Consider the following 69984-nt stretch of genomic DNA (forward strand, 5'->3'; position numbering starts at 1 on the left):
GAGATGCGACTGGAAGGCTGGGAATTCTTTCCCTACGAAACAGGGAAAGGATCCGTCATCGCGAGCTAGGAGGCGGAAACGGGGCTCCCCTGGATGTGTGCGGGACCCTCGTGCTTCCTCTCGAGGGGAGTCGGGTATGTCGGGGAACTTCTTGAGTTGTAGCAAGGTGTGAAGGACCCTTTGGAAGTTCCAGTGGTTAGATGTGATTAGCCTCGAGAAGCCTCAGCGGAAATGGGCCTCATCTCTCCTGGAGGGCAAAACCTCCTGGATTTTCTCTAGTTGCAGCAGGCGCTCTCGACTTACGACGGGGCCCTCAGGGACCCGATCTGGTGGCCTCAGGAAAGGCCAGTCCCCATGCGCGTTCCTCAGCGGCCTCTCGGGATTCCTCTCCCGTCGATGCCGGGGCCTAAGACCTTGTGTGGAGTCGGGGCCGGAACCTGAGGATTCCTCTCCAGTGCTGACATGGATGTTGGGGTACTTCTGGAGTCTCCCCAGGGGAGTCAGTCCTCGTCTCGAATGCGGGCATGCACTTGTGCTTTCCTCCAGAGCGGTAGCAGCAGTGTCACGCAGTCCACCACGTGGATCAAAGAATCTACGGTTTTCCCTCGAGTCTTTCCCACGAGGCTTACCCACGAGGCTTTCCCACAGGGCTGTCCCACGTGAACACGTGTTGGGTGTCGATCCTCTGCTTGAATGTCAAGGCAGTGCAGGGAAAACAGGTTCCTCTGGAATGGACTGACATATCTGGGGGACTCTTGGAATGGTGGCACGACCCTGGAATTCTTCTCGCCTTTCCTGTGGAGAGCGCCTCCCCTGAGATGCAACTGGAAAGCCGGGAAATCTTTCCCTACGAAACAGGGAAAGGATCCCTCATCGGGAGCTAGGAGGCGGAAACGGGGCTCCCCTGGATGTGTGTGGGATCCTCGTGCTTCCTCTCGAGGGGAGACGGGTATGTCAGGGAAGTTCTTGAGTTGTAGCAAGGTGTGAAGGACCCTTTGGAAGTTCCAGTGGTTAGATGTGATTAGCCTCGAGAAGCCTCAGCCGAAATGGGCCTCATCTCGCCTGGAGGGCAAAACCTCCTGGATTTTCTCGAGTTGCGGCAGGTGCTCTCGACTTAGAACGGGGCCCTCAGGGACCCGCTCTGGTGGCCTCAGGAAAGGCCAGTCCCCATGCGCGTTCCTCAGCGGCCTCTCGGGATTCCTCTCCCGTCGATGCCGGGGCCAAAGACCTTGTGCGGAGTCGGGACCGGAACCTGAGGATTCCTCTCCAGTGCTGACATGGATCTTGGGGTACTTCTGGCCTCTCCCCAGGGGAGTCAGTCCTCGTCTCGAATGCGGGCATGCACTTGCGCTTTCCTCCAGAGCGGTAGCAGCAGTGTCACGCAGTCCACCGCGTGGATCAAAGAATCTATGGTTTTCCCTTGAGTCTTTCCCACGAGGCTTTCCCACGAGGCTTTCCCACAGGGCTGTCCCACGTGCACACGTGGTGGGAGTCGATCCTCGGCTTGAACGTCAAGGCAGTGCAGGGAAAACAGGTTCCTCTGGAATGGACTGACACATCCGGGGGACTCTTGGAATGGTGGCACGACCCTGGAGTTCCTCTCGCCTTTCCTGTGCAGAGCGCCTCCTTTTGAGATGCGACGGGAACGCCGGGAATTCTTTCCCTACGAAACAGGGAAAGGATCCCTCATCTCGAGCTAGGAGGCGGAAACGGGGCTCCCCTGGATGTGTGCGGGACCCTCGTGCTTCCTCTCGAGTGGAGACGGGTATGTCGGGGAACTTCTTGAGTTGCTGCAAGGGTGTGAAGGACCCTTTGGAAGTTCCAGTGGTTAGATGAGATTAGCCTCGAGAAGCCTCAGCGGAAATGGGCCTCATCTCGCCTGGAGGGCAAATCTCCTGGATTTTCTCTAGTTGCGGCAGGTGCTCTCGACTTACGACGGGGACCTCAGGGACCCGCTGTGGTGGCCTCAGGAAAGGCCAGTCCCCATGCGAGTTCCTCGGGGTCCTCTCGGGATTCCTCCCGATCGATGCCGGGGCCTAAGACCTTGTGTGGAGTCGGGGCCGGAACCTGAGGATTCCTCTCCAGTGCTGACATGGATCTTGGGGTACTGCTGGAGTCTCCCCAGGGGAGTAAGTCCTCGTCTCGAATGTGGGCATGCACTTGCGCTTTCCTCCAGAGCGGTAGCAGCAGTGTCACGCAGTCCACCGCGTGGATCAAAGGATCTATGGTTTTCCCTCGAGTCTTTCCCACGAGGCTTTCCCACGAGGCTTTCCCACGAGGCTTTCCCACAGGGATGTCCCACGTGCACACGTGGTGGGAGTCGATCCTCGGCTTGAACGTCAAGGCAGTGCAGGGAAAACAGGTTCCTCTGGAATGGACTGACACATCCGGGGGACACTTGGAATGGTGGCACGACCCTGGAGTTCCCCTCGCCTTTCCTGTGGAGAGCGCCTCCTCTTGAGATGCGACGGGAACGCCGGGAATTCTTTCCCTACGAAACAGGGAAAGGATCCCTCATCTCGAGCTAGGAGGCGGAAACGGGGCTCCCCTGGATGTGTGCGGGACCCTCGTGCTTCCTCTCGAGGGGAGTCGGGTATGTCGGGGAACTTCTTGAGTTGCAGCAAGGGTGTGAAGGACCCTTTGGAAGTTCCAGTGGTTAGATGTGATTAGCCTCGAGTAGCTTCAGCGGAAATGGGCCTCATCTCACCTGGAGGGCAAAACCTCCTGGATTTTCTCGAGTTGCGGGAGGTGTTCTCGACTTATGACGGGGACCTCAGGGACCCGCTCTGGTGGCCTCAGGAAAGGCCAGTCCCCATGCGAGTTCCTCGGGGGCCTCTCGGAATTCCTCTGCCGTCCATGCCGGGGCCGAAGACCTTCTGTGGAGTCGGGGCCGGAACCTGAGGATTCCTCTCCAGTGCTGACATGGATCTTGGGGTACTTCTGGAGTCTCCCCAGGGGAGTCAGTCCTCGTCTCGAGTGCGGGCATGCACTTGCGCTTTCCTCCAGAGCGTTAGCAGAAGTGTCACGCATTGCGCCGCGTGGATCAAAGGATCTATGATTTTCCTCGAGTCTTTCCCACGAGGCTTTCCCACGAGGCTTTCCCTCAGGGATGTCCCACGTGCACACGTGGTGGGAGTCGATCCTCGGCTTGAACGTCAAGGCAGTGCAGGGAAAACAGGTTCCTCTGGAATGGATTGATATATCTGGTGGACTCTTGGAATGGTGGCACGACCCTGGAGTTCTTCTCGCCATTCCTGTGGAGAGCACCTCCTCTTGAGATGGGACGGGAACGCCGGGAATTCTTTCCCTACGAAACAGGGAAAGGATCCATCATCTCGAGCTAGGAGGCGGAAACGGGGCTCCCCTGGATGTGTGCGGGACCCTCGTGCTTCCTCTCGAGTGGAGACGGGTATGTCGGGGAACTTCTTGAGTTGCAGCAAGGGTGTGAAGGACCCTTTGGAAGTTCCAGTGGTTAAATGTGATTAGCCTCGAGAAACATCAGCGGACACCGACCTCATCTCGCCTGGAGGGCAAAACCTCCTAGATATTCTCGAGTTGGGGCAGGTGCTCTCGACTTGCGACGGGGACCTCATGGACCCGATCTGGTGGCCTCAGGAAAGGCCAGTCCCCATGCGAGTTCCTCGGAGGCCTCTCGGGATTCCTCCACATCGATGCCGGGGCCTAAGACCTTGTGTGGGGTAGTGGCCTGAACCTGAGGATTCCTCTCCAGTGCTGACATTGATCTTGGGGTACTTCTGGAGTCTCCCCAGGGGAGTCAGTCCTCGTCTCGAATGCGGGCATGCACTTGCGCTTTCCTCCAGAGCGGTAGCTGCAGTGTCACGCAGTCCGCCGCGTGGATTAAAGGATCTATGGTTTTCCCTCGAGTCTTTCCCACGAGGCTTTCCCACGAGGCTTTCCCACACGGCTGTCCCACGTGCACACGTGGTGGGAGTCGATCCTCGGCTTGAACGTCAAGGCAGTGCAGGGAAAACAGGTTCCTCTGGAATGGACTGACACATCCGGGGGACTCTTGGAATGGTGGCACGACCCTGGAGTTCCTCTCGCCTTTCCTGTGCAGAGCCCCTCCTTTTGAGATGCGACGGGAACGCCGGGAATTCTTTCCCTACGAAACAGGGAAAGGATCCCTCATTTCGAGCTAGGAGGCGGAAACGGGGCTCCCCTGGATGTGTGCGGGACCCTCGTGCTTCCTCTCGAGTGGAGACGGGTATGTCGGGGAACTTCTTGAGTTGCAGCAAGGGTGTGAAGGACCCTTTGGAAGTTCCAGTGGTTAGATGAGATTAGCCTCGAGAAGCCTCAGCGGAAATGGGCCTCATCTCGCCTGGAGGGCAAATCTCCTGGATTTTCTCTAGTTGCGGCAGGTGCTCTCGACTTACGACGGGGACATCAGGGACCCGCTCTGGTGGCCTCAGGAAAGGCCAGTCCCCATGCGAGTTCCTCGGGGTCCTCTCGGGATTCCTCCCCATCGATGCCGGGGCCTAAGACCTTGTGTGGAGTCGGGGCCGGAACCTGAGGATTCCTCTCCAGTGCTGACATGGATCTTGGGGTACTGCTGGAGTCTCCCCAGGGGAGTAAGTCCTCGTCTCGAATGTGGGCATGCACTTGCGCTTTCCTCCAGAGCGGTAGCAGCAGTGTCACGCAGTCCACCGTGTGGATCAAAGGATCTATGGTTTTCCCTCGAGACTTTCCCACGAGGCTTTCCCACGAGGCTTTCCCACGAGGCTTTCCCACAGGGCTGTCCCACGTGCACACGTGGTGGGAGTCGATCCTCGGCTTGAACGTCAAGGCAGTGCAGGGAAAACAGGTTCCTCTGGAATGGACTGACACATCCGGGGGACACTTGGAATGGTGGCACGACCCTGGAGTTCCTCTCGCCTTTCCTGTGGAGAGCGCCTCCTCTTGAGATGCGACGGGAACGCCGGGAATTCTTTCCGTACGAAACAGGGAAAGGATCCCTCATCTCGAGGTAGGAGGCGGAAACGGGGCTCCCCTGGATGTGTGCGGGACCCTCGTGCTTCCTCTCCAGTGAAGACGGGTATGTCGGGGAACTTCTTGAGTTGCAGCAAGGGTGTGAAGGACCCTTTGGAAGTTCCAGTGGTTAGATGTGATTAGCCACGAGAAGCCTCAGCGGAAATGGGCCTCATCTCGCCTGGAGGGCAAAACCTCCTAGGTATTCTCGAGTTGCGGCAGGTGCTCTCGACTTACGACAGGGACCTCAGGGACACGCTCTGGTGGCCTCAGGAAAGGCCAGTCCCCATGCGAGTTCCTCGTGGGCCTCTCGGGATTCCTCCCCATCGATGCCGGGGCCTAAGACCTTGTGTGGAGTCGGGGCCGGAACCTGAGGATTCCTCTCCAGTGCTGACATGGATCTTGGGGTACTTCTGGAGTCTCCCCAGGGGAGTCAGTCCTCGTCTCGAATGCGGGCATGCACTTGCGCTTTCCTCCAGAGCGGTAGCAGCAGTGTCACGCAGTCCACCGCGTGGATCAAAGGATCTAAGGTTTTCCCTCGAGTCTTTCCCACGAGGCTTTCCCACGAGGCTTTCCCACACGGCTATCCCACGTGCACACGTGGTGGGAGTCGATCCTCGGCTTGAACGTCAAGGCAGTGCAGGGAAAAAAGGTTCCTCTGGAATGGACTGACACATCTGGGGGACTCTTGGAATGGTGGCACGACCCTGGAGTTCCTCTCGCCTTTCCTGTGGAGAGCGCCTCCCCTGAGATGCGACTGGAAGGCTGGGAATTCTTTCCCTACGAAACAGGGAAAGGATCCGTCATCGCGAGATAGGAGGCGGAAACGGGGCTCCCCTGGATGTGTGCGGGACCCTCGTGCTTCCTCTCGAGGGAAGTCGGGTATGTCAGGGAACTTCTTGAGTTGTAGGAAGGTGTGAAGGACCCTTTGGAAGTTCCAGTGGTTAGATGTGATTAGCCTCGAGAAGCCTCAGCGGAAATGGGCCTCATCTCTCCTGGAGGGCAAAACCTCCTGGATTTTCTCTAGTTGCGGCAGGTGCTCTCGACTTACGACGGGGCCCTCAGGGACCCGCTCTGGTGGCCTCATGAAAGGCCAGTCCATATGCGCGTTCCTCAGCGGCCTCTCGGGATTCCTCTCCCGTCGATGCCGGGGCCTAAGACCTTGTGTGGAGTCGGGGCCGGAACCTGAGGATTCCTCTCCAGTGCTGACATGGATGTTGGGGTACATCTGGAGTCTCCCCAGGGGAGTCAGTCCTCGTCTCGAATGCGGGCATGCACTTGTGCTTTCCTCCAGAGCGGTAGCAGCAGTGTCACGCAGTCCACCACGTTGATCAAAGAATCTACGGTTTTCCCTCGAGTGTTTCCCACGAGGCTTTCCCACGAGGCTTTCCCACAGGGCTGTCCCACGTGAACACGTGTTGGGTGTCGATCCTCTGCTTGAATGTCAAGGCAGTGCAGGGAAAACAGGTTCCTCTGGAATGGACTGACATATCTGGGGGACTCTTGGAATGGTGGCACGACCCTGGAATTCTTCTCGCCTTTCCTGTGGAGAGCGCCTCCCCTGAGATGCAACTGGAAAGCCGGGAAATCTTTCCCTACGAAACAGGGAAAGGATCCCTCATCGCGAGCTAGGAGGCGGAAACGGGGCTCCCCTGGATGTGTGTGGGATCCTCGTGTTTCCTCTCGAGGGGAGACGGGTATGTCAGGGAACTTCTTGAGTTGTAGCAAGGGTGTGAAGGACCCTTTGAAAGTTCCAGTGGTTAGATGTCATTAGCCACGAGAAGCCTCAGCGGAAATGGGCCTCATCTCGCCTGGAGGGCAAATCTCCTGGATTTTCTCTAGTTGGGGCAGGTGCTCTCGACTTACGACGGGGACCTCAGGGACCCGCTCTGGTGGCCTCAGGAAAGGCCAGTCCCCATGCGAGTTCCTCGGGGTCCTCTCGGGATTCCTCCCGATCGATGCCGGGGCCTAAGACCTTGTGTGGAGTCGGGGCCGGAACCTGAGGATTCCTCTCCAGTGCTGACATGGATCTTGGGGTACTGCTGGAGTCTCCCCAGGGGAGTAAGTCCTCGTCTCGAATGTGGGCATGCACTTGCGCTTTCCTCCAGAGTGGTAGCAGCAGTGGCACGCAGTCCACCGCGTGGATCAAAGGATCTATGGTTTTCCCTCGAGTCTTTCCCACGAGGCTTTCCCACGAGGCTTTCCCACGAGGCTTTCCCACAGGGCTGTCCCACTTGCACACGTGGTGGGAGTCGATCCTCGGCTTGAACGTCAAGGCAGTGCAGGGAAAACAGGTTCCTCTGGAATGGACTGACACATCCGGGGGACTCTTGGAATGGTGGCACGACCCTGGAGTTCCTCTCGCCTTTCCTGTGGAGAGCGCCTCCTCTTGAGATGCGACGGGAACGCCGGAAATTCTTTCCCTACGAAACAGGGAAAGGATCCCTCATCTCGAGCTAGGAGGCGGAAACGGGGCTCCCCTGGATGTGTGCGGGAACCTCGTGCTTCCTCTCGAGTGAAGACGGGTATGTCGGGGAACTTCTTGAGTTGCAGCAAGGGTGTGAAGTACCCTTTGGAAGTTCCAGTGGTTAGATGTGATTAGCCACGAGAAGCCTCAGCGGAAATGGGCCTCATCTCGCCTGGAGGGCAAAACCTCTTAGGTATTCTCGAGTTGCGGCAGGTGCTCTCGACTTACGACAGGGACCTCAGGGACACGCTCTGGTGGCCTCAGGAAAGGCCAGTCCCCATGCGAGTTCCTCGTGGGCCTCTCGGGATTCCTCCCCATCGATGCCGGGGCCTAAGACCTTGTGTGGAGTCGGGGCCGGAACCTGAGGATTCCTCTCCAGTGCTGACATGGATCTTGGGGTACTTCTGGAGTCTCCCCAGGGGAGTCAGTCCTCGTCTCGAATGCGGGCATGCACTTGCGCTTTCCTCCAGAGCGGTAGCAGCAGTGTCACGCAGTCCACCGCGTGGATCAAAGGATCTATGGTTTTCCCTCGAGTCTTTCCCACGAGGCTTTCCCACAGGGCTGTCCCACGTGCACACGTGGTGGGAGTCGATCCTCGGCTTGAACGTCAAGGCAGTGCAGGGAAAACAGGTTCCTCTGGAATGGACTGACACATCCGGGGGACTCTTGGAATGGTGGCACGACCCTGGAGTTCCTCTCGCCTTTCCTGTGCAGAGCGCCTCCTCTTGAGATGCGACGGGAACGCCGGGAATTGTTTCCCTACGAAACAGGGAAAGGATCCCTCATCTTGAGCTAGGAGGCGGAAACGCGGCTCCCCTGAATGTGTGCGGGACCCTCGTGCTTCCTATCTAGTGGAGACGGGTATGTCGGCGAACTTCTTGAGTTGCAGCAAGGGTGTGAAGGACGCTTTGGAAGTTCCAGTGGTTAGATGTGATTAACCTCGAGAAGCCTCAGCGGAAATGGGCCTCATCTCGCCTGGAGGGCAAAACCTCCTGGATTTTCTCGAGTTGTGGCAGGTGCTCTCGACTTACGACGGGGCCCTCAGGGACCCCCTCTGGTGGCCTCAGGAAAGGCCAGTCCCCATGCGAGTTCCTCGGGGGCCTCTCGGGATTCCTCTGCCGTCGATGCCGGGGCCTAAGACCTTGTGTGGAGTCGGGGCCGGAACCTGAGGATTCCTCTCCAGTGCTGACATGCATCTTGGGGTACTGCTGGAGTCTCCCCAGGGGAGTAAGTCCTCGTCTCGAATGCGGGCATGCACTTGCGCTTTCCTCCAGAGCGGTAGCAGCAGTGTCACGCACTCCGCCGCGTGGATCAAAGGATCTATGGTTTACCCTCGAGTCTTTCCCACGAGGCTTTCCCACGAGGCTTTCCCACAGGGCTGTCCCACGTGCACACGTGGTGGGAGTCGATTCTCGGCTTGAACGTCAAGGCAGTGCAGGGAAAACAGGTTCCTCTGGAATGGACTGACACATCCGGGGGTCTCTTGGAATGGCGGCACGACCCTGGAGTTCCTCTCGCCTTTCCTGTGGAGAGCGCCTCCTCTTGAGATGCGACGGGAACGCCGGGAATTCTTTCCCTACGAAACAGGGAAAGGATCCCTCATCTCGAGCTAGGAGGCCGAAACGCGGCTCCCCTGGATGTGTGCGGGACCCTCGTGCTTCCTTTCGAGTGGAGACGGGTATGTCGGGGAACTTCGTGAGTTGCAGCAAGGGTGTGAAGGACCCTTTGGAAGTTCCAGTGGTTAGATGTGATTAGCCTCACGAAGCCTCAGCGGAAATGGGCCTCATCTCGCCTGGAGGGCAAAACCTGCTGGATTTTCTCGAGTTGTGGCAGGTGCTCTCGACTTACGACGGGGCCCTCAGGGACCCGCTCTGGTGGCCTCAGGAAAGGCCAGTCCCCATGCGAGTTCCTCGGGGGCCTCTCGGGATTCCTCTCCCGTCGATGCCGGGGCCTAAGGCCTTGTGTGGAGTCGGGGCCGGAACCTGAGGATTCCTCTCCAGTGCTGACATGGATCTTGGGGTACTGCTGGAGTCTCCCCAGGGGAGTCAGTCCTCGTCTCGAATGCGGGCATGCACTTGCGCTTTCCTCCAGAGTGGTAGCAGCAGTGTCACGCAGTCCGCCGCGTGGATCAAAGGATCTATGGTTTTCCCTCGAATCTTTCCCACGAGGCTTTCCCACGAGGCTTTCCCACGAGGCTTTCCCACACGGCTGTCCCCCGTGCACACGTGGTGGGAGTCGATCCTCGGCTTGAACGTCAAGGCAGTGCAGGGAAAACAGGTTCCTGTGGAATGGACTGACACACCTGGGGGACTCTTGGAATGGTGGCACGACCCTGGAGTTCCTCTCGCCTTTGCTGTGCAGAGCGCCTCCTCTTGAGATGCGACGGGAACGCCGGGAATTCTTTCCCTACGAAACAGGGAAAGGATCCCTCATCTCGAGCTAGGAGGCGGAAACGGGGCTCCCCTGGATGTGTGGGGGACCCTCGTGCTTCCTCTCGAGTGGAGACGGGTATGTCGGGGAACTTCTTGAGTTGCAGCAAGGGTGTGAAGGACCCTTTGGAAGTTCCAGTGGTTAGATGTGATTTGCCTCGAGAAGCCTCAGCGGAAATGGGCCTCATCTCGCCTCGAGGGCAAAACCTCCTGGATTTTCTCGAGTTGTGGCAGGTGCTCTCGACTTACGACGGGGACCGCAGGGACCCGCTCTGGTGGCCTCAGGAAAGGCCAGTCCCCACGCGAGTTCCTCGGGGGCCTCTCGCGATTCCTCTCCCGTCGATGCCGGGGCCTAAGACCTTGTATGGAATCGGGGCCGGAACCTGAGGATTCCTCTCCAGTGCTGACATGGATCTTGGGGTACTTCTCGAGTCTCCCCAGGGGAATCAGTCCTCGTCTCGAATGCGGGCTTGCACTTGCCCTTTCCTCCAGAGCGGTAGCAGCAATGTCACGCAGTCCGCCACGTGGATCAAAGGATCTATGGTTTTCCCTCGAGTCTTTCCCAGGAGGCTTTCCCACGAGGCTTTCCCACAGGGCTGTCCCACGTGCACACGTGGTGGGAGTCGATCCTCGGCTTGAACGTCAAGGCAGTGCAGGGAAAACAGGTTCCTCTGGAATGGACTGACACATATGGGGGACTCTTGGAATGGTGGCACGACCCTGGAGTTCCTCTCGCCTTTCCTGTGGAGAGCGCCTCCTCTTGAGATGCCACGGGAACGCCGGGAATTCTTTCCCTACGAAAAAGGGAAAGGATCTCTCATCTCGAGCTAGGAGGCGGAAATGGGGCTCCCCTGGATGTGTGCGTGACCCTCGTGCTTCCTCTCGAGTTGAGACGGGTATGTCGGGGAACTTCTTGAGTTGCAGCAAGGGTGTGAAGGACCCTTTGGAAGTTCCAGTGGTTAGATGTGATTAGCATCGAGAAGCCTCAGCGGAAACGGGCCTCATCTCGCCTGGAGGGCAAAACCTCCTGGATTTTCTCGAGTTGTGGCAGGTGCTCTCGACTTACGACGGGGACCTCAGAGACCCGCTCTGGTGGCCTCAGGAAAGGCCAGTCCCCATGCGAGTTACACGGGGCAGGTCGGGATTCCTCTCCCGTCGATGCCGGGGCCTAAGACCTTGTGTGGACTCGGGGCCGGAACCTGAGGATTCCTCTCCAGTGCTGACATGGATCTTGGGGTACTTCTGGAGTCTCCGCAGGGGAGTCAGTCCTCGTCTCGAATGCGGGCATGCACTTGCACTTTCCTCCAGAGCGGTAGCAGCAGTGTCACGCAGTCCACCGCGTGGATCAAAGAATCTATGGTTTTCCCTCGAGTCTTTCCCACGAGGCTTTCCCACGAGGCTTTGCCACAGGGCTGTCCCACGTGCACACGTGTTGGGAGTCGATCCTCGGCTTGAACGTCAAGGCAGTGCAGGGAAAACAGGTTCCTCTGGAATGGACTGACACATCTAGGGGACTCTTGGAATGGTGGCACGACCCTGGAGTTCCTCTCGCCTTTCCTGTAGAGAGCGCCTCCTCTTGAAATGCGACGGGAACGCCGGGAATTCTTTCCCTACGAAACAGGGAAAGGATCCCTCATCTCGAGCTAGGAGGCGGAAACGGGGCTCCCCTGGATGTGTGCGGGACCCTCGTGCTTCCTCTCGAGTGAAGACGGGTATGTCGGGGAACTTCTTGAGTTGCAGCAAGGGTGTGAAGGACCCTTTGGAAGTTCCAGTGGTTAGATGAGATTAGCCTCGAGAAGCCTCACCGGAAATGGGCCTCATCTCGCCTGGAGGGCAAATCTCCTGGATTTTCTCTAGTTGCGGCAGGTGCTCTCGACTTACGACGGGGACCTCAGGGACCCGCTCTGGTGGCCTCAGGAAAGGCCAGTCCCCATGCGAGTTCCTCGGGGTCCTCTCGGGATTCCTCCCCATCGATGCCGGGGCCTAAGACCTTGTGTGGAGTCGGGGCCGGAACCTGAGGATTCCTCTCCAGTGCTGACATGGATCTTGGGGTACTGCTGGAGTCTCCCCAGGGGAGTAAGTCCTCGTCTCGAATGTGGGCATGCACTTGCGCTTTCCTCCAGAGCGGTAGCAGCAGTGTCACGCAGTCCACCTTGTGGATCAAAGGATCTATGGTTTTCCCTCGAGTCTTTCCCACGAGGCTTTCCCACGAGGCTTTCCCACGAGGCTTTCCCACAGGGCTGTCCCACGTGCACACGTGGTGGGAGTCGATCCTCGGCTTGAACGTCAAGGCAGTGCAGGGAAAACAGGTTCCTCTGGAATGGACTGACACATCCGGGGGACACTTGGAATGGTGGCACGACCCTGGAGTTCCTCTCGCCTTTCCTGTGGAGAGCGCCTCCTCTTGAGATGCGACGGGAACGCCGGGAATTCTTTCCCTACGAAACAGGGAAAGGATCCCTCATCTCGAGCTAGGAGGCGGAAACGGGGCTCCCCTGGATGTGTGCGGGACCCTCGTGCTTCCTCTCGAGTGAAGACGGGTATGTCGGGGAACTTCTTGAGTTGCAGCAAGGGTGTGAAGGACCCTTTGGAAGTTCCAGTGGTTAGATGTGATTAGCCACGAGAAGCCTCAGCGGAAATGGGCCTCATCTCGCCTGGAGGGCAAAACCTCCTAGGTATTCTCGAGTTGCGGCAGGTGCTCTCGACTTACGACAGGGACCTCAGGGACACGCTCTGGTGGCCTCAGGAAAGGCCAGTCCCCATGCGAGTTCCTCGTGGGCCTCTCGGGATTCCTCCCCATCGATGCCGGGGCCTAAGACCTTGTGTGGAGTCGGGGCCGGAACCTGAGGATTCCTCTCCAGTGCTGACATGGATCTTGGGGTACTTCTGGAGTCTCCCCAGGGGAGTCAGTCCTCGTCTCGAATGCGGGCATGCACTTGCGCTTTCCTCCAGAGCGGTAGCAGCAGTGTCACGCAGTCCACCGCGTGGATCAAAGGATCTAAGGTTTTCCCTCGAGTCTTTCCCACGAGGCTTTCCCACGAGGCTTTCCCACACGGCTATCCCACGTGCACACGTGGTGGGAGTCGATCCTCGGCTTGAACGTCAAGGCAGTGCAGGGAAAACAGGTTCCTCTGGAATGGACTGACACATCTGGGGGACTCTTGGAATGGTGGCACGACCCTGGAGTTCCTCTCGCCTTTCCTGTGGAGAGCGCCTCCCCTGAGATGCGACTGGAAGGCTGAGAATTCTTTCCCTACGAAACAGGGAAAGGATCCGTCATCGCGAGCTAGGAGGCGGAAACGGGGCTCCCCTGGATGTGTGCGGGACCCTCGTGCTTCCTCTCGAGGGGAGTCGGGTATGTCAGGGAACTTCTTGAGTTGTAGCAAGGTGTGAAGGACCCTTTGGAAGTTCCAGTGGTTAGATGTGATTAGCCTCGAGAAGCCTCAGCGGAAATGGGCCTCATCTCTCCTGGAGGGCAAAACCTCCTGGATTTTCTCTAGTTGCGGCAGGTGCTCTCGACTTACGACGGGGCCCTCAGGGACCCGCTCTGGTGGCCTCATGAAAGGCCAGTCCATATGCGCGTTCCTCAGCGGCCTCTCGGGATTCCTCTCCCGTCGATGCCGGGGCCTAAGACCTTGTGCGGAGTCGGGGCCGGAACCTGAGGATTCCTCTCCAGTGCTGACATGGATGTTGGGGTACTTCTGGAGTCTCCCCAGGGGAGTCAGTCCTCGTCTCGAATGCGGGCATGCACTTGTGCTTTCCTCCAGAGCGGTAGCAGCAGTGTCACGCAGTCCACCACGTGGATCAAAGAATCTACGGTTTTCCCTCGAGTCTTTCCCACGAGGCTTTCCCACGAGGCTTTCCCACAGGGCTGTCCCACGTGAACACGTGTTGGGTGTCGATCCTCTGCTTGAATGTCAAGGCAGTGCAGGGAAAACAGGTTCCTCTGGAATGGACTGACATATCTGGGGGACTCTTGGAATGGTGGCACGACCCTGGAATTCTTCTCGCCTTTCCTGTGGAGAGCGCCTCCCCTGAGATGCAACTGGAAAGCCGGGAAATCTTTCCCTACGAAACAGGGAAAGGATCCCTCATCGCGAGCTAGGAGGCGGAAACGGGGCTCCCCTGGATGTGTGTGGGATCCTCGTGTTTCCTCTCGAGGGGAGACGGGTATGTCAGGGAACTTCTTGAGTTGTAGCAAGGGTGTGAAGGACCCTTTGAAAGTTCCAGTGGTTAGATGTGATTAGCCACGAGAAGCCTCAGCGGAAATGGGCCTCATCTCGCCTGGAGGGCAAATCTCCTGGATTTTCTCTAATTGGGGCAGGTGCTCTCGACTTACGACGGGGACCTAAGGGACCCGCTCTGGTGGCCTCAGGAAAGGCCAGTCCCCATGCGAGTTCCTCGGGGTCCTCTCGGGATTCCTCCCGATCGATGCCGGGGCCTAAGACCTTGTGTGGAGTCGGGGCCGGAACCTGAGGATTCCTCTCCATTGCTGACATGGATCTTGGGGTACTGCTGGAGTCTCCCCAGGGGAGTAAGTCCTCGTCTCGAATGTGGGCATGCACTTGCGCTTTCCTCCAGAGTGGTAGCAGCAGTGGCACGCAGTCCACCGCGTGGATCAAAGGATCTATGGTTTTCCCTCGAGTCTTTCCCACGAGGCTTTCCCACGAGGCTTTCCCACGAGGCTTTCCCACAGGGCTGTCCCACTTGCACACGTGGTGGGAGTCGATCCTCGGCTTGAACGTCAAGGCAGTGCAGGGAAAACAGGTTCCTCTGGAATGGACTGACACATCCGGGGGACTCTTGGAATGGTGGCACGACCCTGGAGTTCCTCTCGCCTTTCCTGTGGAGAGCGCCTCCCCTGAGATGCGACGGGAACGCCGGAAATTCTTTCCCTACGAAACAGGGAAAGGATCCCTCATCTCGAGCTAGGAGGCGGAAACGGGGCTCCGCTGGATGTGTGCGGGACCCTCGTGCTTCCTCTCGAGTGAAGACGGGTATGTCGGGGAACTTCTTGAGTTGCAGCAAGGGTGTGAAGTACCCTTTGGAAGTTCCAGTGGTTAGATGTGATTAGCCTCGAGAAGCCTCAGCGGAAATGGGCCTCATCTCGCCTGGAGGGCAAAACCTCTTAGGTATTCTCGAGTTGCGGCAGGTGCTCTCGACTTATGACAGGGACCTCAGGGACACGCTCTGGTGGCCTCAGGAAAGGCCAGTCCCCATGCGAGTTCCTCGTGGGCCTCTCGGGATTCCTCCCCATCGATGCCGGGGCCTAAGACCTTGTGTGGAGTCGGGGCCGGAACCTGAGGATTCCTCTCCAGTGCTGACATGGATCTTGGGGTACTTCTGGAGTCTCCCCAGGGGAGTCAGTCCTCGTCTCGAATGCGGGCATGCACTTGCGCTTTCCTCCAGAGCGGTAGCAGCAGTGTCACGCAGTCCACCGCGTGGATCAAAGGATCTATGGTTTTCCCTAGAGTCTTTCCCACGAGGCTTTCCCACGAGGCTTTCCCACAGGGCTGTCCCACGTGCACACGTGGTGGGAGTCGATCCTCGGCTTGAACGTCAAGGCAGTGCAGGGAAAACAGGTTCCTCTGGAATGGACTGACACATCCGAGGGACTCTTGGAATGGTGGCACGACCCTGGAGTTCCTCTCGCCTTTCCTGTGGAGAGCGCCTCCTCTTGAGATGCGACGGGAACGCCGGGAATTCTTTCCCTACGAAACAGGGAAAGGATCCCTCATCTTGAGCTAGGAGGCAGAAACGCGGCTCCCCTGGATGTGTGCGGGACCCTCGTGCTTCCTATCTAGTGGAGACGGGTATGTCGGCGAAGTTCTTGAGTTGCAGCAAGGGTGTGAAGGACGCTTTGGAAGTTCCAGTGGTTAGATGTGATTAACCTCGAGAAGCCTCAGCGGAAATGGGCCTCATCTCGCCTGGAGGGCAAAACCTCCTGGATTTTCTCGAGTTGTGGCAGGTGCTCTCGACTTACGACGGGGCCCTCCGGGACCCCCTCTGGTGGCCTCAGGAAAGGCCAGTCCCCATGCGAGTTCCTCGGGGGCCTCTCGGGATTCCTCCCCATCGATGCCGGGGCCTAAGACCTTGTGTGGAGTCGGGGCCGGAACCTGAGGATTCCTCTCCAGTGCTGACATGGATCTTGGGGTACTTCTGGAGTCTCCCCAGGGGAGTCAGTCCTCGTCTCGAATGCGGGCATGCACTTGCGCTTTCCTCCAGAGCGGTAGCAGCAGTGTCACCCATTGAGCCGCGTGGATCAAAGGATCTATGGTTTTCCCTCGAGTCTTTCCCACGAGTCTTTCCCACGAGGCTTTCCTACGAGGCCTTCCCACAGGGCTGACCCACGTGAACACGTGGTCGGAGTCGATCCTCGGCTTTAACGTCAAGGCAGTGCAGGGAAACAGGTTCCTCTGGAATGGACTGACACATCCGGGGGACTCTTGGAATGGTGGCACGACCCTGGAGTTCCTCTCGCCTTTCCTGTGGAGAGCGCCTCCTCTTGAGATGCGACGGGAACGCGGGGAATTCTTTCCCTACGAAACAGGGAAAGGATCCCTCATCTCGAGCTAGGAGGCGGAAACGGGGCTCCCCTGGATGTGTGCGGGACCCTCGTGCTTCCTCTCGAGTGGAGACGGGTATGTCGGGGAACTTCTTGAGTTGCAGCAAGGGTGTGAAGGACCCTTTGGAAGTTCCAGTGGTTAGATGTGATTAGCCTCGAGAAGCCTCAGCGGAAATGGGCCTCATCTCGCCTGGAGGGCAAAACCTCCTAGATATACTCCAGTTGCGGCAGGTGCTCTCGACTTACGACGGGGCCCACAGGGACCCGCTTTGGTGGCCTCAGGAAAGGCCAGTCCCCATGCGAGTTCCTCGGGGGCCTCTCGGGATTCCTCTGCCGTCGATGCCGGGGCCTAAGACCTTGTGTGGAGTCGGGGCCGGAACCTGAGGATTCCTCTCCAGTGCTGACACGGATCTTGGGGTACTTCTGGAGTCTCCCCAGGGGAGTCAGTCCTCGTCTCGAATGCGGGCATGCACTTGCACTTTCCTCCAGAGCGGTAGCAGCATTGACACGCAGTCTGCCGCGTGGATCAAAGAATCTATGGTTTTCCCTCGAGTTTCCCACGAGGCTTTCCCACGAGGCTTTCCCACAGGGCTGTCCCACGTGCACACGTGGTGGGAGTCGATCCTCGGCTTGAACGTCAAGGCAGTGCAGGGAAAACAGGTTCCTCTGGAATGGACTGACACATCTGGGGGACTCTTGGAATGGTGGCACGACCCTGGAGTTCCTCTCGCCTTTCCTGTAGAGAGCGCCTCCTCTTGAAATGCGACGGGAACGCCGGGAATTCTTTCCCTACGAAACAGGGAAAGGATCGCTCATCTCGAGCAGGAGGCGGAAACGGGGCTCCCCTGGATGTGTGCGGGACCCTCGTGATTCGTCTCGAGTGGAGAAAGGTATGTCGGGGAACTTCTTGAGTTGCAGCAAGGGTGTGAAGGACCCTTTGGAAGTTCCAGTGGTTAGATGTGATTAGCCTCGAGAAGCCTCAGCGGAAATGGGCCTCATCTCGCCTGGAGGGCAAAACCTCCTGGATTTTCTCGAGTTGCGGCAGGTGCTCTCGCCTTCGACGGGGACCTCAGGGACCCGCTCTGTTGGCCTCAGGAAAGGCCAGTCCCCATGCGAGTTCCTCGGGGGCCTCTCGGGATTCCTCTGCCGTCGATGCCGGGGCCTAAGACCTTGTGTGGAGTCGGGGCCGGAAGCTGAGGATTCCTCTCCAGTGCTGACATGGATCTTGGGGTACTGCTGGAGTCTCCCCAGGGGAGTCAGTCCTCGTCTCGAATGCGGGCATGCACTTGCGCTTTCCTCCAGAGCGGTAGCAGCAGTGTCACGCAGTCCGCCGCGTGGATCAAAGGATCTATGGTTTTCCCTCGAGTCTTTCCCACGACGCTTTCCCACGAGGCTTTCCCACAGGAATGTCCCACGTGCACACGTGGTGGGAGTCGATCCTCGGCTTGAACGTCAAGGCAGTGCAGGGAAAACAGGTTCCTCTGGAATGGACTGACACATCTGGGGGACTCTTGGAATGGTGGCACGACCCTTGAGTTCCTCTCGCCTTTCCTGTGGAGAGCGCCTCCTCTTGAGATGCGACGGGAACGCCGGGAATTCTTTCCCTACGAAACAGGGAAAGGATCCCTCATCTCGAGCTAGGAGGCGGAAACGGGGCTCCCCTGGATGTGTGCGGGACCCTCGTGCTTCCTCTCGAGTGAAGACGGGTATGTCGGGGAACTTCTTGAGTTGCAGCAAGGGTGTGAAGTACCCTTTGGAAGTTCCAGTGGTTAGATGTGATTAGCCTCGAGAAGCCTCAGCGGAAATGGGCCTCATCTCGCCTGGAGGGCAAAACCTCCTGGATTTTCTCGAGTTGTGGCAGGTGCTCTCGACTTACGACGGGGCCCTCAGGGACCCCCTCTGGTGGCCTCAGGAAAGGCCAGTCCCCATGCGAGTTCCTCGGGGGCCTCTCGGGATTCCTCTGCCGTCGATGCCGGGGCCTAAGACCTTGTGTGGAGTCGGGGCCGGAACCTGAGGATTCCTCTCCAGTGCTGACATGCATCTTGGGGTACTGCTGGAGTCTCCCCAGGGGAGTAAGTCCTCGTCTCGAATGCGGGCATGCACTTGCGCTTTCCTCCAGAGCGGTAGCAGCAGTGTCACGCACTCCGCCGCGTGGATCAAAGGATCTATGGTTTACCCTCGAGTCTTTCCCACGAGGCTTTCCCACGAGGCTTTCCCACAGGGCTGTCCCACGTGCACACGTGGTGGGAGTCGATTCTCGGCTTGAACGTCAAGGCAGTGCAGGGAAAACAGGTTCCTCTGGAATGGACTGACACATCCGGGGGTCTCTTGGAATGGCGGCACGACCCTGGAGTTCCTCTCGCCTTTCCTGTGGAGAGCGCCTCCTCTTGAGATGCGACGGGAACGCCGGGAATTCTTTCCCTACGAAACAGGGAAAGGATCCCTCATCTCGAGCTAGGAGGCCGAAACGCGGCTCCCCTGGATGTGTGCGGGACCCTCGTGCTTCCTTTCGAGTGGAGACGGGTATGTCGGGGAACTTCTTGAGTTGCAGCAAGGGTGTGAAGGACCCTTTGGAAGTTCCAGTGGTTAGATGTGATTAGCCTCACGAAGCCTCAGCGGAAATGGGCCTCATCTCGCCTGGAGGGCAAAACCTGCTGGATTTTCTCGAGTTGTGGCAGGTGCTCTCGACTTACGACGGGGCCCTCAGGGACCCGCTCTGGTGGCCTCAGGAAAGGCCAGCCCCATGCGAGTTCCTCGGGGGCCTCTCGGGATTCCTCTGCCGTCGATGCCGGGGCCTAAGACCTTGTGTGGAGTCGGGGCCGGAACCTGAGGAGTCCTCTCCAGTGCTGACATGGATCTTGGGGTACTGCTGGAGTCTCCCCAGGGGAGTCAGTCCTCGTCTCGAATGCGGGCATGCACTTGCGCTTTCCTCCAGAGCGGTAGCAGCAGTGTCACGCAGTCCGCCGCGTGGATCAAAGGATCTATGGTTTTCCCTCGAATCTTTCCCACGAGGCTTTCCCACGAGGCTTTCCCACGAGGCTTTCCCACACGGCTGTCCCCCGTGCACACGTGGTGGGAGTCGATCCTCGGCTTGAACGTCAAGGCAGTGCAGGGAAAACAGGTTCCTCTGGAATGGACTGACACACCTGGGGGACTCTTGGAATGGTGGCACGACCCTGGAGTTCCTCTCGCCTTTGCTGTGCAGAGCGCCTCCTCTTGAGATGCGACGGGAACGCCGGGAATTCTTTCCCTACGAAACAGGGAAAGGATCCCTCATCTCGAGCTAGGAGGCGGAAACGGGGCTCCCCTGGATGTGTGGGGGACCCTCGTGCTTCCTCTCGAGTGGAGACGGGTATGTCGGGGAACTTCTTGAGTTGCAGCAAGGGTGTGAAGGACCCTTTGGAAGTTCCAGTGGTTAGATGTGATTTGCCTCGAGAAGCCTCAGCGGAAATGGGCCTCATCTCGCCTCGAGGGCAAAACCTCCTGGATTTTCTCGAGTTGTGGCAGGTGCTCTCGACTTACGACGGGGACCGCAGGGACCCGCTCTGGTGGCCTCAGGAAAGGCCAGTCCCCACGCGAGTTCCTCGGGGGCCTCTCGCGATTCCTCTCCCGTCGATGCCGGGGCCTAAGACCTTGTATGGAATCGGGGCCGGAACCTGAGGATTCCTCTCCAGTGCTGACATGGATCTTGGGGTACTTCTCGAGTCTCCCCAGGGGAATCAGTCCTCGTCTCGAATGCGGGCTTGCACTTGCCCTTTCCTCCAGAGCGGTAGCAGCAATGTCACGCAGTCCGCCACGTGGATCAAAGGATCTATGGTTTTCCCTCGAGTCTTTCCCAGGAGGCTTTCCCACGAGGCTTTCCCACAGGGCTGTCCCACGTGCACACGTGGTGGGAGTCGATCCTCGGCTTGAACGTCAAGGCAGTGCAGGGAAAACAGGTTCCTCTGGAATGGACTGACACATATGGGGGACTCTTGGAATGGTGGCACGACCCTGGAGTTCCTCTCGCCTTTCCTGTGGAGAGCGCCTCCTCTTGAGATGCCACGGGAACGCCGGGAATTCTTTCCCTACGAAAAAGGGAAAGGATCTCTCATCTCGAGCTAGGAGGCGGAAATGGGGCTCCCCTGGATGTGTGCGTGACCCTCGTGCTTCCTCTCGAGTTGAGACGGGTATGTCGGGGAACTTCTTGAGTTGCAGCAAGGGTGTGAAGGACCCTTTGGAAGTTCCAGTGGTTAGATGTGATTAGCATCGAGAAGCCTCAGCGGAAACGGGCCTCATCTCGCCTGGAGGGCAAAACCTCCTGGATTTTCTCGAGTTGTGGCAGGTGCTCTCGACTTACGACGGGGACCTCAGAGACCCGCTCTGGTGGCCTCAGGAAAGGCCAGTCCCCATGCGAGTTACACGGGGCAGGTCGGGATTCCTCTCCCGTCGATGCCGGGGCCTAAGACCTTGTGTGGACTCGGGGCCGGAACCTGAGGATTCCTCTCCAGTGCTGACATGGATCTTGGGGTACTTCTGGAGTCTCCGCAGGGGAGTCAGTCCTCGTCTCGAATGCGGGCATGCACTTGCACTTTCCTCCAGAGCGGTAGCAGCAGTGTCACGCAGTCCACCGCGTGGATCAAAGAATCTATGGTTTTCCCTCGAGTCTTTCCCACGAGGCTTTCCCACGAGGCTTTGCCACAGGGCTGTCCCACGTGCACACGTGTTGGGAGTCGATCCTCGGCTTGAACGTCAAGGCAGTGCAGGGAAAACAGGTTCCTCTGGAATGGACTGACACATCTAGGGGACTCTTGGAATGGTGGCACGACCCTGGAGTTCCTCTCGCCTTTCCTGTAGAGAGCGCCTCCTCTTGAAATGCGACGGGAACGCCGGGAATTCTTTCCCTACGAAACAGGGAAAGGATCCCTCATCTCGAGCTAGGAGGCGGAAACGGGGCTCCCCTGGATGTGTGCGGGACCCTCGTGCTTCCTCTCGAGTGAAGACGGGTATGTCGGGGAACTTCTTGAGTTGCAGCAAGGGTGTGAAGGACCCTTTGGAAGTTCCAGTGGTTAGATGAGATTAGCCTCGAGAAGCCTCACCGGAAATGGGCCTCATCTCGCCTGGAGGGCAAATCTCCTGGATTTTCTCTAGTTGCGGCAGGTGCTCTCGACTTACGACGGGGACCTCAGGGACCCGCTCTGGTGGCCTCAGGAAAGGCCAGTCCCCATGCGAGTTCCTCGGGGTCCTCTCGGGATTCCTCCCCATCGATGCCGGGGCCTAAGACCTTGTGTGGAGTCGGGGCCGGAACCTGAGGATTCCTCTCCAGTGCTGACATGGATCTTGGGGTACTGCTGGAGTCTCCCCAGGGGAGTAAGTCCTCGTCTCGAATGTGGGCATGCACTTGCGCTTTCCTCCAGAGCGGTAGCAGCAGTGTCACGCAGTCCACCGTGTGGATCAAAGGATCTATGGTTTTCCCTCGAGTCTTTCCCACGAGGCTTTCCCACGAGGCTTTCCCACGAGGCTTTCCCACAGGGCTGTCCCACGTGCACACGTGGTGGGAGTCGATCCTCGGCTTGAACGTCAAGGCAGTGCAGGGAAAACAGGTTCCTCTGGAATGGACTGACACATCCGGGGGACACTTGGAATGGTGGCACGACCCTGGAGTTCCTCTCGCCTTTCCTGTGGAGAGCGCCTCCTCTTGAGATGCGACGGGAACGCCGGGAATTCTTTCCCTACGAAACAGGGAAAGGATCCCTCATCTCGAGCTAGGAGGCGGAAACGGGGCTCCCCTGGATGTGTGCGGGACCCTCGTGCTTCCTCTCGAGTGAAGACGGGTATGTCGGGGAACTTCTTGAGTTGCAGCAAGGGTGTGAAGGACCCTTTGGAAGTTCCAGTGGTTAGATGTGATTAGCCACGAGAAGCCTCAGCGGAAATGGGCCTCATCTCGCCTGGAGGGCAAAACCTCCTAGGTATTCTCGAGTTGCGGCAGGTGCTCTCGACTTACGACAGGGACCTCAGGGACACGCTCTGGTGGCCTCAGGAAAGGCCAGTCCCCATGCGAGTTCCTCGTGGGCCTCTCGGGATTCCTCCCCATCGATGCCGGGGCCTAAGACCTTGTGTGGAGTCGGGGCCGGAACCTGAGGATTCCTCTCCAGTGCTGACATGGATCTTGGGGTACTTCTGGAGTCTCCCCAGGGGAGTCAGTCCTCGTCTCGAATGCGGGCATGCACTTGCGCTTTCCTCCAGAGCGGTAGCAGCAGTGTCACGCAGTCCACCGCGTGGATCAAAGGATCTAAGGTTTTCCCTCGAGTCTTTCCCACGAGGCTTTCCCACGAGGCTTTCCCACACGGCTATCCCACGTGCACACGTGGTGGGAGTCGATCCTCGGCTTGAACGTCAAGGCAGTGCAGGGAAAACAGGTTCCTCTGGAATGGACTGACACATCTGGGGGACTCTTGGAATGGTGGCACGACCCTGGAGTTCCTCTCGCCTTTCCTGTGGAGAGCGCCTCCCCTGAGATGCGACTGGAAGGCTGAGAATTCTTTCCCTACGAAACAGGGAAAGGATCCGTCATCGCGAGCTAGGAGGCGGAAACGGGGCTCCCCTGGATGTGTGCGGGACCCTCGTGCTTCCTCTCGAGGGGAGTCGGGTATGTCAGGGAACTTCTTGAGTTGTAGCAAGGTGTGAAGGACCCTTTGGAAGTTCCAGTGGTTAGATGTGATTAGCCTCGAGAAGCCTCAGCGGAAATGGGCCTCATCTCTCCTGGAGGGCAAAACCTCCTGGATTTTCTCTAGTTGCGGCAGGTGCTCTCGACTTACAACGGGGCCCTCAGGGACCCGCTCTGGTGGCCTCATGAAAGGCCAGTCCATATGCGCGTTCCTCAGCGGCCTCTCGGGATTCCTCTCCCGTCGATGCCGGGGCCTAAGACCTTGTGCGGAGTCGGGGCCGGAACCTGAGGATTCCTCTCCAGTGCTGACATGGATGTTGGGGTACTTCTGGAGTCTCCCCAGGGGAGTCAGTCCTCGTCTCGAATGCGGGCATGCACTTGTGCTTTCCTCCAGAGCGGTAGCAGCAGTGTCACGCAGTCCACCACGTGGATCAAAGAATCTACGGTTTTCCCTCGAGTCTTTCCCACGAGGCTTTCCCACGAGGCTTTCCCACAGGGCTGTCCCACGTGAACACGTGTTGGGTGTCGATCCTCTGCTTGAATGTCAAGGCAGTGCAGGGAAAACAGGTTCCTCTGGAATGGACTGACATATCTGGGGGACTCTTGGAATGGTGGCACGACCCTGGAATTCTTCTCGCCTTTCCTGTGGAGAGCGCCTCCCCTGAGATGCAACTGGAAAGCCGGGAAATCTTTCCCTACGAAACAGGGAAAGGATCCCTCATCGCGAGCTAGGAGGCGGAAACGGGGCTCCCCTGGATGTGTGTGGGATCCTCGTGTTTCCTCTCGAGGGGAGACGGGTATGTCAGGGAACTTCTTGAGTTGTAGCAAGGGTGTGAAGGACCCTTTGAAAGTTCCAGTGGTTAGATGTGATTAGCCACGAGAAGCCTCAGCGGAAATGGGCCTCATCTCGCCTGGAGGGCAAATCTCCTGGATTTTCTCTAATTGGGGCAGGTGCTCTCGACTTACGACGGGGACCTAAGGGACCCGCTCTGGTGGCCTCAGGAAAGGCCAGTCCCCATGCGAGTTCCTCGGGGTCCTCTCGGGATTCCTCCCGATCGATGCCGGGGCCTAAGACCTTGTGTGGAGTCGGGGCCGGAACCTGAGGATTCCTCTCCAGTGCTGACATGGATCTTGGGGTACTGCTGGAGTCTCCCCAGGGGAGTAAGTCCTCGTCTCGAATGTGGGCATGCACTTGCGCTTTCCTCCAGAGTGGTAGCAGCAGTGGCACGCAGTCCACCGCGTGGATCAAAGGATATATGGTTTTCCCTCGAGTCTTTCCCACGAGGCTTTCCCACGAGGCTTTCCCACGAGGCTTTCCCACAGGGCTGTCCCACTTGCACACGTGGTGGGAGTCGATCCTCGGCTTGAACGTCAAGGCAGTGCAGGGAAAACAGGTTCCTCTGGAATGGACTGACACATCCGGGGGACTCTTGGAATGGTGGCACGACCCTGGAGTTCCTCTCGCCTTTCCTGTGGAGAGCGCCTCCCCTGAGATGCGACGGGAACGCCGGAAATTCTTTCCCTACGAAACAGGGAAAGGATCCCTCATCTCGAGCTAGGAGGCGGAAACGGGGCTCCGCTGGATGTGTGCGGGACCCTCGTGCTTCCTCTCGAGTGAAGACGGGTATGTCGGGGAACTTCTTGAGTTGCAGCAAGGGTGTGAAGTACCCTTTGGAAGTTCCAGTGGTTAGATGTGATTAGCCTCGAGAAGCCTCAGCGGAAATGGGCCTCATCTTGCCTGGAGGGCAAAACCTCTTAGGTATTCTCGAGTTGCGGCAGGTGCTCTCGACTTACGACAGGGACCTCAGGGACACGCTCTGGTGGCCTCAGGAAAGGCCAGTCCCCATGCGAGTTCCTCGTGGGCCTCTCGGGATTCCTCCCCATCGATGCCGGGGCCTAAGACCTTGTGTGGAGTCGGGGCCGGAACCTGAGGATTCCTCTCCAGTGCTGACATGGATCTTGGGGTACTTCTGGAGTCTCCCCAGGGGAGTCAGTCCTCGTCTCGAATGCGGGCATGCACTTGCGCTTTCCTCCAGAGCGGTAGCAGCAGTGTCACGCAGTCCACCGCGTGGATCAAAGGATCTATGGTTTTCCCTAGAGTCTTTCCCACGAGGCTTTCCCACGAGGCTTTCCCACAGGGCTGTCCCACGTGCACACGTGGTGGGAGTCGATCCTCGGCTTGAACGTCAAGGCAGTGCAGGGAAAACAGGTTCCTCTGGAATGGACTGACACATCCGAGGGACTCTTGGAATGGTGGCACGACCCTGGAGTTCCTCTCGCCTTTCCTGTGGAGAGCGCCTCCTCTTGAGATGCGACGGGAACGCCGGGAATTCTTTCCCTACGAAACAGGGAAAGGATCCCTCATCTTGAGCTAGGAGGCGGAAACGCGGCTCCCCTGGATGTGTGCGGGACCCTCGTGCTTCCTATCTAGTGGAGACGGGTATGTCGGCGAAGTTCTTGAGTTGCAGCAAGGGTGTGAAGGACGCTTTGGAAGTTCCAGTGGTTAGATGTGATTAACCTCGAGAAGCCTCAGCGGAAATGGGCCTCATCTCGCCTGGAGGGCAAAACCTCCTGGATTTTCTCGAGTTGTGGCAGGTGCTCTCGACTTACGACGGGGCCCTCCGGGACCCCCTCTGGTGGCCTCAGGAAAGGCCAGTCCCCATGCGAGTTCCTCGGGGGCCTCTCGGGATTCCTCCCCATCGATGCCGGGGCCTAAGACCTTGTGTGGAGTCGGGGCCGGAACCTGAGGATTCCTCTCCAGTGCTGACATGGATCTTGGGGTACTTCTGGAGTCTCCCCAGGGGAGTCAGTCCTCGTCTCGAATGCGGGCATGCACTTGCGCTTTCCTCCAGAGCGGTAGCAGCAGTGTCACCCATTGAGCCGCGTGGATCAAAGGATCTATGGTTTTCCCTCGAGTCTTTCCCACGAGTCTTTCCCACGAGGCTTTCCTACGAGGCCTTCCCACAGGGCTGACCCACGTGAACACGTGGTCGGAGTCGATCCTCGGCTTTAACGTCAAGGCAGTGCAGGGAAACAGGTTCCTCTGGAATGGACTGACACATCCGGGGGACTCTTGGAATGGTGGCACGACCCTGGAGTTCCTCTCGCCTTTCCTGTGGAGAGCGCCTCCTCTTGAGATGCGACGGGAACGCCGGGAATTCTTTCCCTACGAAACAGGGAAAGGATCCCTCATCTCGAGCTAGGAGGCGGAAACGGGGCTCCCCTGGATGTGTGCGGGACCCTCGTGCTTCCTCTCGAGTGGAGACGGGTATGTCGGGGAACTTCTTGAGTTGCAGCAAGGGTGTGAAGGACCCTTTGGAAGTTCCAGTGGTTAGATGTGATTAGCCTCGAGAAGCCTCAGCGGAAATGGGCCTCATCTCGCCTGGAGGGCAAAACCTCCTAGATATACTCCAGTTGCGGCAGGTGCTCTCGACTTACGACGGGGCCCACAGGGACCCGCTTTGGTGGCCTCAGGAAAGGCCAGTCCCCATGCGAGTTCCTCGGGGGCCTCTCGGGATTCCTCTGCCGTCGATGCCGGGGCCTAAGACCTTGTGTGGAGTCGGGGCCGGAACCTGAGGATTCCTCTCCAGTGCTGACACGGATCTTGGGGTACTTCTGGAGTCTCCCCAGGGGAGTCAGTCCTCGTCTCGAATGCGGGCATGCACTTGCACTTTCCTCCAGAGCGGTAGCAGCATTGACACGCAGTCTGCCGCGTGGATCAAAGAATCTATGGTTTTCCCTCGAGTTTCCCACGAGGCTTTCCCACGAGGCTTTCCCACAGGGCTGTCCCACGTGCACACGTGGTGGGAGTCGATCCTCGGCTTGAACGTCAAGGCAGTGCAGGGAAAACAGGTTCCTCTGGAATGGACTGACACATCTGGGGGACTCTTGGAATGGTGGCACGACCCTGGAGTTCCTCTCGCCTTTCCTGTAGAGAGCGCCTCCTCTTGAAATGCGACGGGAACGCCGGGAATTCTTTCCCTACGAAACAGGGAAAGGATCGCTCATCTCGAGCAGGAGGCGGAAACGGGGCTCCCCTGGATGTGTGCGGGACCCTCGTGATTCGTCTCGAGTGGAGAAAGGTATGTCGGGGAACTTCTTGAGTTGCAGCAAGGGTGTGAAGGACCCTTTGGAAGTTCCAGTGGTTAGATGTGATTAGCCTCGAGAAGCCTCAGCGGAAATGGGCCTCATCTCGCCTGGAGGGCAAAACCTCCTGGATTTTCTCGAGTTGCGGCAGGTGCTCTCGCCTTCGACGGGGACCTCAGGGACCCGCTCTGTTGGCCTCAGGAAAGGCCAGTCCCCATGCGAGTTCCTCGGGGGCCTCTCGGGATTCCTCTGCCGTCGATGCCGGGGCCTAAGACCTTGTGTGGAGTCGGGGCCGGAAGCTGAGGATTCCTCTCCAGTGCTGACATGGATCTTGGGGTACTGCTGGAGTCTCCCCAGGGGAGTCAGTCCTCGTCTCGAATGCGGGCATGCACTTGCGCTTTCCTCCAGAGCGGTAGCAGCAGTGTCACGCAGTCCGCCGCGTGGATCAAAGGTTCTATGGTTTTCCCTCGAGTCTTTCCCATGAGGCTTTCCCACGAGGCTTTCCCACGAGGCTTTCCCACAGGGCTGTCCCACGTGCACACGTGGTGGGAGTCGATCCTCGGCTTGAACGTCAAGGCAGTGCAGGGAAAACAGGTTCCTCTGGAATGGACTGACACATCTGGGGGACTCTTGGAATGGTGGCACGACCCTGGAGATCCTCTCGCCTTTCCTATGGAGAGCGCCTCCTCTTGAGATGCGACGGGAACGCCGGGAATTCTTTCCCTACGAAACAGGGAAAGGATCCCTCATCTCGAGCTAGGAGGCGGAAACGGGGCTCCCCTGGATGTGTGCGGGACCCTCGTGCTTCCTCTCGAGTGGAGACGGGTATGTCGGGGAACTTCTTGAGTTGCAGCAAGGGTGTGAAGGACCCTTTGGAAGTTCCAGTGGTTAGATGTGATTAGCCTCGAGAAGCCTCAGCGGAAATGGGCCTCATCTCGCCTGGAGGGCAAAATCTCCTGGATTTTCTCAAGTTGCGGCAGGTGCTCTCGACTTACGACGGGGCCCTCTGGTACCCGCTCTGGTGGCCTCAGGAAAGGCCTGTCCCCATGCTATTTCCTCGGGGGCCTCTCGGGATTCCTCCCCCGTCGTTGCCGGGGCCTAAGACCTTGTGTGGAATCGGGGCCGGAACTTGAGGATTCCTCTCCAGTGCTGACATGGATCTTGGGGTACTGCTGGAGTCTCCCCAGGGGAGTCAGTCCTCGTCTCGAATGCGTGCATGCACTTGCACTTTCCTCCAGAGCGGTAGCAGCAGTGTCACGCAGTCCGCCGCGTGGATCAAAGGATCTATGGTTTTCCCTCGAGTCTTTCCCACGACGCTTTCCCACGAGGCTTTCCCACAGGAATGTCCCACGTGCACACGTGGTGGGAGTCGATCCTCGGCTTGAACGTCAAGGCAGTGCAGGGAAAACAGGTTCCTCTGGAATGGACTGACACATCTGGGGGACTCTTGGAATGGTGGCACGACCCTTGAGTTCCTCTCGCCTTTCCTGTGGAGAGCGCCTCCTCTTGAGATGCGACGGGAACGCCGGGAATTCTTTCCCTACGAAACAGGGAAAGGATCCCTCATCTCGAGCTAGGAGGCGGAAACGGGGCTCCCCTGGATGTGTGCGGGACCCTCGTGCTTCCTCTCGAGTGGAGACTTGTATGTCGGGGAACTTCTTGAGTTGCAGCAAGGGTGTGAAGGACCCTTTGGAAGTTCCAGTGGTTAGATGTGATTAGCCTCGAGAAGCCTCAGCTGAAATGGGCGTCATCTCGCCTGGAGGGCAAAACCTCCTGGATTTTCTCGAGTTGCGGCAGGTGCTCTCGTCTTACGACAGGGACCTCTGTGACCCGCTCTGGTGGCCTCAGGAAAGGCCATTCCCCAAGCGAGTTCCTCGGGGGGTTCTCGGGATTCCTCTCCCGTCAATGCTGGGGCCTAAGACCTTGTGTGGAATGGGGGCCGGAACCTGAGGATTCCTCTCCAGTGCTGACATAGATCTTGGGGTACTTCTGGAGTCTCCCCAGGGGAGTCAGTCCTCATCTCGAATGCGGGCATGCACTTGCGCTTTCCTCCAGAGCGGTAGCAGCAGTGTCACGCAGTCCGCCGCGTGGATCAAAGAATCTATGGTTTTCCCTCGAGTCTTTCCCCGAGGCTTTCCCACGAGGCTTTCCCTCAGGGCTGTCCCACGTGCACACGTGGTGGGATTCGATCCTCGGCTTGAACGTCAAGGCAGTGCAGGGAAAACAGTTTCCTCTGGAATGGACTGACACATCTGGGGGACTCTTGGAATGGTGGCACGACCCTGGAGTTCCTCTCGCCTTTCCTGTGGAGAGCGCCTCCTCTTGAGATGCGACGGGAACGCCGGGAATTCTTTCCCTATGAAACAGGGAAAAGATCTCTCATCTCGAGCTAGGAGGCGGAAACGGGGCTCCCCTGGATGTGTGCGTGACCCTCGTGCTTCCTCTCGAGTGGAGACGGGTATTTCAGGGAACTTCTTGAGTTGCAGCAAGGGAGTGAAGGACCCTTTGGAAGTTCCAGTGGTTAGATGTGATTAGCCTCGAGAAGCCTCAGCGGAAATGGGCCTCATCTCGCCTGGAGGGCAAAACCTCCTGGATTTTCTCGAGTTGCGGCAGGTGCTCTCGACGTACGACGGGGACCTCAGGGACCCGCTCTGGTGGCCTCAGGAAAGGCCAGTCCCCATGTGAGTTCCTCGGGGGCCTCTCAGGATTCCTCTCCCGTCGATGCCGGGGCCTAAGACCTTGTGTGGACTCGGGGCCGGAACCTGAGGATTCCTCTCCAGTGCTGACATGGAGTTTGGGGTACTTCTGGAGTCTCCCCAGGGGAGTCAGTCCTCGTCTCGAATGGGGGCATGCACTTGCACTTTCCTCCAGAGCGGTAGCAGCTGTGTCACCCAGTCTGCCGCGTGGATCAAAGGATCTATGTTTTTCCCTCGAGTCTTTCCCACGAGGCTTTCCCACGAGGCTTTCGCACAGGGCTGTCCCACGTGCACACGTGGTGGGAGTCGATCCTCGGCTTGAACGTCAAGGCAGTGCAGGGAAAACAGGTTCCTCTGGAATGGACTGACACATCTGGGGGACTCTTGGAATCGTGGCACGACCCTGGAGTTCTTCTCACCTTTCCTGTGGAGAGCACCTCCTCTTGAGATGCGACGGGAACGCCAGGAATTCTTTCCCTACGAAACAGGGAAAGGATCCCTCATCTCGAGCTAGGAGGCGGAAACGGGGCTCCCCTGGATGTGTGCGGGACCCTCGTGCTTCCTCTCGAGTGGAGAGGGTATGTCGGGGAACTTCTTGAGTTGCAGCAAGGGTGTGAAGGACCCTTTGGAAGTTCCAGTGGTTAGATGTGATTAGCCTCGAGAAGCCTCAGCGGAAATGGGCCTCATCTCGCCTGGAGGGCAAAATCTCGTGGATTTTCTCGAGTTGCGGCAGGTGCTCGAGACTTAAGACGGGGACCTCAGGGACCCGCTCTGGTGGCCTCAGGAAAGGCCAATCCCCCTGCGAGTTCCTCGGGGGCCTCTCGGGATTCCTCTCCCGTCGTTGCCGGGGCCTAAGACCTTCTGTGGAGTCGGGGCCGGAACCTGAGGATTCCTCTCCATTGCTGACATGGATCTTGGGGTACTGCTGGAGTCTCCCCAGGGGAGTCAGTCCTCGTCTCGAATGCGGGCATGCACTTGCGCTTTCCTCCAGAGCGGTAGCAGCAGTGTCACGCAGTCCGCCGCGTGGATCAAAGGATCTATGGTTTTCCCTCGAGTCTTTCCCACGAGGCTTTCCCACGAGGCTTTCCCACGAGGCTTTCCCACAGGGCTGTCCCACGTGCACACGTGGTGGGAGTCGATCCTCGGCTTGAACGTCAAGGCAGTGCAGGGAAAACAGGTTCCTCTGGAATGGACTGACACATCTGGGGGACTCTTGGAATGGTGGCACGACCCTGGAGTTCTTCTCACCTTTTCTGTGGAGAGCGCCTCCTCTTGAGATGCGACGGGAACGCCGGGAATTCTTTCCCTACGAAACAGGGAAAGGATCCCTCATCTCGAGCTAGGAGGCGGAAACGGGGCTCCCCTGGATGTGTGCGGGAACCTCGTGCCTCCTCTCGAGTGGAGACGGGTATGTCGGGGAACTTCTTGAGTTGCAGCAAGGGTGTGAAGGACCCGTTGGAAGTTCCAGTGGTTAGATGTGATTAGCCTCGAGAAGCCTCAGCGGAAATGGGCCTCATCTCGCTGGAGGGCAAAACCTCCTGGATTTTCTCGAGTTGCGGCAGGTGCTCTCGACTTACGACGGGGACCTCAGGGACCCGCTCTGGTGGCCTCAGGAAAGGCCAGTCCCTATGCGAGTTCCTCGGAGGCCTCTCGGGATTCCTCTGCCGTCGATGCTGGTGCCTAAGACCTTGTGTGGAGTCAGGGCCGGAACCTGAGGATTCCTCTCCAGTGCTGACATGGATCTTGGGGTACTTCTGGAGTCTCCCCAGGGGAGTCAGTCCTCGTCTCGAATGCGGGCATGCACTTGCGCTTTCCTCCAGAGCCGTAGCAGCAGTGTCACGCAGTCCGCCTCGTGGATCAAAGGATCTATGGTTTTCCCTCGAGTCTTTCCCACGAGTCTTTCCCACGAGACTTTCCCACAGGGCTGTCCCACGTGCACACGTGGTGGGAGTCGATCCTCGGCTTGAACGTCAAGGCAGTGCAGGGAAAACAGGTTCCTCTGGAATGGACTGACACATCCGGGGGACTCTTGGAATGCTGGCACGACCCTGGAGTTCCTCTCACCTTTCCTGTGGAGAGCGCCTCCCCTGAGATGCGACGGGGACGCCGGGAATTCTTTCCGTACGAAACTGGGAAAGGATCAATCATCTCGAGCTAGGAGGCGGAAACGGGGCTCCCCTGGATGTGTGCGGGAACCTCGTGCCTCCTCTCGAGTGGAGACGGGTATGTCGGGGAACTTCTTGAGTTGCAGCAAGGGTGTGAAGTACCCGTTGGAAGTTCCAGTGGTTAGATGTGATTAACCTCGAGAAGCCTCAGCGGAAATGGGCCTCATCTCGCCTGGAGGGCAAAACCTCCTGGATTTTCTCGAGTTGCGGCAGGTGCTCTCGACTTACGACGGGGCCCTCAGGGACCCGCTCTGGTGGCCTCAGGAAAGGCCAGTCCCCATGCGAGTTCCTCGGGGGCCTCTCGGGATTCCTCTGCCTTCGATGCTGGGGCCTAAGACCTTGTGTGGAGTCGGGGCCGGAACCTGGGAATTCCTCTCCAGTGCTGACATGGATCTTGGGGTACTTCTGGAGTCTCCCCAGGGGAGTCAGTCCTCGTCTCGAATGCGGGCATGCACTTGCGCTTTCCTCCAGAGCGGTAACAGCCGTGTCACGCAGTCCGCCGCGTGGATCAAAGGATCTATGGTTTTCCCTCGAGTCTTTCACACGAGGCTTTCCCACGAGGATTTCCCACAGGGCTGTCCCACGTGCACACGTGGTGGGAGTCGATCCTCGGCTTGAAAGTCAAGGCAGTGCAGGGAAAACAGGTTCCTCTGGAATGGACTGACACATCCGGGGGACTCTTGGAATGTTGGCACGACCCTGGAGTTCCTCTCGCCTTTCCTGTGGAGAGCACCTTCCCTGAGATGCGGAGGGAACGCCGGGAATTCTTTCCGTACGAAACTGGGAAAGGATCCCTCATCTCAAGCTAGGAGGCGGAAACGGGGCTCCCCTGGATGTGTGCGGGACCCTCGTGCTTCCTCTCGAGTGGAGACGTGTATGTCGGGGAACTTCTTGAGTTGCAGCAAGGTTGTGAAGGACCCTTTGGAAGTTCCAGTGGTTAGATGTGATTAACCTCGAGAAGCCTCAGCGGAAATGGGCCTCATCTCGCCTGGAGGGCAAAACCTCCTGGATTTTCTCGAGTTGCGGCAGGTGCTCGATACTTACGACGGGGCCCTCAGGGACCCGCTCTGGTGGCCTCAGGAAAGGCCAGTCCCCATGCGAGTTCCTCGGGGGCCTCTCGGGATTCCTCTGCCCTCGATGCTGGTGCCTAAGACCTTGTGTGGAGTCGGGGCCGGAACCTGAGGATTCCTCTCCAGTGCTGACATGGATCTTGGGGTACTTCTGGCCTCTCCCCAGGGGAGTCAGTCCTCGTCTCGAATGCGGGCATGCACTTGCGCTTTCCTCCAGAGCGGTAGCAGCAGTGTCACGCAGTCCACCGCATGGATCAAAGAATCTATGGTTTTCCCTCGAGTCTTTCGCACAAGGCTTTCCCACGAGGCTTTCCCACAGGGCTGTCCCACGTGCACACGTATTGGGAGTCGATCCTCGGCTTGAACGTCAAGGCAGTGCAGGGAAAAATGTTCCTCTGGAATGGACTGACACATCTGGGGGACTCTTGGAATGGTGGCACGACCCTGGAATTCCTCTCGCCTTTTCTGTGGAGAGCGCCTCCTCTTGAGATGCGACGGGAACGCCGGGAATTCTTTCCCTACGAAACAGGGAAAGGATCCCTCATCTCGAGCTAGGAGGCCTAAACGGGGCTCCGCTGGATGTGTGCGGGAACCTCGTGCCTCCTCTCGAGTGGAGACGGGTATGTCGGGGAACTTCTTGAGTTGCAGCAAGGGTGTGAAGGACCCGTTGGAAGTTCAAGTGGTTAGATGTGATTAACCTCGAGAAGCCTCAGCGGAAATGGGCCTCATCTCGCCTGGAGGGCAAAACCTCCTGGATTTTCTCGAGTTGCGGCAGGTGCTCTCGACTTACGACGGGGCCCTCAGGGACCAGCTCTGGTGGCCTCAGGAAAGGCCAGTCCCCATGCGAGTTCCTCGGGGGCCTCTCGGGATTCCTCTGCCTTCGATGCTGGGGCCTAAGACCTTGTGTGGAGTCGGGGCCGGAACCTGAGAATTCCTCTCCAGTGCTGACATGGATCTTGGGGTACTTCTGGAGTCTCCCCAGGGGAGTCAGTCCTCGTCTCGAATGCGGGCACGCACTTGCGCTTTCCTCCAGAGCGGTAACAGCAGTGTCACGCAGTCCACCGCGTGGATCAAAGAATCTATGGTTTTCCCTCGAGTCTTTCCCACGAGTCTTTCCCACGAGGCTTTCCCACAGGGCTGTCCCACGTGCACACGTGGTGGGAGTCGATCCTCGGCTTGAACGTCAAGGCAGTGCAGGGAAAACAGGTTCGTCTGGAATGGACTGACACATCTGGGGGACTCTTGGAATGGTGGCACGACCCTGGAGTTCCTCTCGCCTTTCCAGTGGAGAGCGCCTCCTCTTGAGATGCGACGGGAACGCCGGGAATTCTTTCCCTACGAAACAGGAAAGGATCCCTCATCTCGAGCTAGGAGGCGGAAACGGGGCTCCCCTGGATGTGTGCGGGAACCTCGTGCCTCCTCTCGAGTGGAGACGGGTATGTCGGGGAACTTCTTGAGTTGCAGCAAGGGTGTGAAGGACCCGTTGGAAGTTCCAGTGGTTAGATATGATTAGCCTCGAGAAGCCTCAGCGGAAATGGGCCTCATCTCGCCTGGAGGGCAAAACCTCCTGGATTTTCTCAAGTTGCGGCAGGTGCTCTCGACTTACGACGGGGACCTCAGGGACCCGCTGTGGTGGCCTCAGGAAAGGCCAGTCCCCATGCGAGTTCCTCGGGGGCTTCTCGGGATTCCTCTGCCGTCGATGGTGGGGCCTAAGACCTTGTGTGGAATCGGGGCCGGAACCTGAGGATTCCTCTCCAGTGCTGACATGGATCTTGGGGTACTTCTGGAGTCTCCCCAGGGGAGTCAGTCCTCGTCTAGAATGCGGGCATGCACTTACGCTTTCCTCCAGAGCGGTAACAGCAGTGTCACGCAGTCCACAGCGTGGATCAAAGAATCTATGGTTTTCCCTCGAGTCTTTCCCACGAGGCTTTCCCACGAGGCTTTCCCACAGGGCTGTCCCACGTGCACACGTGGTGGGAGTCGATCCTCGGCTTGAACGTCAAGGCAGTGCAGGGAAAACAGGTTCCTCTGGAATGGACTGACACATCTGGGGGACTCTTGGGATGGTGGCACGACCCTGGAGTTCCTCTCGCCTTTCCTGTGGAGAGCGCCTCCTCTTGAGATGCGCCGGGAACGCTGGGAAATCTTTCCCTACGAAACAGGGAAAGGATCCCTCATCTCGAGCTAGGAGGCGGAAACGTGGCTCACCTGGATGTGTGCGGGACCCTCCTGCTTCCTCTCGAGTGGAGACGGGTATGTCGGGGAACTTCTTGAGTTGCAGCAAGGGTCTGAAGGACCCTTTGGAAGTTCCAGTGGTTAGATGTGATTAGCCTCGAGAAGCCTCAGCGGAAATGGGCCTCATCTCGCCTGGAGGGCAAAACCTCCTGGATTTTCTCGAGTTGCAGCAGGTGCTGTCGACTTACGACGGGGACCTCAGGGACCCGCATTGGTGGCCTCAGGAAAGGCCAGTCCCCATGCGAGTTCCTCGGGGGCCTCTCGGGATTCCTCTGCCGTCGATGGTGGGGCCTAAGACCTTGTGTGGAATCGGGGCCGGAACCTGAGGATTCCTCTCCAGTGCTGACATGGATCTTGGGGTACTTCTGGAGTCTCCCCAGGGGAGTCAGTCCTCGTCTCGAATGCGGGCATGCACTTGCCCTTTCCTCCAGAGCGGTAGCAGCAGTGTCACGCAGTCCGCGGCGTGGATCAAAGGATCTATGGTTTTCCCTCGAGTCTTTCCCACGAGGCTTTCCCAAGAGGCTTTCCCACGAGTCTTTCCCACAGGGCTGTCCCACGTGAACACGTGGACGGAGTTGATCCTCGGCTTGAACGTCAAGGCACTGCAGGGAAAACAGGTTCCTCTGGAATGAACTGACACATCTGGGGGACTCTTGGAATGGTGGCACGACCCTGGAGTTCCTCTCGCCTTTCCTGTGGAGAGCGCCTCCTCTTGAGATGCGACGGGAATGCTGGGAATTCTTTCCCTATGAAACAGGGAAAGGATCCCTCATCTCGAGCTAGGAGGCAGAAACGGGGCTCCCCTGGATGTGTGCGGGACCCTCGTGCTTCCTCTCGAGTGGAGACGGGTATGTCGGGGAACTTCTTGAGTTGCAGCAAGGGAGTGAAGGACCCTTTGGAAGTTCCAGTGGTTAGATGTGATTAGCCTCGAGAAGCCTCAGCGGAAATGGGCCTCATCTCGCCTGGAGGGCAAAACCTCCTGGATTTTCTCGAGTTGCGGCAGGTGCTCTCGACTTACGAGGGGGCCCTCAGGGACCCGCTGTGGTGGCCTCAGGAAAGGCCAGTCCCCATGCGAGTTCCTCGGGGGCCTCTCGGGATTCCTCTGCCGTCGATGCCGGGGCCTAAGTCCTTTTTTGGAATCGGGGCCGGAACCTGAGGATTCCTCTCCAGTGCTGACATGGATCTTGGGGTACTTCTGGAGTCTCCCAAGGGGAGTCAGTGTTCGTCTCGAATGTGGGCATGCACTTGCGCTTTCCTCCAGAGCGGTAGCAGCAGTGTTACGCAGTCCGCCGCGTGGATCAAAGAATCAATGGTTTTCCTTCGAGTCTTTCTCACGAGGCTTTCCCACGAGGCTTTCCCACAGGGCTGTCCCACGTGCACACGTGGTGGGAGTCGATCCTCGGCTTGAACGTCAAGGCAGTGCAGGGAAAACAGGTTCCTCTGGAATGGACTGACACATCCGGGGGACTCTTGGAATGGTGGCACGACCCTGGAGTTCCTCTCGCCTTTCCTGTGGAGAGCGCCTCCTCTTGAGATGCGACGGGAACGCCGGGAATTCTTTCCCTACGAAACAGGGAAAGGATCCCTCATCTCGAGCTAGGAGGCGGAAACGGGGCTCCCCTGGATGTGTGCGGGACCCTCGTGCTTCCTCTCGAGTGGAGACGGGTATGTCGGGGAACTTCTTGAGTTGCAGCAAGGGTGTGAAGGACCCTTTGGAAGTTCCAGTGGTTCGATGTGATTAGCCTCGAGAAGCCTCAGCGGAAATGGGCCCCATCTCGCCTGGAGGGCAAAACCTCCTGGATTTTCTCGAGTTGCAGCAGGTGCTCTCGACTTACGACGGGGCCCTCAGGGACCCGCTCTGGTGGCCTCAGGAAAGGCCAGTCCCCATGCGAGTTCCTCAGGGGCCTGTCGGGATTCCTCTCCCGTCGATGCCGGGGCTTAAGACCTTGTGTGGAGTCGGGTCGGAACCTGAGGATTCCTCTCCAGTGCTGACATGGATCTTGGGGTACTTCTGGAGTCTCCCCAGGGGAGTCAGTCCTCGTCTCAAATGCGGGCATGCACTTGCCCTTTCCTCCAGAGCGGTAGCAGCATTGTCACGCAGTCCGCCGGGTAGATCAAAGGATCTATGGTTTTCCCTCGAGTCTTTCCCACGAGGCTTTCCCACGATGCTTTCCCACAGGGCTGTCCCACGTGCACACGTGGTGGGAGTCGATCCTCGGGTTGAACGTCAAGGCAGTGCAGGGAAAACAGGTTCCTCTGGAAAGGACTGACACATCTGGGGGACTCTTGGAATGGTGGCACGACCCTGGAGTTCCTCTCGCCTTTCCTGTGGAGAGCGCCTCCTCTTGAAATGCGACGGGAACGCCGGGAATTCTTTCCCTACGAAACAGGGAAAGGATCCCTCATCTCGAGCTAGGAGGCGGAAACGGGGCTCCCCTGGATGTGTGCGGGACCCTCGTGCTTCCTCTCGAGTGGAGACGGGTATGTCGGGGAACTTCTTGAGTTGCAGCAAGGGTGTGAAGGACCCTTTGGAAGTTCCAGTGGTTAGATGTGATTAGCCTCGAGAAGCCTCAGCGGAAATGGGCCTCATCTCGCCTGGAGGGCAAAACCTCCTGGATTTTCTCGAGTTGCGGCAGGTGCTCTCGACGTATGACGGGGACCTCATTGACCCGCTCTGGTGGCCTCAGGAAAGGCCAGTCCCCATGCGAGTTCCTCGGTGGCCTCTCGGGATTCCTCTGCCGTCGATGCCGGGGCCTAAGACCTTGTGCGGAGTCGGGGCCGGAACCTGAGGATTCCTCTCCAGTGCTGACATGGATCTTGGGGTACTTCTGGAGTCTCCCCAGGGGAGTCAGTCCTCGTCTCGAATGCGGGCATGCACTTGCCCTTTCCTCCAGAGCGGTAGCAGCAGTGTCACGCAGTCCGCCGCGTGGATCAAAGGATCTATGGTTTTCCCTAGAGTCTTTCCCACGAGGCTTTCCCACGAGGCTTTCCCACAGGGCTGTCCCACGTGCACACGTGGTGGGAGTTGATCCTCGGCTTGAACGTCAAGGCAGTGCAGGGAAAACAGGTTCCTCTGGAATGGATTGACACATCTGGGGGACTCTTTGAATGGTGGCACGACCCTGGAGTTCCTCTCCCTTTCCTGTGGAGAGCGCCTCCTCTTGAGATGCGACGGGAACGCCGGGAATTCTTTCCGTACGAAACAGGGAAAGCATCCCTCATCTTGAGCTAGGAGGCGGAAACGGGGCTCCCCTGGATGTGTGCGTGACCCTGGTGCTTCCTCTCTAGTGGAGACGGGTAGGTCGGGGAACTTCTTGAGTTGCAGCAAGGGTGTGAAGGACCCTTTGGAAGTTCCAGTGTTTAGATGTGATTAGCCTCGAGAAGCCTCAGCGGAAATGGGCCTCATCTCGCCTGGAGGGCAAAACCTCCTGGATTTTCTCGAGTTGCGGCAGGTGCTCTCGACGTACGACGGGGACCTCATTGACCCGCTCTGGTGGCCTCAGGAAAGGCCAGTCCCCATGCGAGTTCCTCGGGGGCCTCTCAGGATTCCTCTCCCGTCGATGCCGGGGCCTAAGACCTTGTGTGGAATCGGGGCCGGAACCTGAGGATTCCTCTCCAGTGCTGACATGGATCTTGGGGTACTTCTGGTGTCTCCCCAAGGGAGTCAGTCTTCGTCTCGAATGCGGGCATGCACTTGCGCTTTCCTCCAGAGCGGTAGCAGCAGTGCACGCAGTCCGCCGCGTGGATCAAAGGATCTATGGTTTTCGCTCGAGTCTTTCCGACGAGGCTTTCCCACGAGGCTTTCCCGCAGGGCTGTCCCACGTGCACACGCGGTGGGAGTCGATCCTCGGCTTGAACGTAAAGGCAGTGCAGGGAAAACAGATTCCTCTGGAATGGACTGACACATCTGGGGGACTCTTGGAAAGGTGGCACGACACTGGAGTTCCTCTCGCCTTTCCTGTGGAGATGCGACGGGAACGCCGGGAATTCTTTCCCTACGAAACAGGGAAAGGATCCCTCATCTCGAGCTAGGAGGCGGAAACGGGGCTCCCCTGGATGTGTGCGGGACCCTCGTGCTTCCTCTCTAGTGGAGAGGGATATGTCGTGGAACTTCTTGAGTTGCAGCAAGGGTGTGAAGGACCCTTTGGAAGTTCCAGTGGTTAGATGTGATTAGCCTGGAGAAGCCTCAGCGGAAATGGGCCTCATCTCGCCTGGAGGGCAAAACCTCATGGATTTTCTCGAGTTGTGGCAGGTGCCTTCGACTTACGACGGGGACCTCAGGGACCCGCTCTGGTGGCCTCAGGAAAGGCCAGTCCCCATGCGAGTTCCTCGGGGGCCTCTTGGGATTCCTCTGCGGTCGATGCCGGGGCCTAAGACCTTGTTTGGAATCGGGGCCGGAACCTGAGGATTCCTCTCCAGTGCTGACATGGATGTTGGGGTATTTCTGGAGTCTCCCCAGGGGAGTCAGTCCTCGTCTCGAATGCGGGAATGCACTTGCGCTTTCCTTCAGATCGGTAGCAGCAGTGTCACGCAGTCCACCGCGTGGATCAAAGGATCTATGATTTTCCCTCGAGTCTTTCCAACGAGGCTTTCCCACAGGGCTGTCCCACGTGCACACGTGGTGGGAGTCGATCCTCGGCTTGAACGTCAAGGCAGTGCAGGGAAAACAGGTTCCTCTGGAATGGACTGACACATCTCGGGGATTCTTGGAATGGTGGCACGACCCTGGAGTTCCTCCCGCCTTTCCTGTGGAGAGCGCCTCCTCTTGAGATGCGACGGGAACGCCGGGAATTCTTTCCCTACGAAACAGGGAAAGGATCCCTCATCTCGAGCTAGGAGGCGCAAACGGGGCTCCCCTGGATGTGTGCGGGACCCTCGTGCTTCCTCTCGAGTGGAGACGGGTATGTCGGGGACCTTCTTGAGTTGCAGCAAGGGTGTGAAGGACCCTTTGGAAGTTCCAGTGGTTAGATGTGATTGGCCTCGAGAAGCCTCAGCGGAAATGGGCCTCATCTCGCCTGGAGGGCAAAACCTCCTGGATTTTCTCGAGTTGCGGCAGGTGATCTCGACGTATGACGGGGACCTCAGGGACCCGCTCTGGTGGCCTCAGGAAAGGCCTGTCCCCATGCGAGTTCCTCGGGGGCCTCTCGGGATTGCTCTCCCGTCGATGCCGGGGCCTAAGACCTTGTGTGGACTCGGGGCCGGAACCTGAGGATTCCTCTCCATTGCTGACATGGATCTTGGGGTACTTCTGGCCTCTCCCCAGGGGAGTCAGTCCTCGTCTCGAATGCGGGCATGCACTTGCGCTTTCCTCCAGAGCGGTAGCAGCAGTGTCACGCAGTCCGCCGCGTTGATCAAAGAATGTATGGTTTTCCCTAGAGTCTTTCCCACGAGGCTTTCCCACGAGGCTTTCCCACAGGGCTGTGCCACGTGCACACGTGGTGGGAGTCGATCCTCGGCTTGAACGTCAAGGCAGTGCAGGGAAAACAGGTTCCTCTGGAATGGACTGACACATCTGGGGGACTCTTGGAATGGTGGCATGACCCTGGAGTTCCTCTCGCCTTTCCTGTGGAGAGCGCCTCCCCTGAGATGCGACGTGAACGCCGGGAATTCTTTCCCTACGAAACAGGGAAAGGATCCCTCATCGCGAGCTAGGAGGCGGAAACGGGGCTCCCCTGGATGTGTGCGAGACCCTCGTGCTTCCACTCGAGTGGAGACGGGTATGTCGGGGAACTTCTTGAGTTGTAGCAAGGGTGTGAAGGACCCTTTGGAAGTTCCAGTGGTTAGATGTGATTAACCTCGAGAAGCCTCAGCGGAAACCGGCCTCATCTCGCCTGGAGGGCAAAACCTCCTAGATATTCTCGAGTTGCGGCAGGTGCTCTCGACTTACGACGGGGACCTCAGGGACCCGCTCTGGTGGCCTCAGGAAAGGCCAGTCCCCATGCGAGTTCCTCAGGGGCCTGTCGGGATTCCTCTCCCGTCGATGCCGGGGCCTAAGACCTTGTGTGGAGTCGGGTCGGAACCTGAGGATTCCTCTCCAGTGCTGACATGGATCTTGGGGTACTTCTGGAGTCTCCCCAGGGGAGTCAGTCCTCGTCTCAAATGCGGGCATGCACTTGCCCTTTCCTCCAGAGCGGTAGCAGCATTGTCACGCAGTCCGCCGGGTAGATCAAAGGATCTATGGTTTTCCCTCGAGTCTTTCCCACGAGGCTTTCCCACGATGCTTTCCCACAGGGCTGTCCCACGTGCACACGTGGTGGGAGTCGATCCTCGGGTTGAACGTCAAGGCAGTGCAGGGAAAACAGGTTCCTCTGGAAAGGACTGACACATCTGGGGGACTCTTGGAACGGTGGCACGACCCTGGAGTTCCTCTCGCCTTTCCTGTGGAGAGCGCCTCCTCTTGAAATGCGACGGGAACGCCGGGAATTCTTTCCCTACGAAACAGGGAAAGGATCCCTCATCTCGAGCTAGGAGGCGGAAACGGGGCTCCCCTGGATGTGTGCGGGACCCTCGTGCTTCCTCTCGAGTGGAGACGGGTATGTCGGGGAACTTCTTGAGTTGCAGCAAGGGTGTGAAGGACCCTTTGGAAGTTCCAGTGGTTAGATGTGATTAGCCTCGAGAAGCCTCAGCGGAAATGGGCCTCATCTCGCCTGGAGGGCAAAACCTCCTGGATTTTCTCGAGTTGCGGCAGGTGCTCTCGACGTATGACGGGGACCTCATTGACCCGCTCTGGTGGCCTCAGGAAAGGCCAGTCCCCATGCGAGTTCCTCGGTGGCCTCTCGGGATTCCTCTGCCGTCGATGCCGGGGCCTAAGACCTTGTGCGGAGTCGGGGCCGGAACCTGAGGATTCCTCTCCAGTGCTGACATGGATCTTGGGGTACTTCTGGAGTCTCCCCAGGGGAGTCAGTCCTCGTCTCGAATGCGGGCATGCACTTGCCCTTTCCTCCAGAGCGGTAGCAGCAGTGTCACGCAGTCCGCCGCGTGGATCAAAGGATCTATGGTTTTCCCTAGAGTCTTTCCCACGAGGCTTTCCCACGAGGCTTTCCCACAGGGCTGTCCCACGTGCACACGTGGTGGGAGTTGATCCTCGGCTTGAACGTCAAGGCAGTGCAGGGAAAACAGGTTCCTCTGGAATGGATTGACACATCTGGGGGACTCTTTGAATGGTGGCACGACCCTTGAGTTCCTCTCCCTTTCCTGTGGAGAGCGCCTCCTCTTGAGATGCGACGGGAACGCCGGGAATTCTTTCCGTACGAAACAGGGAAAGCATCCCTCATCTTGAGCTAGGAGGCGGAAACGGGGCTCCCCTGGATGTGTGCGTGACCCTGGTGCTTCCTCTCTAGTGGAGACGGGTAGGTCGGGGAACTTCTTGAGTTGCAGCAAGGGTGTGAAGGACCCTTTGGAAGTTCCAGTGTTTAGATGTGATTAGCCTCGAGAAGCCTCAGCGGAAATGGGCCTCATCTCGCCTGGAGGGCAAAACCTCCTGGATTTTCTCGAGTTGCGGCAGGTGCTCTCGACGTACGACGGGGACCTCATTGACCCGCTCTGGTGGCCTCAGGAAAGGCCAGTCCCCATGCGAGTTCCTCGGGGGCCTCTCAGGATTCCTCTCCCGTCGATGCCGGGGCCTAAGACCTTGTGTGGAATCGGGGCCGGAACCTGAGGATTCCTCTCCAGTGCTGACATGGATCTTGGGGTACTTCTGGTGTCTCCCCAAGGGAGTCAGTCTTCGTCTCGAATGCGGGCATGCACTTGCGCTTTCCTCCAGAGCGGTAGCAGCAGTGCACGCAGTCCGCCGCGTGGATCAAAGGATCTATGGTTTTCGCTCGAGTCTTTCCGACGAGGCTTTCCCACGAGGCTTTCCCGCAGGGCTGTCCCACGTGCACACGCGGTGGGAGTCGATCCTCGGCTTGAACGTAAAGGCAGTGCAGGGAAAACAGATTCCTCTGGAATGGACTGACACATCTGGGGGACTCTTGGAAAGGTGGCACGACACTGGAGTTCCTCTCGCCTTTCCTGTGGAGATGCGACGGGAACGCCGGGAATTCTTTCCCTACGAAACAGGGAAAGGATCCCTCATCTCGAGCTAGGAGGCGGAAACGGGGCTCCCCTGGATGTGTGCGGGACCCTCGTGCTTCCTCTCTAGTGGAGAGGGATATGTCGTGGAACTTCTTGAGTTGCAGCAAGGGTGTGAAGGACCCTTTGGAAGTTCCAGTGGTTAGATGTGATTAGCCTGGAGAAGCCTCAGCGGAAATGGGCCTCATCTCGCCTGGAGGGCAAAACCTCATGGATTTTCTCGAGTTGTGGCAGGTGCCTTCGACTTACGACGGGGACCTCAGGGACCCGCTCTGGTGGCCTCAGGAAAGGCCAGTCCCCATGCGAGTTCCTCGGGGGCCTCTTGGGATTCCTCTGCGGTCGATGCCGGGGCCTAAGACCTTGTTTGGAATCGGGGCCGGAACCTGAGGATTCCTCTCCAGTGCTGACATGGATGTTGGGGTATTTCTGGAGTCTCCCCAGGGGAGTCAGTCCTCGTCTCGAATGCGGGAATGCACTTGCGCTTTCCTTCAGATCGGTAGCAGCAGTGTCACGCAGTCCACCGCGTGGATCAAAGGATCTATGATTTTCCCTCGAGTCTTTCCAACGAGGCTTTCCCACAGGGCTGTCCCACGTGCACACGTGGTGGGAGTCGATCCTCGGCTTGAACGTCAAGGCAGTGCAGGGAAAACAGGTTCCTCTGGAATGGACTGACACATCTCGGGGATTCTTGGAATGGTGGCACGACCCTGGAGTTCCTCCCGCCTTTCCTGTGGAGAGCGCCTCCTCTTGAGATGCGACTGGAACGCCGGGAATTCTTTCCCTACGAAACAGGGAAAGGATCCCTCATCTCGAGCTAGGAGGCGCAAACGGGGCTCCCCTGGATGTGTGCGGGACCCTCGTGCTTCCTCTCGAGTGGAGACGGGTATGTCGGGGACCTTCTTGAGTTGCAGCAAGGGTGTGAAGGACCCTTTGGAAGTTCCAGTGGTTAGATGTGATTAGCCTCGAGAAGCCTCAGCGGAAATGGGCCTCATCTCGCCTGGAGGGCAAAACCTCCTGGATTTTCTCGAGTTGCGGCAGGTGATCTCGACGTATGACGGGGACCTCAGGGACCCGCTCTGGTGGCCTCAGGAAAGGCCTGTCCCCATGCGAGTTCCTCGGGGGCCTCTCGGGATTGCTCTCCCGTCGATGCCGGGGCCTAAGACCTTGTGTGGACTCGGGGCCGGAACCTGAGGATTCCTCTCCATTGCTGACATGGATCTTGGGGTACTTCTGGCCTCTCCCCAGGGGAGTCAGTCCTCGTCTCGAATGCGGGCATGCACTTGCGCTTTCCTCCAGAGCGGTAGCAGCAGTTTCACGCAGTCCGCCGCGTTGATCAAAGAATGTATGGTTTTCCCTAGAGTCTTTCCCACGAGGCTTTCCCACGAGGCTTTCCCACAGGGCTGTGCCACGTGCACACGTGGTGGGAGTCGATCCTCGGCTTGAACGTCAAGGCAGTGCAGGGAAAACAGGTTCCTCTGGAATGGACTGACACATCTGGGGGACTCTTGGAATGGTGGCATGACCCTGGAGTTCCTCTCGCCTTTCCTGTGGAGAGCGCCTCCCCTGAGATGCGACGTGAACGCCGGGAATTCTTTCCCTACGAAACAGGGAAAGGATCCCTCATCGCGAGCTAGGAGGCGGAAACGGGGCTCCCCTGGATGTGTGCGAGACCCTCGTGCTTCCACTCGAGTGGAGACGGGTATGTCGGGGAACTTCTTGAGTTGTAGCAAGGGTGTGAAGGACCCTTTGGAAGTTCCAGTGGTTAGATGTGATTAACCTCGAGAAGCCTCAGCGGAAACCGGCCTCATCTCGCCTGGAGGGCAAAACCTCCTAGATATTCTCGAGTTGCGGCAGGTGCTCTCGACTTACGACGGGGACCTCAGGGACCCGCTCTGGTGGCCTCAGGAAAGGCCAGTCCCCATGCGAGTTCCTCGGGGGCCTCTCGGGATTCCACCCCATCGTTGTCGGGGCCTAAAACCTTGTGTGGAGTCGGGGCCGGAACCTGAGGATTCCTCTCCAGTGCTGACATGGATCTTGGGGTACTTCTGGAGTCTCCCCAGGGGAGTCAGTCCTCGTCTCGAATGCGCGCATGCCCTTGCCCTTTCCTCCAGAGCGGTAGCAGCAGTGTCACGCAGTCCACCGCGTGGATCAAAGAATCTATGGTTTTCCCTCGAGTCTTTCCCACGAGGCTTTCCCACGAGGCTTTCCCACAGGGCTGTCTCCCGTGCACACGTGGTGGGAGTCGATCCTCGGCTTGAACGTCAAGGCAGTGCAGGGAAAACAGGTTCCTCTGGAATGGACTGACACATCTCGGGGACTCTTGGAATGGTGGCACGACCCTGGAGTTCTTCTCGCCTTTCCTGTGGAGAGCGCCTCCTCTTGAGATGCGACGGGAACGCCGGGAATTCTTTCCCTACGAAACAGGGAAAGGATCCCTCATCTCGAGCTAGGAGGCGGAAACGGGGCTCCCCTGGATGTGTGCGGGACCCTCGTGCATCCTCTCGAGTGGAGACGGGTATGTCGGGGAACTTCTTGAGTTGCAGCAAGGGTGTGAAGGACCCGTTGGAAGTTCCAGTGGTTAGATGTGATTAGCCTCGAGAAGCCTCAGCGGAAATGGGCCTCATCTCGCCTGGAGGGCAAATCTCCTGGATTTTCTCTAGTTGCGGCAGGTGCTCTCGACTTACGACGGGGACCTCAGGGACCCGCTCTGGTGGCCTCAGGAAAGGCCAGTCCCAATGCCAGTTCCTCGGGGTCCTCTCGGGATTCCTCCCCATCGATGCCGGGGCCTAAGACCTTGTGTGGAGTCGGGGCCGGAACCTGAGGATTCCTCTCCAGTGCTGATATGGATCTTGGGGTACTTCTGGAGTCTCCCCAGGGGAGTCAGTCCTCGTCTCGAATGTGGGCATGCACTTGCGCTTTCCTCCAGAGCGGTAGCAGCAGTGTCACGCAGTCCACCGCGTGGATCAAAGGATCTATGGTTTTCCCTCGAGTCTTTCCCTTGAGTCTTTCCCACGAGGCTTTCCCACGAGGCTTTCCCACAGGGCTGTCCCACGTGCACACGTGGTGGGAGTCGATCCTCGGCTTGAACGTCAAGGCAGTGCAGGGAAAACAGGTTCCTCTGGAATGGACTCACACATCTGGGGGACTCTTGGAATGGTGGCACGACCCTGGACTTCTTCTCGCTTTTCCTGTGGAGAGCGCCTCCTCTTGAGATGCCACGGGAACGCCGGGAATTCTTTCCCTACGAAACAGGGAAAGGATCCCTCATCTCGAGCTAGGAGGCGGAAACGGGGCTCCCCTGGAGGTGTGCGGGACCCTCGTGCTTCCTCTCGAGTGGAGACGGGTATGGCGGGGAACTTCTTGAGTTGCAGCAAGGGTGTGAAGGACCCTTTGGAAGTTCCAGTGGTTAGATGTGATTAGCCTTGAGAAGACTCAGCGGAAATGGGCCTCATCTCGCCTGGAGGGCAAAACCTCCTGGATTTTCTCGAGTTGTGGCAGGTGCTCTCGACCTACGAGTGGGCCCTCAGGGACCCGCTCTGGTGGCCTCAGGAAAGGCCAGTCCCCATGCGAGTTCCTCGGGGGCCTCTCGGGATTCCTCTCCCTTCGATGCCGGGGCCTAAGACGTTGGGTGGAGTCGGGGCCGGAACCTGAGGATTTCTCTCCAGTGCTGACATGGATCTTGGGGTACTTCTGGAGTCTCCCCAGGGGAGTCAGTCCTCATCTCCAATGCGGGCATGCACTTGCGCTTTCTTCCAGAGCGGTAGCAGCAGTGTCACGCAGTCCGCCGCGTGGATCAAAGGATCTATGGTTTTCCCTAGAGTCTTTCCCACGAGGCTTTCCCACGAGGCTTTCCCACAGGGCTGTCCCACGTGCACACGTGGTGGGAGTCGATCCTCGGCTTGAACGTCAAGGCAGTGCAGGGAAAACAGGTTCCTCTGGAATGGACTGACACATCTGGGGGACTCTTGGGATGGTGGCACGACCCTGGAGTTCCTCTCGCCTTTCCTGTGGAGAGCGCCTCCTCTTGAGATGCGCCGGGAACGCTGGGAATTCTTTCCCTACGAAACAGGGAAAGGATCCCTCATCTCGAGCTAGGAGGCGGAAACGTGGCTCACCTGGATGTGTGCGGGACCCTCCTGCTTCCTCTCGAGTGGAGACGGGTATGTCGGGGAACTTCTTGAGTTGCAGCAAGGGTCTGAAGGACCCTTTGGAAGTTCCAGTGGTTAGATGTGATTAGCCTCGAGAAGCCTCAGCGGAAATGGGCCTCATCTCGCCTGGAGGGCAAAACCTCCTGGATTTTCTCGAGTTGCGGCAGGTGCTGTCGACTTACGACGGGGACCTCAGGGACCCGCAGTGGTGGCCTCAGGAAAGGCCAGTCCCCATGCGAGTTCCTCGGGGGCCTCTCGGGATTCCTCTGCCGTCGATGGTGGGGCCTAAGACCTTGTGTGGAATCGGGGCCGGAACCTGAGGATTCCTCTCCAGTGCTGACATGGATCTTGGGGTACTTCTGGAGTCTCCCCAGGGGAGTCAGTCCTCGTCTCGAATGCGGGCATGCACTTGCCCTTTCCTCCAGAGCGGTAGCAGCAGTGTCACGCAGTCCGCGGCGTGGATCAAAGGATCTATGGTTTTCCCTCGAGTCTTTCCCACGAGGCTTTCCCACGGGGCTTTCCCACAGCGCTGTCCCACGTGCACACGTGGTCGGAGTCGATCCTCGGCTTGAATGTCAAGGCAGTGCAGGGAAAACAGGTTCCTCTGGAATGGACTGACACATCTGGAGGACTCCTGGAATCGTGGCACGACCCTGGAGTTCCTCTCGCCTTTCATGTGGAGAGCGCCTCCACTTCAGATGCGACGGGAACGCCGGGAATTCTTTCCCTACGAAACAGGGAAAGGATCCCTCATCTCTAGCTAGGAGGCGCAAACGGGGCTCCCCTGGATGTGTGCGGGACCCTCGTGCTTCCTCTCGAGTGGAGACGGGTATGTCGGGGAACTTCTTGAGTTGCAGCAAGGGTGTGAAGGACCCTTTGGAAGTTCCAGTGGTTAGATGTGATTAGCCTCGAGAAGCCTCAGCGGAACTGGGCCTCAGCTCGCCTGGAGGGCAAAACCTCCTGGATTTTCTCGAGTTGCGGCAGGTGCTCTCGACTTACGACGGGGACCTCAGGGACCCGCTCTGCTGGCCTCAGGAAAGGCCAGTCCCCATGCGAGTTGCTTGGGGCCTCTCGTGATCTCTCTCCCGTCGATGCTGGGGCCTAAGACCTTGTGTGGAGTCGGGGCCGGAACCTGAGGATTCCTCTCCAATGCTGACATGGATCTTGGGGAACTTCTGGAGTCTCCGCAGGGGATTCAGTCCTCGTCTCGAATGCGGGCTTGCACTTGCGCTTTCCTCCAGAGCGGTAGCAGCAGTGTCACGCAGTCCACCGCGTGGATCAAAGGATCTATGTTTTTCCCTCTAGTCTTTCCCACGAGGCTTTCCCACGAGGCTTTCCCACAGGGCTGTCCCACGTGCACACGTGGTGGGAGTCGATCCTCGGCTTGAACGTCAAGGCAGTGCAGGGAAAACAGTTTCCTCTGGAATGGACTGACACATCTGGGGGACTCGTGGAATGGTGGCACGACCCTGGAGTTCCTCTTGCCTTTCCTGTGGAGAGCGCCTCCTCTTGAGATGCGACGGGAACGCCGGGAATTCTTTCCCTACGAAACAGAGAAAGGATCCCTCATCTCGAGCTACGAGGCGGAAACGGGGCTCCCCTGGATGTGTGCGGGACCCTCCTGCTTCCTCTCGAGTGGAGACGGGTATGTCGGGGAACTTCTTGAGTTGCAGCAAGGGTGTGAAGGACCCTTTGGAAGTTCCAGTGGTTAGATGTGATTAGCCTGGAGAAGCCTCAGCGGAAATGGGCCTCATCTCGCCTGGAGGGCAAAACCTCCAGGATTTTCTCGAGTTGCGGCAGGTGCTCGAGACTTACGACGGGGACCTCAGGGACCCGCTCTGGTGGCCTCAGGAAAGGCCAGTCCCCATGCGAGTTCCTCGGGGGCCTCTCGGGATTCCTCCCCATCAATGCCGGGGCCTAAGATCTTGTGTGGAGTCGGGGCCGGAACCTGAGGATTCCTCTCCAGTGCTGACATGGATCTTGGGGTACTTCTGGAGTCTCCCCAGGGGAGTCAGTCCTCATCTCGAATGCGGGCATGCACTTGCGCTTTCCTCCAGAGCGGTAGCAGCAGTGTCACGCAGTCCACAGGGTGGATCAAAGGATCTATGGTTTTCCCTCGAGTCTTTCCCACGAGGCTTTCCCACGAGGCTTTCCCACGAGGCTTTCCCACAGGGCTGTCCCACGTGAACACGTGGTCGGAGTCGATCCTCGGCTTGAACGTGAAGGCACTGCAGGGAAAACCGGTTCCTCTGGAATGAACTGACACATCTGGGGGACTCTTGGAATGGTGGCACGACACTGGAGTTCCTCTCGCCTTTCCTGTGGAGAGCGCCTCCTCTTGAGATGCGACGGGAACGCCGGGAATTCTTTCCCTACGAAACAGGGAAAGGATCCCTCATCTCGAGCTAGGAGGCGGAAACGGGGCTCCCCTGGATGTGTGCGGGACCCTCGTGCTTCCTCTCGAGTGGAGACGGGTATGTCGGGGAACTTCTTGAGTTGCAGCAAGGGTGTGAAGGACCCTTTGGAAGTTCCAGTGGTTAGATATGATTAGCCTCGAGAAGCCTCAGCGGAAATGGGCCTCATCTCGCCTGGAGGGCAAAACCTCCTGGATTTTCTCGAGTTGCGGCAGCTGCTCTCGACTTACGACGGGGACCTCAGGGACCCACTCTGGTGGCCTCAGGAAAGGCCAGTCCCCATGCAAGATCCTCGGGGGCCTCTCGGGATTCATCCCCATCGATGCCGGGGCCTAAGACCTTGTGTGGAGTCGGGGCCGGAACCTGAGGATTCCTCTCCAGTGCTGACATGGATCTTGGGGTACTTCTGGAGTCTCCCCAGGGGAGTCAGTCCTCGTCTCGAATGCGGGCATGCACTTGCGCTTTCCTCCAGAGCGGTAGCAGCAGTGTCACGCAGTCCGCCGCGTGGATCAAAGGATCTATGGTTTTCCCTAGAGTCTTTCCCACGAGGCTTTCCCACGAGGCTTTCCCACGAGGCTTTCCCACTGGGCTGTCCCACGTGAACAAGTGGTCGGAGTCGATCCTCAGCTTGAACGTGAAGGCACTGCAGGGAAAACAGGTTCCTCTGGAATGAACTGACACATCCGGGGGACTCTTGGAATGGTGGCACGACCCTGGAGTTCCTCTCGCCTTTACTGTGGAGAGCGCCTCCTCTTGAGATGCGACGGGAACACCGGGAATTCTTTCCCTACGAAACAGGGAAAGGATCCCTCATCTCGAGCTAGGAGGCGGAAACGGGGCTCCCCTGGATGTGTGCGGGACCCTCGTGCTTCCTCTCAAGTGGAGACGGGTATGTCGGGGAACTTCTTGAGTTGCAGCAAGGGTGTGAAGGACCCTTTGGAAGTTCCAGTGGTTAGATGTGATTAGCCTGGAGAAGCCTCAGCGGAAATGGGCCTCATCTCGCATGGAGGGCAAAACCTCCTGGATTTTGTCGAGTTGCGGCAGGTGCTCTCGACTTACGATGGGGCCCTCAGGGACGCGCTCTGGTGGCCTCAGGAAAGTCCAGTCTCCATTCGCGTTCCTCAGGAGCGCCTCGGGATGCCTCTCTCGTCGATGCCGGGGCCTAAGACCTTGTGTGGAGTCGGGGCCTGAACCTGAGGATTCCTCTCCAGAGCTGACATGGATATTGGGGTACTTCTGGAGTCTCCCCAGGGGAGTCAGTCCTCGTCTCGAATGCAGGTATGCACTTGCGCTTTCCTCCAGAGCGGTAGCAGCAGTGTCACGCATTCCGCCGCGTGGATCAAAGGATCTATGGTTTTCCCTCGAGTCTTTCCCACGAGGCTTTCCCACGAGGCTTTCCCACAGGGCTGTCCCACGTGCACACGTGGTGGGAGTCGATCCTCGGCTTGAACGTCAAGGCAGTGCAGGGAAAACAGGTTCCTCTGGAATGGACTGACACATCCGGGGGACTCTTGGAATTGTGGCACGACCCTGGAGTTCCTCTCGCCTTTCCTGTGGAGAGCGCCTCCACTGAGATGCGACGGGAACGCCGGGAATTCTTTCCCTACGAAACAGGGAAAGGATCCCTCATCTCGAGCTAGGAGGCGGAAACGGGGCTCCCCTGGATGTGTGCGGGACCCTCGTGCTTCCACTCGAGTGGAGACGAGTATGTCGGGGAACTTCTTGAGTTGTAGCAAGGGTGTGAAGGACCCTTTGGAAGTTCCAGTGGTTAGATGTGATTAGCCTCGAGAAGCCTCAGCGGAAATGGGCCTCATCTCGCCTGGAGGGCAAAACCTCCTAGATATTCTCGAGTTGCGGCAGGTGCTCTCGACTTACGACGGGGACCTCAGGGACCCGCTCTGGTGGCCTCAGGAAAGGCCAGTCCCCATGCGAGTTCCTCGGGGGCCTCTGGGGATTCCTCCCAATCGATGCCGGGGCCTAAGACCTTGTGTGGGGTCGGGGCCGGAACCTGAGGATTCCTCTCCAGTGCTGACATGGATCTTGGGGTACTTCTGTAGTCTCCCCAGGGGAGTCAGTCCTCGTCTCGAATGCGGGCATGCACTTGCGCTTTCCTCCAGAGCGGTAGCAGCAGTGTCACGCAGTCCACCGCGTGGATCAAAGGATCTATGGTTTTCCCTCGAGTGTTTCCCACGAGGCTTTCCCACGAGGCTTTCCTACGAGGCTTTCCCACAGGGCTGTCCCACGTGCACACGTGGTGGGAGTCGATCCTCGGCTTGAACGTCAAGGCAGTGCAGGGAAAACAGGTTCATCTGGAATGGACTGACACATCTGGGGGACTTTTGGAATGGTGGCATGACCCTGGAGTTCCTCTCGCCTTTCCTGTGGAGAGCGCCTCCCCTGAGATGCGACGGGAACGCCGGGAATTCTTTCTCTACGAAACAGGGAAAGGATCCCTCATCTCGAGCTAGGAGGCGGAAACGGGGCTCCCCTGGATGTGTGCGGGACCTTCGTGCTTCCACTCGAGTGGAGACGGGTATGTCGGGGAACTTCTTGAGTTGTAGCAAGGGTGTGAAGGACCCTTTGGAAGTTCCAGTGGTTAGATGTGATTAGCCTCGATAAGCCTCAGTGGAAATGGGCCTCATCTCGCCTGGAGGGCAAAACCTCCTGGATTTTCTCGAGTTGCGGCAGGTGCTCTCGACTTACGACGGGGACCTCAGGGACCCGCTCTGGTGGCCTCAGGAAAGGCCAGTCCCATGCGAGTTCCTCGGGGGCCTCTCGGGATTCCTCCCCATCGATGTCGGGGCCTAAAACCTTGTGTGGAGTCGGGGCCGGAACCTGAGGATTCCTCTCCAGTGCTGACATGGATCTTGGGGTACTTCTGGAGTCTCCCCAGGGGAGTCAGTCCTCGTCTCGAATGCGGGCATGCACTTGCGCTTTCCTCCAGAGCAGTAGCAGCAGTGTCTCGAACTCCACCGCGTGGATCAAAGGATCTATGGTTTTCCCTCGAGGCTTTCCCACGAGGCTTTCCCACGAGGATTTCCCACAGGGCTGTCCCATGTGCAACGTGGTGGAAGTCGATCCTCGGCTTTAACGTCAAGGCAGTGCAGGGAAAACAGGTTCCTCTGGAATGGACTGACACATCCGGGGGACTCTTGGAATGGTGGCAAGACCCTGGAGTTCCTCTCGCCTTTCCTGTGGAGAGCGCCTCCTCTTGAGATGCGACGGGAACGCCGGGAATTCTTTCCCTACGAAACAGGGAAAGGATCCCTCATCTCGAGCTAGGAGGCAGAAACGGCGCTCCCCTGGATGTGTGCGGGACCCTCGTGCTTCCTCTCGAGTGGAGACGGGTATGTTGGGGAACTTCTTGAGTTGAAGCAAGGTTGTGAAGGACCTTTTGGAAGTTCCAGTGGTTAGATGTGATTAGCCTCGACTAGCTTCAGCGGAAATGGGCCTCATCTCACCTGGAGGGCAAAACCTCCTGGATTTTCTCGAGTTGCGGGAGGTGTTCTCGACTTACGACGGGGACCTCAGGGACCCGCTCTGGTGGCCTCAGGAAAGGCCAGTCCCCATGCGAGTTCCTCGGGGGCCTCTCGGAATTCCTCTGCCGTCCATGCCGGGGCCGAAGACCTTGTGTGGAGTCGGGACCGGAACCTGAGGATTCCTCTCCAGTGCTGACATGGATCTTGGGGTACTTCTGGAGTCTCCCCAGGGGAGTCAGTCCTCGTCTCGAGTGCGGGCATTCACTTGCGCTTTCCTCCAGAGCGTTAGCAGAAGTGTCACGCATTGCGCCGCGTGGATTAAAGGATCTATGATTTTCCTCGAGGCTTTCCCACGAGGCTTTCCCACGAGGCTTTCCCTCAGGGATGTCCCACGTGCACACGTGGTGGGAGTCGATCCTCGGCTTGAACGTCAAGGCAGTGCAGGGAAAACAGGTTCCTCTGGAATGGACTGACACATCCGGGGGACTCTTGGAATTGTGGCACGACCCTGGAGTTCCTCTCGCCTTTCCTGTGGAGAGCGCCTCCCCTGAGATGCGACGGGAACGCCGGGAATTCTTTCTCTACGAAACAGGGAAAGGATCCCTCATCTCGAGCTAGGAGGCGGAAACGGGGCTCCCCTGGATGTAGTTCCAGTGGTTGGATGTGATTAGTCTCGAGAAGCCTCAGTGGAAATGGGCCTCATCTCGCCTGGAGGGCAAAACCTCCTGGATTTTCTCGATTTGCGGCAGGTGCTCTCGACTTACGACGGGGACCTCAGGGACCCGCTCTGGTGGCCTCAGGAAAGGCCAGTCCCATGCGAGTTCCTCGGGGGCCTCTCGGGATTCCTCCCCATCGATGTCGGGGCCTAAAACCTTGTGTGGAGTCGGGGCCAGAACCTGAGGATTCCTCTCCAGTGCTGACATGGATCTTGGGGTACTTCTGGAGTCTCCCCAGTCGAGTCAGTCCTCGTCTCGAATGCGGGCATGCACTTGCGCTTTCCTCCAGAGCGGTAGCAGCAGTGTCTCGCACTCCACCGCGTGGATCAAAGGATCTATGGTTTTCCCTCGAGTCTTTCCCACGAGGCTTTCCCACGAGGATTTCCCACAGGGCTGTCCCATGTGCAACGTGGTGGAAGTCGATCCTCGGCTTTAACGTCAAGGCAGTGCAGGGAAAACAGGTTCCTCTGGAATGGACTGACACATCCGGGGGACTCTTGGAATGGTGGCAAGACCCTGGAGTTCCTCTCGCCTTTCCTGTGGAGAGCGCCTCCTCTTGAGATGTGACGGGTACGCCGGGAATTCTTTCCCTACGAAACAGGGAAAGCATCCCTCATCTCGAGCTAGGAGGTGGAAACGGCGCTCCCCTGGATGTGTGCGGGACCCTCGTGCTTCCTCTCGAGTGGAGACGGGTATGTTGGGGAACTTCTTGAGTTGCAGCAAGGTTGTGAAGGACCTTTTGGAAGTTCCAGTGGTTAGATGTGATTAGCCTCGAGTAGCTTCAGCGGAAATGGGCCTCATCTCACCTGGAGGGCAAAACCTCCTGGATTTTCTCGAGTTGCGGGAGGTGTTCTCGACTTACGACGGGGACCTCAGGGACCCGCTCTGGTGGCCTCAGGAAAGGCCAGTCCCCATGCGAGTTCCTCGGGGGCCTCTCGGAATTCCTCTGCCGTCCATGCCGGGGCCGAAGACCTTCTGTGGAGTCGGGGCCGGAACCTGAGGATTCCTCTCCAGTGCTGACATGGATCTTGGGGTACTTCTGGAGTCTCCCCAGGGGAGTCAGTCCTCGTCTCGAGTGCGGGCATGCACTTGCGCTTTCCTCCAGAGCGTTAGCAGAAGTGTCACGCATTGCGCCGCGTGGATTAAAGGATCTATGATTTTCCTCGAGGCTTTCCCACGAGGCTTTCCCACGAGGCTTTCCCTCAGGGATGTCCCACGTGCACACGTGGTGGGAGTCGATCCTCGGCTTGAACGTCAAGGCAGTGCAGGGAAAACAGGTTCCTCTGGAATGGACTGACACATCCGGGGGACTCTTGGAATTGTGGCACGACCCTGGAGTTCCTCTCGCCTTTCCTGTGGAGAGCGCCTCCACTGAGATGCGACGGGAAAGCCGGGTATTCTTTCCCTACGAAACAGGGAAAGGATCCCTCATCTCGAGCTAGGAGGCGGAAACGGGGCTCCCCTGGATGTGTGCGGGACCCTCGTGCTTCCTCTCGAGTGGAGACGGGTATGTCAGTTAACTTCTTGAGTTGCAGCAAGGGTGTGAAGGACCCTTTGGAAGTTCCAGTGGTTAGACGTGATTAGCCTCGAGAAGCCTCAGCGGACACCGGCCTCATCTCGCCTGGAGGGCAAAACCTCCTGGATTTTCTCGAGTTGCGGCAGGTGCTCTCGACTTATGACGAGGACCTCAGGGACCCGCTCTGGTGGCCTCAGGAAAGGCCAGTCCCCATGCGAGTTCCACGGGGGCCTCTCGGGATTCCTCTCCCGTCGATGACAGGGCCTAAGACCTTGTGTGGAGTCGGGGTCGGAACCTGAGGATTCCTCTCCAGTGCTGACATGGATCTTGGGGTACTTCTGGAGTCTCCCCAGGGGAATCAGTCCTCGTCTCGAATGCGGGCATGCACTTGCGCTTTCCTCCAGAGCGGTAGCAGCAGTGTCACGCATTCCGCCGCGTGGATCAAAGGATCTATGGTTTTCCCTCGAGTCTTTCCCACGAGTCTTTCCCACGAGGCTTTCCCACAGGGCTGTCTCCCGTGCACACGTGGTGGGAGTCGATCCTCGGCTTGAACGTCAAGGCAGTGCAGGGAAAACAGGTTCCTCTGGAATGGACTGACACATCTCGGGGACTCTTGGAATGGTGGCACGACCCTGGAGTTCCTCTCGCCTTTCCTGTGGAGAGCGTCTCCTCTTAAGATGCGACGGGAATACCGGGAATTCTTTCCCTACGAAACAGGGAAAGGATCCCTCATCTCGAGCTAGGAGGCGCAAACGGGGCACCCCTGGATGTGTGCAGGACCCTCGTGCTTCCTCTCGAGTGGAGACGGGTATGTCGGGGAACTTCTTGAGTTGCAGTAAGGGTGTGAAGGACCCTTTGGAAGTTCCAGTGGTTAGACGTGATTAGCCTCGAGAAGCCTCAGCGGACACCGGCCTCATCTCGCCTGGAGGGCAAAACCTCCTGGATTTTCTCGAGTTGCGGCAGGTGCACTCGACTTACGACGGGGACCTCAGGGACCCGCTCTGGTGGCTTCAGGAAAGGCCAGTCCCCACGCGAGTTCCTCGGCGGCCTCTCGCGATTCCTCTCGCGTCGATGCCGGGGCCTAAGACCTTGTGTGGAGTCGGGGCCGGAACCTGAGGATTCCTCTCCAGTGCTGACATGGATCTTGGGGTACTTATGGAGTCTCCCCAGGGGAGTCAGTCCTCGTCTCGAATGCGGGCATGCACTTGCGCTTTCCTCCAGAGCGGTAGCAGCAGTGTCACGCAGTCCGCCGCGTGGATCAAAGGATCTCTGGTTTTCCATCGAGTCTTTCCCACGAGGCTTTCCCACGAGGCTTTCCCACAGGGCTGTCCCACGTGCACACGTGGTGGGAGTCGATCCTCGGCTTGAACGTCAAGGCAGTGCAGGGAAAACAGTTTCCTCTGGAATGGACTGACACATCCGGGGGACTCTTGGAATGGTGGCACGACCCTGGAGTTCCTCTCGCCTTTCCTGTGGAGAGCGCCTCCTCTTGAGATGCGACGGGAACGCCGGGAATTCTTTCCCTACGAAACAGGGAAAGGATCCCTCATCTCGAGCTAGGAGGCGGAAACGGGGCTCCCCTGGATGTGTGCGGGACCCTCGTGCTTCCTCTCGAGTGGAGATGGGTATGTCGGGGAACTTCTTGAGTTGCAGCAAGGGTGTGAAGGACCCTTTGGAAGTTCCAGTGGTTAGATGTGATTAGCCTCGAGAAGCCTCAGCGGAAATGGGCCTCATTTCGCCTGGAGGGAAAATCAACTGGATTTTCTCGAATTGCGGCAGGTGCTCTCGACTTACGACGGGGACCTCAGGGACCCGCTCTGGTGGCCTCAGGAAAGGCCAGTCCCCATGCGAGTTCCTCGGGGGCCTCTCGGGATTCCTCTACCATCGATGCCGGGACCTAAGACCTTGTGTGGAGTCGGGACCGGAACCTGAGGATTCCTCTCCAGTGCTGACATGGATCTTGGGGTAAATCTGGAGTCTCCCCAGGGGAGTCAGTCCTCGTCTCGAATGCGGGCATGCACTTGCGCTTTCCTCCAGAGCGGTAGCAACAGTGTCACGCATTGCGCCGCGTGGATCAAAGGATCTATGGTTTTCCCTCGAGTCTTTCCCACGAGGCTTTCCCACGAGGCTTTCCCACAGGGCTGTCCCACGTGCACACGTGGTGGGAGTGGATCCTCGGCTTGAACGTCAAGGCAGTGCAGGGAAAACAGGTTCCTCTGGAATGGACTGACACATCTGGGGGACTGTTGGAATGGTGGCACGACCCTGGAGTTCCTCTCGCCTTTCCTGTGGAGAGCGCCTCCCCTGAGATGCGACTGGAAGGCTGGGAATTCTTTCCCTACGAAACAGGGAAAGGATCCCTCATCGCGAGCTAGGAGGCGGAAACGGGGCTCCCCTGGATGTGTGCGGGACCCTCGTGCTTCCTCTCGAGGGGAGACGGGTATGTCGGGGAACTTCTTGAGTTGTAGCAAGGTGTGAAGGACCCTTTGGAAGTTCCAGTGTTTAGATGTGATTAGCCTCGAGAAGCCTCAGCGGAAATGGGCCTCATCTCGCCTGGAGAGCAAAACCTCCTGGATTTTCTCTAGTTGAGGCAGGTGCTCTCGACTTACGACGGGGCCCTCAGGGACCCGCTGTGGTGGCCTCAGGAAAGGCCAGTCCCGATGCGCGTTCCTCAGCGGCCTCTCGGGATTCCTCTCCCGTCGATGCCGGGGCCTAAGACCTTGTGTGGAGTCGGGACCGGAACCTGAGGATTCCTCTCCAGTGCTGACATGGATCTTGGGGTACTTCTGGCCTCTCCCCAGGGGAGTCAGTCCTCGTCTCGAATGCGGGCATGCACTTGCGGTTTCCTCCAGAGCGGTAGCAGCAGTGTCACGCAGTCCACCGCGTGGATCAAAGAATCTATGGTTTTCCCTCGAGTCTTTCCCACGAGGCTTTCCCACGAGGCTTTCCCACAGGGCTGTCCCACGTGCACACGTGTTGGGAGTCGATCCTCTGCTTGAACGTCAAGGCAGTGCAGGGAAAACAGGTTCCTCTGGAATGGACTGACATATCTGGGGGACTCTTGGAATGGTGGCACGACCCTGGAATTCTTCTCGCCTTTCCTGTGGAGAGCGCCTCCTCTTGAGATGCGCCGGGAACGCCGGGAATTCTTTCCCTACGAAACAGGGAAAGGATCCCTCATCTCGAGCTATGAGGCGGAAACGGGGCTCCCCTGGATGTGTGCGGGACCCTCGTGCTTCCTCTCGAGTGGAGACGGGTATGTCGGGGAACTTCTTGAGTTGCAGCAAGGGTGTGAAGGACCCTTTGGAAGTTCCAGTGGTTAGATGTGATTAGCCTCGAGAAGCCTCAGCGGAAATGGGCCTCATCTCGCCTGGAGGGCATAACCTCCTGGATTTTCTCGAGTTTCGGCAGGTGCTCTCGACATATGACGGGGACCTCAGGGACCCGCTCTGGTGGCCTCAGGAAAGGCCAGTCCCCATGCGAGTTCCTCGGGGGCCTCTCGGGATTCCTCTGCCGTCGATGCCGGGGCCTAAGACCTTGTGTGGAGTCGGGGCCGGAACCTGAGGATTCCTCTCCAGTGCTGACATGGATCTTGTGGTACTTCTGGAGTCTCCCCAGGGGAATCAGTCCTCGTCTCGACTGTGGGCATGCACTTGCGCTTTCCTCCAGAGCGGTAGCAGCAGTGTCACGCAGTCCGCCGCGTGGATCAAAGGATCTATGGTTTTCCCTCGAGTCTTTCCCACGAGGCTTTCCCACGAGGCTTTCCCACGAGGCTTTCCCACAGGGCTGTCCCACGTGCACACGTGGTGGGAGTCGATCCTCGGCTTGAACGTCAAGGCAGTGCAGGGAAAACAGGTTCCTCTGGAATGGACTGACACATCCGGGGGACTCTTGGAATGGTGGCACCACCCTGGAGTTCCTCTCGCCTTTTCTGTGAAGAGCGCCTCCTCTTGAGATGCGACGGGAACGCCGGGAATTCTTTCCCTTCGAAACAGGGAAAGGATCCCTCATCTCGAGCTAGGAGGCGGAAACGGGGCTCCCCTGGATGTGTGCGGGACCCTCGTGCTTCCTCTCGAGTGAAGACGGGTATGTCGGGGAACTTCTTGAGTTGCAGCAAGGGTGTGAAGGACCCTTTGGAAGTTCCAGTGGTTAGATGTGATTAGCCAGGAGAAGCCTCAGCGGAAATGGGCCTCATCTCGCCTGGAGGGCAAAACCTCCTAGATATTCTCGAGTTGCGGCAGGTGCTCTCGACTTATGATGGGGACCTCAGGGACACGCTCTGGTGGCCTCAGGAAAGGCCAGTCCCCATGCGAGTTCCTCGGGGGCCTATCGGGATTCCTCCCCATCGATGCCGGGGCCTAAGACCTTGTGTGGAGACGGGGCCGGAACCTGAGGATTCCTCTCCATTGCTGACATGGATCTTGGGGTACTTCTGGCCTCTCCCCAGGGGAGTCAGTCCTCGTCTCGAATGCGGGCATGCACTTGCGCTTTCCTCCAGAGCGGTAGCAGCAGTGTCACGCAGTCCACCGCGTGGATCAAAGGATCTATGGTTTTCCCTCGAGTCTTTCCCACGAGGCTTTCCCACGAGGCTTTCCCACAGGGCTGTCCCACGTGCACACGTGGTGAGAGTCGATCCTCGGCTTGAACGTCAAGGCAGTGGAGGGAAAACAGGTTCCTCTGGAATGGACTGACACATCCGGGGGACTCTTGGAATGGTGGCACGACCCTGGAGTTCCTCTCGCCTTTCCTGTGGAGAGCGCCTCCTCTTGAGATGCGACGGGAACGCCGGGAGTTCTTTCCCTAGGAAACAGGGAAAGGATCCCTCATCTCGAGCTAAGATGCGGAAACGGGGCTCCCCTGGATGTGTGCGGGACCCTCGTGCTTCCTCTCGAGTGAAGCCGGGTATGTCGGGGAACTTCTTGAGTTGCAGCAAGGGTGTGAAGGACCCTTTGGAAGTTCCAGTGGTTAGATGTGATTAGCCACGAGAAGCCTCAGCGGAAATGGGCCTCATCTCGCCTGGAGGGCAAAACCTCCTAGGTATTCTCGAGTTGCGGCAGGTGCTATCGACTTACGCCGGGGACCTCAGGGACACGCTCTGGTGGCCTCAGGAAAGGCCAGTCCCCATGCGAGTTCCTCGGGGGCCTCTCGGGATTCCTCCCCATCGATGCCGGGGTGTAAGACCTTGTGTGGAGTCGGGGCCGGAACTGAGGATTCCTCTCCAGTGCTGACATGGATCTTGGGGTACTTCTGGCCTCTCCCCAGGGGAGTCAGTCCTCGTCTCGAATGCGGGCATGCACTTGCGCTTTCCTCCAGAGCGGTAGCAGCAGTGTCACGCAGTCCACCACGTGGATCAAAGGATCTATGGTTTTCCCTCGAGTCTTTCCCTCGAGTCTTTCCCACGAGGCTTTCCCACGAGGCTTTCCCACAGGGCTGTCCCACGTGCACACGTGGTGGGAGTCGATCCTCGGCTTGAACGTCAAGGCAGTGCAGGGAAAACAGGTTCCTCTGGAATGGACTGACACATCCGGGGGACTCTTGGAATGGTGGCACGACCCTGGAGTTCCTCTCGCCTTTCCTGTGGAGAGCGCCTCCTCTTGAGATGCGACGGGAACGCCGGGAATTCTTTCCCTACGAAACAGGGAAAGGATCCCTCATCTCGAGCTAGGAGGTGGAAACGGGGCTCCCCTGGATGTGTGCGGGACCCTCGTGCTTCCTCTCGAGTGGAGACGGGTATGTCGGGGAACTTCTTGAGTTGCAGCAAGGGTGTGAAGGACCCTTTGGAAGTTCCAGTGGATACATGTGATTAGCCTCGAGAAGCCTCAGCGGAAATGGGCCTCATCTCGCCTGGAGGGCAAAACCTCCTGGATTTTGTCGAGTTGCGGCAGGTGCTCTCGACTTACGACGGGGACCTCAGGGACCCGCTCTGGTGGCCTCAGGAAAGGCCTGTCCCCATGCGAGTTCCTCGGGGGCCTCTCGGGATTGCTCTCCCGTCGATGCCGGGGCCTAAGACCTTGTGTGGACTCGGGCCGGAACCTGAGGATTCCTCTCCAGTGCTGACATGGATCTTGGGGTACTTCTGGAGTCTCCCCAGGGGAGTCAGTCCTCGTCTCGAATGCGGGCATGCACTTGCGCTTTCCTCCAGAGCGGTAGCAGCATTGTCACGCATTGCGCCCCGTGGATCAAAGGATCTATGGTTTTCCCTCGAGTCTTTCCCACGAGGCTTTCCCACGAGGCTTTCCCACAGGGCTGTCCCACGTGCACACGTGGTGGGAGTCGATCCTCAGCTTGAACGTCAAGGCAGTGCAGGGAAAACAGGTTCCTCTGGAATGGACTGACATATCTGGGGGACTCTTGGAATGGTGACACGACCCTGGAGTTCTTCTCGCCTTTTCTGTGGAGAGCGCCTCCTCTTGAGATGCGACGGGAACGCCGGGAATTCTTTCCCTACGAAACAGGGAAAGGATCCCTCATCTCGAGCTAGGAGGCGGAAACGGGGATCCCCTGGATGTGTGCGGGGACCTCGTGCATCCTCTCGAGTGGAGATGGGTATGTCGGGGAACTTCTTGAGTTGCAGCAAGGGTGTGAAGGACCCGTTGGAAGCTCCAGTGGTTAGATGTGATTAGCCTCGAGAAGCCTCAGCGGAAATAGGCCTCATCTCGCTGGAGGGCAAAACCTCCTGGATTTTCTCGAGTTGCGGCACGTGCTCTCGACTTACGACGGGGACCTCAGGGACCCGCTCTGTTGGCCTCAGGAAAGGCCAGTCCCCATGCGAGTTGCTCGGGGCCTCTCCGGATTCCACTCCCGTCGATGCCGGGGCCTAAGACCTTGTGTCTAGTCGGGGCCGGAACGTGAGGATTCCTCTCCAGTGCTGACATGGATCTTGGGGTACTTCTGGAGTCTCCCCAGGGGAGTCAGTCCTCGTCTCGAATGCGGGCATGCACTTGCCCTTTCCTCCAGAGCGGTAGCAGCAGTGTCACGCAGTCCGCTGCGTGGATCAAAGGATCTATGGTTTTCCCTCGAGTCTTTCCCAGGAGGCTTTCACACGAGGCTTTCCCACAGGGCTGTCCCACATGCACACGTGGTGGGAGTCGATCCTCGGCTTGAACGTCAAGGCAATGCTGGGAATACAGGTTCCTCTGGAATGGACTGACACATCTGGGGGACTCTTGGAATAGTGGCACGACCCTGGAGTTCCTCTCGCCTTTCCTGTGGAGAGCGCCTCCTCTTGAGATGCGACGGGAACGCCGGGAATTCTATCCCTACGAAACAGGGAAAGGATCCCTCATCTCGAGCTAGGAGGCTGAAACGGGTCTCCCCTGGATGTGTGCGGGACCCTCTTGCTTACTCTCGAGTGGAGACGGGTATGTCGGGGAACTTCTTGAGTTGCAGCAAGGGTCTGAAGGACCCTTTGGAAGTTCCAGTGGTTAGATGTGATTAGCCTCGAGAAGCCTCAGCGGAAATGGGCCTCATCGCTCCTGGAGGGCAAAACCTCCTGGATTTTCTCGAGTTGCGGCAGGTGCTCTCGACTTACGACGGGAACCTCAGGGACGCGCTGTGGTGGCCTCAGGAAAGGCCAGTCCCCTTGCGAGTTCCTCAGGGCCTCTCGGGATTCCTCTGCCGTCGATGGTGGGTCCTAAGACCTTTTATGGAATCGGGGCCGGAACCTGAGGTTTCCTCTCGAGTGCTGACATGGATCTTGGGGTACTTCTGGAGTCTCCCCAGGGAAGTCAGTCCTCGTCTCGAATGCGGGCATGCACTTGCGCTTTCCTCCAGAGCGGTAGCAGCAGTGTCACGCAGTCCACCGCGTGGATCAAAGGATCTATGGTTTTCCCTCGAGTCTTTCCAACGAGGCTTTCCCACAGGGCTGTCCCACGTGCACACGTGGTGGGAGTCCATCCTCAGCTTGAACGTCAAGGCAGTGCAGGGAAAACAGGTTCCTCTGGAATGGACTGACACATCCGGGGGACTCTTGGAATGGTGGAACCACCCTGGAGTTCCTCTCGCCTTTCCTGTGGAGAGTGCCTCCTCTTGAGATGCGACGGGAACGCCGGGAATTCTTTCCCTACGAAACAGGGAAAGGATCCCTCATCTCGAGCTAGGAGGCGGAAACGGGGCTCCCCTGGATGTGTGCGGGACCCTCGTGCTTCCTCTCGAGTGGAGACGGGTATGTCAGTTAACTTCTTGAGTTGCAGCAAGGGTGTGAAGGACCCTTTGGAAGTTCCAGTGGTTAGACGTGATTAGCCTCGAGAAGCCTCAGCGGACACCGGCCTCATCTCGCCTGGAGGGCAAAACCTCCTGGATTTTCTCGAGTTGCGGCAGGTGCTCTCGACTTATGACGAGGACCTCAGGGACCCGCTCTGGTGTCCTCAGGAAAGGCCAGTCCCCATGCGAGTTCCACGGGGGCCTCTCGGGATTCCTCTCCCGTCGATGACAGGGCCTAAGACCTTGTGTGGAGTCGGGGTCGGAACCTGAGGATTCCTCTCCAGTGCTGACATGGATCTTGGGGTACTTCTGGAGCCTCCCCAGGGGAGTCAGTCCTCGTCTCGAATGCGGGCATGCACTTGCGCTTTCCTCCAGAGCGTTGGCAGCAGTGTCACGCATTCCGCCGCGTGGATCAAAGGATCTATGGTTTTCCCTCGAGTCTTTCCCACGAGTCTTTCCCACGAGGCTTTCCCACAGGGCTGTCTCCCGTGCACACGTGGTGGGAGTCGATCCTCGGCTTGAACGTCAAGGCAGTGCAGGGAAAACAGGTTCCTCTGGAATGGACTGACACATCTCGGGGACTCTTGGAATGGTGGCACGACCCTGGAGTTCCTCTCGCCTTTCCTGTGGAGAGCGTCTCCTCTTAAGATGCGACGGGAATGCCGGGAATTCTTTCCCTTCGAAACAGGGAAAGGATCCCTCATCTCGAGCTAGGAGGCGCAAACGGGGCTCCCCTGGATGTGTGCAGGACCCTCGTGCTTCCTCTCGAGTGGAGACGGGTATGTCCGGGAACTTCTTGAGTTGCAGTAAGGGTGTGAAGGACCCTTTGGAAGTTCCAGTGGTTAGACGTGATTAGCCTCGAGAAGCCTCAGCGGAAACCGGCCTCATCTCGCCTGGAGGGCAAAACCTCCTGGATTTTCTCGAGTTGCGGCAGGTGCACTCGACTTACGACGGGGACCTCAGGGACCCGCTCTGGTGGCTTCAGGAAAGGCCAGTCCCCACGCGAGTTCCTCGGCGGCCTCTCAGGATTCCTCTCCCTTCGATGCCGGGGCCTAAGACCTTGTATGTTATCGGGGCCGGAACCTGAGGATTCCTCTCCAGTGCTGACATGGATCTTGGGGTACTTATGGAGTCTCCCCAGGGGAATCAGTCCTCGTCTCGAATGCGGGCATGCACTTACCCTTTCCTCCAGAGCGGTAGCAGCAGTGTCACGCAGTCCGCCGCGTGGATCAAAGGATCTTTTTTTTCCCTCGAGTCTTTCCCACGAGGCTTTCCCACGAGGCTTTCCCACAGGGCTGTCCCACGTGCACACGTGGTGGGAGTCGATCCTCGGCTTGAACGTCAAGGCAGTGCAGGGAAAACATGTTCCTCTGGAATGGACTGACACATCTGGGGGACTCTTGGAACGGTGGCACGACCCTGGAGTTCCTCTCGCCTTTCCTGTGGAGAGCGCCTCCTCTTGAGATGCGACGGGAACGCCGGGAATTCTTTCCCTACGAAACAGGGAAAGGATCCCTCATCTCGAGCTAGGAGGCGGAAACGGGGCTCCTCTGGATGTGTGCGGGACCCTCGTGCTTCCTCTCTAGTGGAGACGGGTATGTCGGGGAACTTCTTGAGTTGCAGCAAGGGTGTGAAGGACCCTTTGGAATTTCCAGTGGATACATGTGATTAGCCTCGAGAAGCCTCAGCGGAAATGGGCCTCATCTCGCCTGGAGGGCAAAACCTCCTGGATTTTCTCTAGTTGCGGCAGGTGCTCTTGACTTACGACGGGGACCTCAGGGACCCGCTCAGGTCGCCTCAGGAAAGGCCAGTCCCCATGCGAGTTCCTCGGGGGCCTCTCAGGATTCCTCTGCCGTCGATGCCGGGGCCTAAGACCTTGTGTGGAGTCGGGGCCGGAACCTGAGGATTCCTCTCCAGTGCTGACATGGATCTTGGGGTACTTATGGAGTCTCCCCAGGGGAGTCAGTCCTCGTCTCGAATGCGGGCATGCACTTGCGCTTTCCTCCAGAGCCGTAGCAGCAGTGTCACGCAGTCCGCCGCGTGGATCAAAGGATCTCTGGTTTTCCCTCGAGTCTTTCCCACGAGGCTTTCCCACGAGGCTTTCCCACAGGGCTGTCCCACGTGCACACGTGGTGGGAGTCGATCCTCGGCTTGAACGTCAAGGCAGGGCAGGGAAAACAGGTTCCTCTGGAATGGACTGACACATCTGGGGGACTCTTGGAATGGTGGCACGACCCTGGAGTTCTTCTCGCCTTTTCTGTGGAGAGCGCCTCCTCTTGAGATGCGACGGGAACGCCGGGAATTCTTTCCCTACGAAACAGGGAAAGGATCCCTCATCTCGAGCTAGGAGGCGGAAACGGGGCTCCCCTGGATGTGTGCGGGAACCTCGTGCCTCCTCTCGAGTGGAGACGGGTATGTCGGGGAACTTCTTGAGTTGCAGCAACGCTGTGAAGGACCTGTTGGAAGTTCCAGTGGTTAGATGTGATTAGCCTCGAGAAGCCTCAGCGGAAATGGGCCTCATCTCGCTGGAGGGCAAAACCTCCTGGATTTTCTCGAGTTGCGGCAGGTGCTCTCGACTTACGACGGGGCCCTCAGGGACCCGCTCTGGTGGCCTCAGGAAAGGCCAATCACCATGCGAGTTCCTCGAGGGCCTCTCGGGATTCCTCTGCCGTCGATGCTGGGGCCTAAGACCTTGTGTGGAGTCGGGGCCGGAACCTGAGGATTCCTCTCCAGTGCTGACATGGATCTTGGGGTACTTCTGGAGTCTCCCCAGGGGAGTCAGTCCTCGTCTCGAATGCGCGCATGCCCTTGCCCTTTCCTCCAGAGCGGTAGCAGCAGTGTCACGCAGTCCGCCGCGTGGATCAAAGGATCTATGGTTTTCCCTCGAGTCTTTCCCAGGAGGCTTTCACACGAGGCTTTCCCACAGGGCTGTCCCACATGCACACGTGGTGGGAGTCGATCCTCGGCTTGAACGTCAAGGCAATGCTGGGAATACAGGTTCCTCTGGAATGGACTGACACATCTGTGGGACTCTTGGAATAGTGGCACGACCCTGGAGTTCCTCTCGCCTTTCCTGTGGAGAGCGCCTCCTCTTGAGATGCGACGGGAACGCCGGGAATTCTTTCCCTACGAAACAGGGAAAGGATCCCACATCTCGAGCTAGGAGGCGGAAACGGTTATCCCCTGGATGTGTGCGGGACCCTCTTGCTTCCTCTCGAGTGGAGACGGGTATGTCGGGGAACTTCTTGAGTTGCAGCAAGGGTCTGAAGGACCCTTTGGAAGTTCCAGTGGTTAGATGTGATTAGCCTCGAGAAGCCTCAGCGGACATGGGCCTCATCGCTCCTGGAGGGCAAAACCTCCTGGATTTTCTCGAGTTGCGGCAGGTGCTCTCGACTTACGTCGGGAACCTCAGGGACCCGCTGTGGTGGCCTCAGGAAAGGCCAGTCCCCATGCGAGTTCCTCAGGGCCTCTCGGGATTCCTCTGCCGTCGATGGTGGGTCCTAAGACCTTTTGTGGAATCGGGGCCGGAACCTGAGGTTTCCTCTCGAGTGCTGACATGGATCTTGGGGTACTTCTGGAGTCTCCCCAGGGGAGTCAGTACTCGTCTCGAATGCGGGCATGCACTTGCGCTTTCCTCCAGAGCGGTAGCAGCAGTGTCACGCAGTCCACCGCGTGGATCAAAGGATCTATGGTTTTCCCTCGAGTCTTTCCAACGAGGCTTTCCCACAGGGCTGTCCCACGTGCACACGTGGTGGGAGTCCATCCTCAGCTTGAACGTCAAGGCAGTGCAGGGAAAACAGGTTCCTCTGGAATGGACTGACACATCCGGGGGACTCTTGGAATGGTGGCACCACCCTGGAGTTCCTCTCGCCTTTCCTGTGGAGAGTGCCTCCTCTTGATGCGACGGGAACCCCGGGAATTCTTTCCCTACGAAACAGGGAAAGGATCCCTCATCTCGAGCTAGGAGGCGGAAACGGGGCTCCCCTGGATGTGTGCGGGACCCTCGTTCTTCCTCTCGAGTGGAGACGGGTATGTCAGTTAACTTCTTGAGTTGCAGCAAGGGTGTGAAGGACCCTTTGGAAGTTCCAGTGGTTAGACGTGATTAGCCTCGAGAAGCCTCAGCGGACACCGGCCTCATCTCGCCTGGAGGGCAAAACCTCCTGGATTTTCTCGAGTTGCGGCAGGTGCTCTCGACTTATGACGAGGACCTCAGGGACCCGCTCTGGTGGCCTCAGGAAAGGCCAGTCCCCATGCGAGTTCCACGGGGGCCTCTCGGGATTCCTCTCCCGTCGATGACAGGGCCTAAGACCTTGTGTGGAGTCGGGGTCGGAACCTGAGGATTCCTCTCCAGTGCTGACATGGATCTTGGGGTACTTCTGGAGTCTTCACAGGGGAGTCAGTCCTCGTCTCGAATTGGGCATGCACTTGCGCTTTCCTCCAGAGCGGTAGCAGCAGTGTCACGCAGTCCGCCGCGTGGATCAAAGGATCTATGGTTTTCCCTCGAGTCTTTCCCACCAGGCTTTCCCACGAGGCTTTCCCACGATGTTTTCCCACAGGGCTGTCCCACGTGCACACGTGGTGGGAGTCGATCCTCGGCTTGAACGTCAAGGCAGTGCAGGGAAAACAGGTTCATCTGGAATGGACTGACACTTCCGGGGGACTCTTGGAATGGTGGCACCACCCTGGAGTTCCTCTCGCCTTTCCTGTGAAGAGCGCCTCCTCTTGAGATGCGATGGGAACGCCGGGAATTCTTTCCCTTCGAAACAGGGAAAGGATCCCTCATCTCGAGCTAGGAGGCGGAAACGGGGCTCCCCTGGATGTGTGCGGGACCCTCGTGCTTCCTCTCGAGTGAAGACGGGTATGTCGGGGAACTTCTTGAGTTGCAGCAAGGGTGTGAAGGACCCTTTGGAAGTTCCAGTGGTTAGATGTGAATAGCCACGAGAAGCCTCAGCGGAAATGGGCCTCATCTCGCCTGGAGGGCAAAACCTCCTGGATTTTCTCGAGTTGCGGCAGGTGCTCTCGACTTACGACGGGGACCTCAGGGACCCGCTCTGGTGGCCTCAGGAAAGGCCAGTCCCCACGCGAATTCCTCGGGGGCCTCTCGGGATTCCTCTGCCGTCGATGCCGGTGCCTAAGACCTTGTGTGGAGTCGGGCCGGAACCTGAGGATTCCTCTCCAGTGCTGACATGGATCTTGGGGTACTTCTGGAGACTCCCCAGGGGAGTCAGTCCTCGTCTCGAATGCGGGCATGCACTTGCGCTTTCCTCCAGAGTGGTAGCAGCAGTGTCACGCATTCCGCCGCGTGGATCAAAGGATCAATGGTTTTCCCTCGAGGCTTTCCCACGAGGCTTTCCCACGAGGCTTTCCCACACGGCTGTCCCACGTGCACACGTGGTGGGAGTCGATCCTCTGCTTGAACGTCAAGGCAGTGCAGGGAAAACAGGTTCCTCTGGAATGGACTGACATATCTGGGGGACTCGTGGAATGGTGGCACGACCCTGGAGTTCCTCTCGCCTTTCCTGTGGAGAGCGCCTCCTCTTGAGATGCGACGGGAACGCCGCGAATTCTTTCCCGGCGAAACAGGGAAAGGATCCCTCATCTCGAGCTAGGAGGCGGAAACGGGGCTCCCCTGGATGTGTGCGGGACCTTTGTGCTTCCTCTCGAGTGGAGACGGGTGTTTCGGGGAACTTCTTGAGTTGCAGCAACGGTGTGAAAGACCCTTTGGAAGTTCCAGTGGTTAGAAGTGATTAGCCTCGAGAAGCCTCAGCGGAAATAGGCCTCATCTCGCCTGGAGGTCAAAACCTCCTGGATTTTCTCGAGTTGCGGCAGGTGCTCTCGACTTACGACGGGGACCTCAGGGACCCGCTCTGCAGGCCTCAGGAAAGGCCAGTCCCCATGCGAGTTCCTCGGGGGCCTCTCGGGATTGCTCTCCCGTCGATGCCGGGGCCTAAGACCTTGTGTGGAGTCGGGGCCGGAACCTGAGGATTCCTCTCCAGTGCTGACATGGATCTTGGGGTACTTCTGGAGTCTCCCCAGGGGAGTCATTCCTCGTCTCGAATGCGGGCATGCACTTGCGTTTTCCTCCAGAGCGGTA

This window comes from Ovis canadensis, chromosome 3 (genome assembly GCF_042477335.2).
Source record: "Ovis canadensis isolate MfBH-ARS-UI-01 breed Bighorn chromosome 3, ARS-UI_OviCan_v2, whole genome shotgun sequence".
In the NCBI taxonomy this organism is placed as follows: Eukaryota; Metazoa; Chordata; class Mammalia; order Artiodactyla; family Bovidae; genus Ovis; species Ovis canadensis.